This window comes from Meleagris gallopavo, chromosome 12 (assembly GCF_000146605.3).
Source record: "Meleagris gallopavo isolate NT-WF06-2002-E0010 breed Aviagen turkey brand Nicholas breeding stock chromosome 12, Turkey_5.1, whole genome shotgun sequence".
Classification (NCBI taxonomy): Eukaryota; Metazoa; Chordata; class Aves; order Galliformes; family Phasianidae; genus Meleagris; species Meleagris gallopavo.
The window spans coordinates 13419726-13491633 of NC_015022.2; the positions used below are offsets into that span (position 1 = coordinate 13419726).

The 71908-nt window shown below is 43.8% G+C and overlaps 1 protein-coding gene across 2 annotated transcripts; it reads left to right on the forward strand.

Moving 5' to 3' along the window:
* Window positions 1–10221: 10221 nt before the first annotated feature.
* On the forward strand, window positions 10222–58044 carry SV2B (synaptic vesicle glycoprotein 2B). 2 transcript variants are annotated; one of them, XM_003209540.4, is made up of 13 exons: window positions 10222–10743; window positions 31995–32874; window positions 40805–40985; window positions 41196–41347; window positions 42943–43076; window positions 43673–43762; window positions 45514–45624; window positions 46653–46741; window positions 47167–47331; window positions 49850–49983; window positions 50428–50628; window positions 52929–53088; window positions 54004–58044. In XM_003209540.4, the coding sequence occupies exons 2-13, from the start codon at window positions 32361–32363 to the stop codon at window positions 54185–54187; spliced, it is 2115 nt and encodes a 704-aa protein (XP_003209588.1). In that variant the 5' UTR covers window positions 10222–10743; window positions 31995–32360; the 3' UTR covers window positions 54188–58044. The 2 variants fall into 2 exon arrangements, with proteins under 2 accessions (XP_003209588.1, XP_010715802.1); XM_010717500.3 differs by lacking the exon at window positions 10222–10743 and adding an exon at window positions 14583–15030.
* The last annotated feature ends 13864 nt before the right edge of the window (window positions 58045–71908 follow it).

Sequence of the window (71908 nt, forward strand, 5' to 3'; positions counted from 1 at the left end):
TTCTGAAAAATTAACGTCCTCTTTCATCATATTATGAAAAAGGCCCTCTGTCTCTTAAAGTAACATTTCAAGCTATTCTAAAATACATTTAAAGTTATTTAAAGAAATTTAGTTATTTTTAAAAGAACTGTTGACTTTATTTCTGGCGCCCTGTTTATTTTTCCACAATGGCACCTTTTTGAATAGCAGCAATTGGCGTTCATAGTCACCTCTCTGTTTGCTTCCTTAAAGTCGAGGCACAGTTCAGCTTGACTTTCACAGACCCAAGCCATTTAAGACATCAAAGGCACTCCACATCTTGCTGCACTGCTGGCTATGTACAAACAGACCTGAAGAAATATTTTTACGGATTTCAACACGCAATCCATGTTATATCTTTTTTTTTTCTTTGCCAAGGCTGTGATAAGAGTCAGCCCAAATTGCCATCAGCTAGCTGGAAGGATGGGTGGCATGGGACTATAAAGGGGACAAAGGCGAAGTGCTAGGGATAGGAGAGGTTACCATGTCTGAAAGACTGAAGAATATATACATATATATATATAATCTTTATACCACACTGTCTTAAAGATACCTGGGCTGAAGAACCAAAGCCTCCTGGGGATCTGCATGCATTAGTTCTCATTACTGGTGGCAGCTGGTGGGTTTGGAGCTTGGAGGTGAGGAAATAAGTTGTACAGCCAGTAAAATTACCCTGTGCAGAGAACAGAAAGGGCTGCTGCAATCCGACCCTGTATGCAGCACGCCTGGGGCTGCTGGAGCCAAGATGTGACACCAGGAGAAGAGAGGAAAACCCACACTGGAGGAAAGAGAGCGCATGAGAGCAAAGACCACACCAGGGACATCAGCCCTGGAGTTATTTTCAAGCATACAGCAGTGGCCTCTACTGGTCCTCATTAGGACATCAGGTTGCTTTTTGCTGCTTCTCTTCCTGCCCTGCTGCTGCTGCTTCTTGCAACAATGCCCAGGTTTTGCAGACTCCTTTTCCCAAGGAAAATGTGAATACTGTGGAGGTAGAAATGTGTCAGCAGGAAGCAGCATCCCTAAACTAATGGGGCTATTTTGGCATGTACAAAAGGTGTGTGTAGAGAAATGTGATGAAATCTGGCCCAAGTTCATGAAGTGAACCTGACAAACTGAGCACACTGGGGCTGCAGCCTGGCATTTTGCAGCACCAACAACCCAGGGCCTCTGTTAACTGGCTCAGCTTCTTCCCCGTCCTCTCCGTGGGATCCACAAAGAATACCCCACTCTGTTCTGCAGTATAGGTCACCAAGAAAGAGCATTGAGAGACTGGGAGCATCACCCAGTGCTTCCCACTCCCACGTAGGCTCCTTGGCTGCTTCCCTGCCACCCACCACTGCTGCTACCCTCTGGGAGCCTTCCAACAGCCACGACTCCTTTAAGAACCTGCCCACACTACTGGTGTATTTATGTATTTATGGCCACCAGGCCAGAGCAGCTGATACATCCCAAACGCAGCTAGTGCTATAGGCAGACGCACGGTCACGTGCTGAAAGCTGCCTACATCTGCTTCCCAGCTGCTCGTTCCCCGGGGCCATCCAAGAGGATATCGGGTAATGTGGCTAAAGGCTTGTGGGAGAGCTGTGGCAAGATTCCCCCTATATTAAGCAGCCTTTAATTTGGCCCTGGCTGGGAGGAAGTGACAAGGACAATGCAGAGATCAGACACACAAAATTTTTGTGCTCAGTGTGAATATTTTACATGCTCGTCAAGCTGTGCAGTAAACGATGCAGGGCCGTAGCCAGCTGTAATTTAACACAGTGGGATCAATCCAATATGAAGAGCAACAGACTGTATCTTTCCTCCATATGGACATCTAAACAAACGTTTTATTGATTTAAACATTTCTCATCATTTATGGGAACAGTTTATCACCATGGTCTTTTAAAGAATCCCATTTTCAAGGATCATACAAGCTTTCTTAACCTTAAATGCATAAAAATCGCATCTGCTTAACTATTGTTCTTAATTACTTGCTTTCAACTGAAATTGCTTTTAGCAATGTATAGGACAAAAACGGAAACTTCTCTAGACCGAGATGCAAACAATACAGGAAGCAAAGCAGGTCATGCCCTGGGGCTGGAGCTGTGGGCACAGGGATGTCAGTCAATCCTTCTGGCTGCTTGGTTGGACTCCAACACAAGGCTTCTTGGAGCAAGCACTCTGAAATGAGAGATGCTCTTCTGTGTGCATGACCCCACCTCTTTTTTCCAAAACTCTGATAAATCAGAATTGTCTGTATGGTCTAACCTGGGACAGAGGCAGAGCTACCTGCTGAGCTTAATTCTTTTTCTGGGGAGTCCCGGTCTTCACATTTAGAATTTCAATGTTCACACGACACAAAAAGCACTTTGCCTCAGCTGTTGAACTCAGATGTTCTCCTTTTGCTGCTCTTTCTGATCCAGTCTGCCTAGAAGTCTATTTTCCCCTTGTAGCATCTTCTTTATTCTCTTTGCAGGTGTCGAACCTGTCCCACTTGTAAGCTTTTCTCCTTAAAATTGAGGGATGAAACCACAAAAGCTGAGACTCCTGCTTCATCGGGGGAATGAAAAATCTGGCAAAACTCTTTTTTTTTCCTGCCACTGTCTGTCAGTGCAGTAACAGAATCATAAATCATGACTCCTTGGTGCTGGGTGGGATTTTGCACTCTGACGGGTCCTGGTGAGAAGTTGCATTCCCTCAGATTGTTGTTCCCTTGTTCATAAGCCAGCAAAACCCATGAAGCTGCAAAGGGTGTCTGCATGTTTGAGTGTCTGTGTGTGACTGCGTGTTTGTCTTGGGTCCCACACTCAGCACGGTCAGGCCAAAAATATTAGATAAGTGGCATTATAGCTTGGATCACTGTTCCTCCACTACAACAACAGCAACAGCATGAGGGGATGCTGCAACAGCCCAGCTGTCCATCCAAGAGTTTAAATACAGTGTTGTGCATTGCTGTAAATTGGAGAAGGCAAAAGCCATATGTCAGGCTAGATGAGGGCTGCTCTTTCCTATCCCTAGCAATGTGTGTGTGACATTTCCATAGGCAAACATCCCCTGCTGGGGCAGGCAGCCTTGGCCTGTGGCCCAGCTCAAGCCTACGGAGCCAAAGGTTGTGTTTGAGCTGCTCCTTGGTACCCTTTCATATCTGACCATCAAACCAAGAAGACAAAGGTTAAAAGGATGCTCTAAGTGTTCTGCCAAGAGCCAAGTCCAAATTGGAAATCAAGATAGCTCCATGCAAAGCTGTGAAATAGCCATGTTTTTAAGTCAAACACTGTATCGTGTGGGATGGGGAGCACAGCTTTAGCTCTTCAAGCTCTGTGGATCTAAATGCTCAGGAAGGAGCTGAGCACATCCTCCTGCTGCACTAGAGGGAGCTGCCTCGATGGCAGGGATGTGGTTATCCCTGTGCATAGTTGGACACAGGCAGCAGCAAGGCTCAGTGGTTTTGGAGTGGCAGGTGAGGTAGTGCAGACACAGCTGATGGAGCTCATTCCAAAGTGACATCATTTAGAAACAATTCCTAAGAAATAGGTCCTGACTAGTAGCAAGGAGTTGTGCCTCTAGGCAAACAGATGCTGGTTCGAGGCTGTTATCAGGTAAAGTGTGTGGGTGAAAAGCTCCACAGCTTGTCTGTTGCCATGAAAAGAAGCAAACAAAGCAGAGACGAGGCTGGACTACAAGTGGATGAGGCTGCTAGCTGGCTGGAACCACGTCTGCTAAAGATGGTGATGAGATATTTCCTTCTCATGGGAGTTGGGGATAGGCAACATGGAAGTATCTCAGCTGTTTGCATGGCAGGAGTTCCAAGGAGAGTGTGCATCTCCAGATCCAGGGGCCCAGCAATCCCGAAGGTAAGCAGTGCTGAGATGCTGAGTGAGAACAAGTTGGGTTTACTTGTGCTGCTGGAGGGATCATGCTGGAGCCTGCAGGTCAGTACAGAGGTATGCAATGAACCCATCATTGCCACGTCAGCTAGCTCTGTGCCTGTATCCTGACCTGAGAAGTTATCAGAAGCCACCAGAAATCTATTAATAACCTGATACATTGATATAACCACACATCAGGCTCTCATAATGGAGTTTGGTGGTAAGAACTCTCTTTTTCTTTTTCTTCTTAGAAAAAGTAGAGCAAAGAAAACATGTTCACCATTTAGTCAGGGTTGATTGATTTTTCCAGCTCTTCTGTGTCACTTTTGGGCATTCAGAGCCTGGGGAGAAAAGAACTCAGGAAGAAGTTTTACATGTAGACACAACACATTGCAAGGACTGCCAGCACACTGCAAGGCAGTGATTTCAAGCAGTGTGAATGGAGATCCTGTCCTTTCCCCTCCCCTTTCCTGTTTTGTGCATAGAAGTGCTATGCTTGCAGAGGAATATAGCAGCTGATTGTTTGCAGCACTGGAAAATAGTGTGAGCTGAGAGTAAAATGTCTAGGCAGCAAGCATCTGGGCAGATGCACACATATGGTGTAGGGAGATGATTAAGGGAGTGGAGTGCATTGTGCACATGGTCTGCTTCCCAGTCTGTTAGAGACTGGGCAGAGGTGAGGCTGCAAAATGTTGGAAAGAAGGCCAGGAATTGAATCTGCATTGCCCTGGCAATCCCACGGCACCCATTTCCCCCCATTCAGTCTCCAAAACTTCAGGGATATCTGTCTGTTTTCATGTCTGGCAAGGACAAATGAGGTTTGGATCCCTCCCTGGCTGAGTTGCGTGCATGCATGCACATGAAAATCATGTTCCTTTGAATGTCTTTTGGAACCATAATAAACAAAACTCACTTCATGGAAAAAAGACCTGGATGAGCTTATCTCTGTGAAGATGGAGAAGCAGTGCTCCACCAGGAGATGAAGTGGGCAGCATAATACCATCGTCAGGGAGGATATCAGGGATTACAGTGCCTCCAGATGAAATCTGCTTATGCCACATGTGCTTGGTTATGCCATGGAGGACTTTAGACTGCATTCATAAATGCTGTAGCATCTGGGAGAATACGCTCCTGGTCTATACACAGGAGAAAGGAAAGAGAAGGCATCAGCTGGGAATCATATACAGGTTCACCAAATGAAGCTTCAACCTTCACAGTGGTCAACTGCATCTTACTTACAGTGCTGAGTCACTCTGGTTCAGCTGGTTGCTTTGTGGCACTTCTCAGTATGCTGCACATCCCATGGTGAAAAGGTAGATCCCTAAAAATACACGGGCTTAGTGATGTGTTTGACACAGCACTGAGGTTATCACATATCCTACAAAGGAAAGGACATGGACAGAGACTGCTACTGTATTAGGCTTCTGCACATCACTTAACAGTACAAGCAGTGTCTTTTCCATTCAGCATGAAAACTCTGTAGTTGTTCTACAGTGATGCTCCACAGCTATGTTTAGAAGAGTCGTGTACATGATGTTGGACATCTATTTGGTCTCCTTGAGAACTCTTACAGGTGGCCATGACCAGATCTTACACTGCGAGCAGCAAACCAACAGATGCCCCAGAAGCCCCAGAAGCTCAGACCAGGGCTGGGCCCTATCTCTAATAGATCAGATTGTGTGTATAGAAGGCACAGTCTGGAAATCACATGAGAGGCAGCCCTCTTGTGGGGTATTCAGCTAGTCCTGCTTCCAGCTGGACAAGACAAAAGCATCCTTATTAGCATTGAGCGAGCCTGTGTGCCCATCCCTACTGTGAGGATCAAATCCCGTGCGTCCTGGCAGTGCTGCTTGTGGTCACACGCTGACCCGTCAGGCTGACACTGCAGTTCCACTTGTAGCTTAGAAGGGTATAAACATGAGTCACGGAACTTGCAAACTGTTTTCTTCATTAGCTTCAATAAAGAACAAAACCAAAAGTTTGTGGGTTTCCTTTGCAACCTACCCTGGGGGGCTGGGTGAAAGGGAGGAGCCTATCTCATCTCAGCTAATGAAATTCTCATTGCGAGGCACATGTGCACACGCAACTGGCATCCAGCTGGCTCCGGAGGGAAGAACACGGGTTGGGGAAGGAGCAGCTGTGGGGTTTAAGAGCAAATATCAGAGCGGCTGCCCGAGGGACTCCCAGGTGGCAGGCAGGAATATGGATGGCTCCTCATTATGCTTGTTAATATACAGCAAAAGCGAGCCGCTGTGGATGCTTGGGATTAGCCAGACCCCGCCGCCATGTCGCAGCCAGCAGGCGGTGTGAGCCCGCTGGGCCGCGCTGCTGCTGCCCCCTGCTGGCCCGCGGCCTCGGTGCCGCTGCCCTCGCCCCCTCCCTGCTGGTTCTCCCGCGTTTTTTCTCTACCTTTCACCAAGGGAGGCCCCTCTGCTTCCCTCAAGGACATTCCGCAGAAGGCGTACCTTCAGGAAGAAATATATATATATATATATATATGAAACACGAACCCCCACCTTTGTCTCTCCCTTTCTTGTGTTGCAGCTCCATATAAAATGTCTTTGTAATATAATATAGCGCATTTTCTTACGCCTTTAGTCGCCAACATAAAACAGAGTGCTCCTGAAAGTCACCCAGATGAAAAGTGTGCGGTGGAAACCCGGGCAGGCCTTGGAGTATAGTGTTATGGGCAATTAAAGCTGATTAACAGCCACATCTGCAGGTGTGGGGGAGCGGGATGGAATTGCCTCTGACCATCAGCTCTATGGCAATGGGGACAGAGAGAGTCCATTGGGGTAATTTTTGTCTAATGTAACATAAAGAATGTGTGTATGTGTTCGCCTGCTCTTTCAAGCATGCTCTGTCTCTGAGTTCTGCCCTGCTCTCACGTGAATAGCCATGGGTTTGCAGGGGATGCATGCGGGTTTTAGGCTATTAAATTTTCTCCCTCATTTCTCACCAAATTAATACCTACAAACACATACAGAGTAGGCTATAATGTTAAGGTGTTGATAAAAGCTGAAGTGCACCATTGTAATAATTCCTTTCTTAATATTACACACAATCCATAAAAGCACAATCTCTTGACTGCTGGGCTGCCATACAGCACAACAACATCTCTTCTATTTTCCAGTTTCCACTCTGTGAATTTCCACCAATAATGGTTAATTCAATTCCCAGCAGCTTCCAATCTCCTGACTCAGCCCTCTCTGGATAACAGTCAGGCATGAACATAACAAAGGATGTTAAATATTAATGCCAAGGTTTTGTCACCGGTTGTGCTATTAACATGTAGGGAACCATTCATCCTTTCCACATAAATAAGCTCTGCCTAGTGCGTTAGTGCTCTGCAAAGTCATTGCTGACCTGATAATGCGTCCTTCCTCAAAAGATATAAAAACAAAGGAAGAAAAAAGCAGTTTTAACCGCTTTTTGGTGGTTCCCTGCAGTTTTACTTGGGGTTTTAAATCTCAACTAACAGAACCGTTAGCCAAAATAAGAAAAAGGGGTAATGTTTAAGGTGATCCTGATAAGGATGCAGTGGAGCAGAGCCTCATATGTGACAGTGACAGTGCTACACTTCAGTGGGTCTGATGCTGTCAGCACAGGTCCTACCATGCTCATTAGCTCAGCCTTTGCACCAATACCTGCCACTGCGCCCTTGTCTTCCGCTCAGGCCTGTCTTATGGAGAGGTTTCTGTGTCAGAGTAATGCAGGCTCTCTCGCCCCTCCATGCTCAGCCATTTGCAGCCAACAATGCTGCAGCTGGGAGCCTTCTGGCATTGCATCTCACTGACCTGTCGCAGCACATGGCAGGGGCACAATTTGATGGTGTCTCTTTGGAAAACCAAAGTTTCTATACTACAAGTAGTTTTCTGCTAAGCTCTTACTATTATGCTCATTTGTTATTTTTTGTAGCATGGCTTAGCCTCTCCAGCTCGTATTCCCAGATCAGTTAATTTGCTATTGCCACAATGGCTGCGCTTTTTCCCATGCCAACATCATTGGAGATGTGTCAGTTTTAGATAGCAGGGAACCCCCTTGTTTTGAAATATGTCAGAGGGTACAAACACGTGGCATTTTGCAGCTTGTGCTTTTGTGTCACCAATCCAAGGAGAGAATGAAGCACTGCTGGAACCTTCTGCCCCTCCAAAGCTGCTGGCTGCAGCCATCCAGGCTGCTGCCATAACCAGGTGCTTGTGCCAAAAGGAAAGTGACAGGCTGATTTAAGGGAAAAAAAGTATGTCTACGTTTTATGAAAACAGAGCCTTAGTCAAAAAAGTTCAGAATTTCAGTGGAAAGTAGAAAATGAACTGAGATTTTTCTCCCTCTCCTTCATCCCCAGCCATTCATCTCTACTTATAACAGTAATATCAGCAGATTGGCAAATGTGAGGCAGCAAGACTCATACTTCAGGTGTCTGACCAGCTCTAAACAATGCAGCCCATTCAATAAGTACACAGCCTTCTGACTTTGCTTTAGTTTCCCTCGTAAGCCTTCCCAGGGGCATTTGAGAAGCTGCTAAAGAGTGGCACTCTGATTTTACATCTTCACAGCACAGCCATGGTTAATGGAGGGAGGCACAGAGGTGCAGAGGTAATTATAAGCACTGATGGTCACAGAGATAAGAATCATCTCCGGGGTTTATCATCCCCTTTCCTATTGGTCCTGCAATGGCATTTAATACGATCTTACTCAAGCTAGATCTATCCTGCATAGAAAACAGAATGTAATGCAGATGTAAGTAATGCAGATGTGGATGTAGGAGCTCTGCTAGGAGTTAACAACAGCCCAGCAGAGCCAGCAGGGTGCTGGTTTGGCCGTCCTACTGTGTTCCTCCCTGTCCTGTGATGTCACCTGTAAGTGCAAAGCAACCTGAGGCAGAGCAGCTTCCTCCGTTGCAGCTACAATGGGCTTCAGAGAGTGCCTCTGGGGCTACCCCGAAGTTCCCTCTGGTGAAATGTAATCATGGAAGGAGCACGACCCACACGAGGTGCAGTGGGTCTGACACAAAGTAGAACTGCTGAAAAATTTAAAGAATTAATGAGCTGAAGGTCTGGCAGGAAGAGTGATATGTATGCAAAGTGATTCTCAGCGACACTGTGATAGATTGGCTTGCTTTTTAGTTTTGCCATAGCCTTGATATTTGGCCTACAGCATCCAGGAGAGATGATAATAATTTGACTTCTGAAGTGCTCCCACATCAAAGCAATCAGTGCACTGTACCAAATGCAAAATGCAATTAAACTAATGTGTCGCACTAGGGAGAATAAAGCTGAGCCTCAGATTTTATTTTTTAAGTGAGTGGGTGTGAAAATAACCACATTAATCATCTACTGAAGTTTTCATATGGAAGTGATGCCACCAGCACAGTCTCAGGAGTTGAACCAGCAAACAATGTGACGAAGAGAGGATTTTCAGGCCCAAGTTAGAATGCTGTTAACGATTGCAAACACATCTGAGTTGGAGATTCACATCAGGTGAACTGAGGTGGGTAAATGGGCTGCAAAATACAGGACAAAGGGACCTTGGGAGCATCCAAATGATGACTCCTAGTGTCTGACAGGTGGGGAAAACTGAGGCACAGGTAAAGCTATGGCTTTATGGCTGACACCTGCTGACAGAGCTGGAAAGAGGGCTGAACTTGCAGTCATAATCTACCAGTGAGTCTTTATTACTATTTTCCTTTACTCCAATTGCACTGGAGTAATTTGGGCACCTCTGTGCACAGAGATGTTGCAGGGTGTGCCCCCATCCCCAGCAGCACTGGCAATGATTTCTTATTATCATTAATTCAATGGGCCCATGCAGAATATGCCACACTGCAGTCTGGTGCCTGGGAGCAGGCTGTTGAGCAGTCCCCATCCTGACCTAAGCAAGATGGGATTATAACTGCATTGGAGTGAGCAAATGGTACAAAGTCAGTGGGGAAATGCTGGGGCATCAGCTCAATCTGAGCTCTGAGCTGCTGGGACTGGAGCATACATAGCTGGAACCAGTGCAGAGTTGTCTACCTGGAGAGAAGCCCTGCAGTGCAGCCAAGCTTGGTGTGCTTCATTCCTCACTAAAACACCTCTTTGCATTACCTGGTTATCTCTTTTAATAATAGAAAGTAGTTTGGATTTTACAGTGGAGTTAGTTCCACGCGTAGTGTCTTGTAAGCACAAAATTACATAGGCACTGGGATTTTTTCTGCTCTTGGTGTTCTGGCAATGGACTCTCAATTACAAACACGAGGGGTCTGTGAACAGAACAGGTTTATCCTGCAGTGAGGCTGTCCCTGAAATGTGGCACACAGAGCGTCATCTTCCACAGCCTCACCCTCTGCTCACTCCAGGGACAGGGTCTTGCACACAGCAGTGGAGTGAATAAAAGTGGAGAGAGGGAGGGAGAGTGCCAGAATGATATCCTGTCATGCTGGGATTCCCTTCTACTTCCAGCTAGAAGCATGCCTGCATGACAGCAATAGCAATAACAGTAAATAATTTTTTTAAAAATCCATGTAATGCAGAACTCTGCTGGAGAGCTGTAACGTAAGGCAAGGGGCTGGATTTGATTAACGTGATGAAATTACACAAGCTTCTCCTCTCTCTCTTAGTGCCTGCCGAGCAGCATCTCGCTCTCTCCTCATCCCTCTGCTCCCTCTCTTCTTGCTCTGCAGCAGAGCTGTGGTGGGCAGTGCAGTGAGGTGGGGTAGGCAGCCCTGCACTTCCCTCTCTGCCCTGGGCTCCCCGGATCCTGGGATCCCCCCCGGGCTGCATCATTGACATGCAGCAGCCAGCAGGGCTGCATCACTGCTAGAGATGCTGGCACGGAGCCTCCCGCTGCGCTGCGCAGCAAACAGGATCAGCTGCAACTTGGGGTGCCCAAGGTAAGAGCAAAGTCTTCCCTCTCAGTTCTCGGGGGGGAAAGGAGTGAGAAGAGGCTGTCAGAAAGCCAGCAGCTCCTGGGGGCTCGGTGCTGAATGCTGGGGAGGCAGCGTAAGGGGCAGGGAAAAGCTCTCTCTAAAGATAATACAAAAGGTGCTGCTGAAAATGAGGATGCTCAAGGAGGCGATTGGTGTCTGAGCTGTGATGAATCCATGGGAATCGTTGGGGGGCACCGTTAGTGCAGTGAGACTGGGGGGTAAGCAGCAATTCTAACTTGCTCCGTCACTCTGTCCAGCTCCCTGTGCTCACTACGAGCTGCTGCCTTTTATCTTCTTAACTTGGGTTGAGGCGATTTTTAAAGAACTGCTCACATGTCCGTCTGCGTGTCTGTGTGAATGCTGCACCCTGGGCTGGGGGCAGGTGTGCAGCACCCTGCACACACCAACCCCACGCACACTACTGCCCATCCAGCTGCCAGCACACCTATGGGTCGTCCTTCCCATCCTTCTAGGAGATCTTAAACACAGATAAAACTGAAACCTGCAGTTTGTCAGCTCTGTTAGGAAGGATGAAATGAAGGCAAAGAGAGAATGAAGCGTGGGGAGCTGGCAGGATATGTAGTCTGAGCAGGGCTGTCATGGGATGTGGGTTCTCCAGTGGGAAATTCCTGTGCATGTGTGTATGCACCTGTCCTTTCCCTATGGCACATCCAGATCTACAGAGCTGTAAGGACTGTTGTTCTTTTTCTCTGATAGAACAAGTGTTGTTGAAGGGAAATTTTACTCGTGTATCTAGCTGCAATAATATAACTAAACCTACTGAAGTCCCGTTAAAAATCATGGGTAGGAACTGGATTCATAAGTAGTTCAGTTGTCATAGACCACCTTCTCTCAAAGAAAAAAAAAAAAATAGAGTTAACAACCCAATGATTGTAATGTATAGGTGGGGAGGATTGCAGTGCTCAGGGAAACCTGTGCTGTGTTGAGATCAGGCACTTTTAAGCACAGCACCAGAGCTTAAAGGGCTTTCTTGCCATGGGCAGAAATTACAGCGAGTACAGCACATCCTGAAAACTGCTGCCTCATGTCTGGTTCCCCATCATTATACTTTGGGAGAAGAGAGAGGAAAAGGGTTAATGCTTTGCCTTATGTAGCCAGATGCTGAATGTACAGTAAAGCCTCTGTGTCCTCTTAGGGTGCCGTGTTGAGCCAGCAGTCTGATTCTGCAATAGAAAGAGGGGAGGGCATCTGTGAGCTCCTGGTGGGCTCCCACTGCCTCCTGTCCGCAGGGCCCTGCTGGAGAGCCATGCCCACTTGTGTTAAATGAAGTCACATTTGGTTTTCCTGATGTGATTTTGCAGAAGTGTAACGAGAGCACTGGGGAAACCATACAAGGGCATCAAAGCCAAGTAGAAAACATCCACCAATAGACAGCCTCTCCAGTTATCTTACCCCTTGGAGTATCAATGTGATTTGCACCACTTATATTCTGGGACACTGAAAATCAAGAAACAGATTGCTGTTTCTTGAGGGAGCTGATTTGAAGGTACAAGCCCAGATTTCATGTATCCCTCTGCCAGGCACAGCTGGATGCTATCTGCAGGCAGCCTTGCCCGTACAGATGATCTCTGTAAACCTGGCTGCTTGTCTGCAGGTAGGGCGTGGGCATCAGCTTTTAGAAGTACTTTTCAAGTGGATGTGAGAAATCTCATGGTAAGTCCAAAAGCACATGCCATGGTATTTGGTACAGGCAGTACGTGAGTTTAATTTCAAAACTGGGATTGATTTCCTGCAGGGAAAAATATGGGATGGTGAAGAAGTGGTTCTGTCTTGCTCTTGGGACAGGCTGACCAGGGAGGTGGAGTCACATGTCCAAAAAACATGGAGATATGGCACTAAGGAACATGATTAGTGGGCATGGTGAGGGTGGGCGAGTGGTTGGACTGGGTGATCTTCGTGGTCTTTTCCAAACTTAATTATTTTATGATTCTATGATAACAACCTCTGAGTTGGGAGCGTTGTCTTTGGCGCAATGAAATGCACCAGGTGGGGACATGCAAAAGACAGGGAAGCCCCTGTGCTGATCAGTGCTGAGGACTGTCATCTCTGCCCACACTTGGTGCTAGCTCCAGCTTCTCCTTCTCCCACTCCTTGTCTGGTGGCCAAATCCTGGGGTGAGGAACAGTCTTGCTGTGGAAGCTGGAGCCAACCTCCAAGGTCTTCTTTCTGCATTGTCAGCCTGGCAAATTAATTTTTCCGATCATGAGCTGAAACTCATGAAATTGTTCTTGTCTGAGAAGATTATGGAATTACTCCCATGCTAATCAATGCATTAATGTTACGGCAACTGAAAGTCCCATTAGGGCTTTGACAGCCAAATAAAGACGATGCAGTGGCTGTGCCAGACGTCACTCCATGTCTGCAGCAGGTGGGAGGAGGAGAATGGCTGAATCTCCCCCCTTTATTCCTCCTTCTGTGGGTGCAATAGGGAAGGCACAACAATATCCAGTGCTTTTCCTACTCTGCAGCTCTCCAGCAAATATCCATTCCTGGAGCAGCTCTGCTGGTTGCAGCATCCTACTGTGGGATTATCTAAGATTAGCACTACCCTTCTTTCTTCTTGAGGCACTGATGCCATACTGTGTAGTTTTGGACCATGACACATGTCCCCAAATATATGGTAAAACAGCATAGCCAGGACCCCAACAACCAACCCCTGGGGCGAGATGGGGCAGAGCACAGGAGCTGCAAGGCGAAGGGAAGGCTGCTCTATATTTGGGTGTGGGATCTGCACAGAAGGGCTAATCCTCTTTCCTCGAATTATCCATCCTGAGGATTAGAATGCGTTAAACCCCCTGGGCCTCCCCCGCTGGAAGGGACAGGGCTGGGGGTGCAGGCAGGTTGCTGATGACTCACGGCTGCTGGCAGCCCTGCTGAGCTCTCCTGGAGGTCACCGGGGGTCCAGACGCAGAGTGACACACGAGTGACGTGTGGCGAGAAAGGGAACATGGTGGTGTCCCGATTAAGAGAGAACACAGAGCTTTATAAATAATTGCGGAGATGAGAGAGTGTGGCAGAAGGTAGGAGGAAGGACGGGAGATCCAAAGCTGCACTTTCCCAATCTTAAAGAGCCTCACCAGACTTTTCCAAGTTCTGTCTTTGTTAATCAGAAAAATGAATGTTTTTTGGGTTGCAGCCAATGCATCTGAGGTGTTTCCAACCTACCTTCTCTGGCTGGCTCTGGAAATGTGGTTCTGGGGACAAGTTCAGGTTCATCTGTTTGGAGTGCGAATGAATCACTGTCAGTACCCCATTAAAATATTGAAGGGAGGCCAATAACACAGCTCAGGGACAATGTGCAGGAGAAATAGCATGTGAGGAGGGCGGCACTCAGAATGGCACCAAAAACAAAAAGGATCCACTGCTGTTTCTCCTGGTCTGGGAGGCTGAGATAGGTGGTACAAGTGATTACCTGAGTCTGGACTTGTCATGGGGCCATTGCTTTTCGTCAGTCTCTGGAAGCTGAAATCCATCTCAACACTGGTATGGTCTGCCTTCCTTTCCTGCATTTAAATCAGTTTACTCCATTCCCTGCAATCCATCCTACATGACCCAAATCAGGGATTAGACCCAATTGTATTTTCCTCTTCCCAGAACTGAGGCAAATGGGAAGCCTCACCTTGATGTTCAGCATTCCCAGCATCTAGAGGCTGTCATTCAAATAACTTCAGAGCAGCTTCGTTTGAACAGGGGATAAATGACTGTGCTCCAGCCTCCCATTTCAGAAGGGAAATACCTTTGACTGTGCATGAGGTAAGAACTAGAAATCGACAGGAAAAGCCTGGATAGAAGAGAGAAAGAGCAAAAAGGGAGAAAACCATGGGAAACCTCTGCCTTTAACGTGAGCTAGTGCCTTTCCTCCCTGCGTCAAGCATCCTCAATTTCCTGTTTAACTTAAAGTCAACACATCTGTCACGTTAGCATCTCCCGCTGCCTGGTTCCCCTGAGCCACCCCCTCCCATCTGCTCTGCCTCCAGCCTCCCCCTGCTCCTATTGCTTTGTGCCTGGGGTGTGCGTGCATGCGCCTGTGTTTGCTGTTGCCTGATGGACTTTTCCATTGCTTGTGCTCCGGTACCTGGATGCAGGCGCAGTGGGATGATCGGCTTGGCTTGCAGAGCATTTACTTCTAATCTCCAGCAGAAAGGGGAGACCCTTTCAGGAGCAGCTCTGCGGGCTGGAAAGAGGGGAAATGGCTGGTGAATGGCTGCAGTGAGATATTTCGCAGTTCTGGTAAGAGATGATTTTCTCTTTGGTCCCTTTCTGGACAATTCGGGAATTAGAAATAGTAAGATACAATGGGGTAAAAAACAAAGGGAGGAGAGCTGAAAAACAACAGAAAAGAAAAAAAAATCAACAGTGAAGGCAGTTGTGTTTGTACTGAAGCTTTTCCAGGGGTCAGTGCCCATCAAAGCAATTTAATGACTATTAGTGAGAGGCTGGGAGCCGAGCAGATCAGACAATGCATGTGCCCAGGCAGTTGGAGCAGCTTTAACTCACATATCGTTCCATTGCCTGCTTGGAATCTTCATTTCTGTGCTATTTCCAGCTTGGTCGGGGTCACACAGTGAGCTGATGGTCTGACACCAGCGGTGCTCTCCATAGGGTGATAATCCTGGATGAGCTGCTACCCAAATGCTGTTTTTCTGTCCTTTGCAGGAGTTTTGGAAGGTCATGAATTCATGCCCCTAAGTTGATGCATAAAGCCTGTCAAATTTTCTAGCTGATAAACTTTCTCCATTGCAAAGTCCCTGTTTTCCCTTGAAACCAGCCCCCTAGGCATTGAGAATAGCTGATATCTTGGGAGCACAGATAAAGATGCTTGGAAGGAAGGATCTGGCTGGACTATACTGCTATCTGATACCCTGAAGGAGAGGTCTGTGAGTCGGTTTAACTCTCATGACTTCCACAGTAGACTTTCTGCACCTAATAGCAGAACTCTGACACCACGGATGAATTTAGGGACCTTGCCTAAAGAGGATCAAGGAATAAAAAACCTAAGAGCAGCCCTAGCAACCTGATGGTATCGAATCCACAGAGCTCTGTACATAATGTTCCTCTACTGAGAAAAAAAAAAAAAAAAGAGGAAAATTAATAGAGTGACAAAGCTTTGGCTATTTTGCTGACAGTACACAGCTATGACCTTCTGGACTGACCTGTGTTCCAACCAAATGCTGGTGCTCTGATCCAGCACTTCCTAAGGTTATTTAGTGAGAGGAGACTTTTGAAATCCTTTGGCTTCATGATAGCAACGCAAATTCTTTCTTGATTTATTTACAAGTAAAATAAATAAATAAATAAATAACACTCCTGGAGAAAATAGCGGGGGTGATTTGTTTATAAACATGTTCCTCTCCTGGAGTGTTCATACAGAAACCTCCACCTGCAATAAACTCACACGTGTTGTGCTCCGTGGGGTGAGGGCTCTGCTCCTTGTGCTCACTTGTGAGCAGCCTTAGAGTTTCAAGCATCAGTTACATTATACCTAAAGCTCTTTGTCTTCTAAGCAGCAAGTTTTGGCTTTGATTTTTGTTTCTCGTGGGCTTCAGGGCGACAATCTTATGTGCAAGATCCGTGTCTTGTGAACAGTGGGTGAAGTGCATACAGGAACAGGGAGCGAGCTTTGCATGACTGAATCCCTGTCTTGTGTAAGGAGAGAGTGCAGGAACTGCCAAATGTTTTGTCTTTGGAGAGCTGGATGATTGCATAGTAGGGAAATCTTGAATAAGGCAGGGTTTGTTTCCCCTGACTGAAGATCACAGAGTATCTTTGCTATTTGTTGTGTATCTCTGCACCTGACATTTCTCCCACATTCAGCCCAAGCCGTTGGTCAGTGGTGGCTGTGCTTTCCTGATCTCTGCTGCAGTGCTGCCTGGCAGGGTTAATTTCTCCTGCGTGATTAATGGCTCTGTAACATTTATAAGGAGAAAATCCTCATACTCATCTGTGGTAATGTTGGTACATCTGCCAAGATGAGATTCCAGGGACAAATTAATATTGCCGTATGCTAGATGTATAGATTTCTTTAACATCTCAAAGATATTTCCTGAGGGATGCTGATTTGATGTTGGGGAAAAGAAGGACAGACACTAAAGTCTTTTGCTGGGGACTTCTGCTTGAATTTTAGTCTTTTCTCATGGACTTTTGGTCTATAAGTCTAGTTTTCTCTAGTGAAAAATCCACTTTGTAAAGGCAGGGAGTCACGTGAGATCCTAAATGAAGAATATTCTATATCATTCTTGTGAAGACACTTAACATCAATATAATTATCTCTTCAGGACAAGGTAATCAAAGAGATGGAAGACGAAACTTTTCTTTGCCAAGGAAAATTCCACAGTACTTGACTGAAATTGGATTCCAGTCACCTCGTGCTTGTCTGTCCAGATTTTTCTTACCACATCTGCTAAGTTATTGCCAGTTATTTGTGTTTAAAATGAGGGCTTCCTCCCGCACAACCCATCTGCTCAGCATGTTTGTTCTTCCCGTGCAGTCACGACTTGGTGATCACGTTTATGCCAGTAGATGCATGCTGCTGTTTGGTGGTAGAAGAAAGCTGGGGAGCAAGGTGGCCTTGTGGATTCCTTTGTCTGAGATGAATTAGAAGGAAGGACTGGGTCAAAAGAGGGTGTAGAACCCTAATAGAAGAGATTTGAGCCTGAGTAAAGGAGCCTGGGAGTTCAGGCCCCCTGAAGGACAAATAGCTTTTTTCCTAGAACTGTCCTAGTAGATGCTTATGATCAGACTTTAGAAATTCCACCATGTCTGAGGTGACAAAGATCTCCTGTGCTTGTTCTGGAATGCCTCAATCCCAGAGAGAAAGAAGAAGTCAAGGCTTTTCTTCTTTGGAAGTGGATGAAATGTGAAAGTGCTTTAGAGTATTTGGATTTGCCTCAGTGAAGCATAAGGGTTACAGGCTTTCAGAGTTGTTTTCTGCTCTTCTTGGTGTTACAGACCTGGGGATATGGCTGTAGGTATGGAGGGATAGCATAGATCTACAAAGCTGTGAGAGACATGGAGATACTGAGTAGAGCTGCATACTATCTCTTCTCATCCAAGACCCAGAGGACATCAGATCAAGCCAACAGAAGCTAGATGATGGTCCAAGATACCCCTACCTGCCCTCTCAAAGGTGAGGCAGTCTTGTCCCATTAACCTAAAATACCATCCCCAAATAACAAGAATTCCTATGGCTGACATGGCTTACAGACCAGAACTGCCCTGTGTCCGCTGCTTAAATCCATTTTTGAGAAATGCCTTCCTCTGTGTCTTGCCTTGAGGATGTGGATGTCCTGCAGAAGAGAGAGACCTGGAGAGCAGGCCTGATGCTGGATGAGCTCCTGCAGGAAATGCCACAGGGCTGTGTGACAGCTGGTTCTGTGATTCAGTGTTTTGGTTAGACTCGATGTTTTGCTGTGATTCACAGCAGCTCTTGTGAAGTTCATCCACTGTCAGCTGGGTGATGGATGTGTTTGGTCAGGCTTTGGTTCCATCTGTGATGCCAGCATAGCTGTTGCCTCCTTAGCTTCATGTCCTCCTGAGCTGACCGTGAGCAAGAAGAGTAGATGTCCTCAGGACAAGGCAGCCCCGGTGTTACCACTCAGCATCCCTGGAGGTTCACAAAAAAACCTCCTGGTGTGCTTTAGTTAGGAACACTTGTGGATGAGGTGTTAAATGATTTATATTGAGAAATCCCAGTGGTTTCTTCTCCTGAAACGTCTGCTACTGGCTGCTAGCCAAGATTTTTGGCATTTGGGAGGAGCTGAGGAGCCTTTCCATTTGCAGTAGCCCCAAATTGCTAACTTTGGTGGAGGCCCAGAAGGAGCATGGAGCCTACTTCCAGTGCACATGTGATAGATTCCACCACAACCACTGCCATCCAAGAGCCCTTCTGGTGACTGTGGCAGTGCTCTGAGGTCGTGTCATCCTCTGGAAAATGAAGGTATGTTCTTAGATCTGGTGAATTAAAGCAGATAATTTGTAACTAATCTGGCATTTATTATTTATCATTAATTACATCTGCTTTGGGCTCTTTTTTCTTTTTCTCTTAGATAAGGATAGTTAGGGTTGGCTATTAGGTTCTCTTTTATTATGCTAGCAGGAGATGATCTTTGCTGTAAGGAGCTCAAACACCATAAATCATCAGAGATGATTTTGTGCTGCAGTGCCAGCAGGTGCCAGGCAGCACGGGCATCCCCAGCCCTGCACTGAGATGTCAGGGACTTGTAGGGCAGTCCAGGAGAAAGCAAGGAGTACAGCAGCTTGGGCAAGGTGCAGGACCCTGGTGGTTTCATAGAAAATACTCACAGATTAGAAAAATCCTGCATTTGCCCCTCTGCCTGCTGCAAGTTTTGCAAAGTCTTGTCCATAGACAAGATTTACAGAGAGAGAAGTGGGCGAGAGCTCAAGCCCTGCTGACTCATCAGTCCAGGCTGCTGAGCACAGCAATTTCCAATCCATAAGCAGGAAATAAAGCAAGATTTACACCTGGAAGGCAACGGAGAAGCTGAAAGAAAGGAATGAAATATAAGATGCCCTAAAGAAAAGCTGTGGCAAGGGCTCCTGTTTGGCTTTCTTGCAAAGGAGGAGGGAGGCAGCCAGGGCTGGTACCCGCTGTTTCAGGCCATGCTGCTGATTAAATATTGAAAGGGTTTTCTTGTTGCTTGAAAGCTTCTGTCTGGATGGAAATGAAGTTTGAAGTTAACATGAGGACAAGTTAGTGCTGGCGCAATTAGTCTGTGATTAAATAGGGCTGACCGTACAGAGGCCAAAAATAGCTTTGTGATTTTTAGCATAAAGGTGTTGTTAAAACATTGCTTTGGGTTATCCTCTATCTACTCTGACCTGTGGGACAGCTCAGGGAGGAGAGGGGATGCCATGGGCATTTTCCAGCTCTCAGCTGTGCATGGCCAGGAGCCTCCTGGGCTCTGAGGTTTGGTTCCTTGTTTTCTGCACCTGTACACTCAGGCATGTCTGCCACAACTCAACTAAATACTAGTGTAATTTGGTTGTAGCATCCTATGGTAAGGAGCTCAGTAAAAATGCCTGTGAGAAGTCATATAAGCTAAGCTTTGCTTTCTTGCAGCCTAAGTGATATTGGACAGTATTTGCTTTAAGGTTTGCAAAATCCAGCAAGGAACATATTAGCTAATTTTTAAGTAGTAAGGGGGAAAACATAGATCACTTTTATCTTTCCTGTTCAGACTTAAGTCTGCAGCAGAATTTGCTGTTCATGACACATTTCAATTATTCTTTAGAACTAATTGAAAGTAATTCTGAAACTTGATTTCAAAAATTGCATTAAACAGTTCAGCTTGTGCTGGCCCTAAGTGGTTTTTAATGGCGTTATGTGATCATTGGTAATTGTACTTGATTAGAAGAACACATAACAGGGCTGATGGATGAATTCTCAGCAGTTACATCTGGATTCATGCACAGCCCTGAGATTCTGATCCATAACATATCTGAAACCAAATTAAAAATCCAGATTGGTGTTATTAGAACGGGATGTGCATTCATAGAGAAAGTTATTCAGTACAATTTTGGCATCTTTTCTGTTCTTTCTGAGAGTCTAGTGTAGCTGTTCAGTCTCAATTCTTTTTTCCTAATTGTAATAAAGCAATTGTCTTCATGCTCAGAAATATTCCAGCCGGAAGACTTCCAAAACAAAATATTTTCTATAACATTTGAAAATCAAAATCCTGAAACTGATTTTTATTCCTACAAAACCGAGATAAACCATTCAATTAAGAACCATCCAGATTTTCCATTTTGCAAACAGTGTGTTGTCAAATGCAGGAGCTGATAGGACTTTCTCCATTCCTAAGGAAGTTATTTAATTAACTGTTAATTTTTTTTCTCATACCTGCTATGAAACAATGCCATGATTTTGGCAGGCTGACAGCACTTGAGACCACACAGCTCAGCAGAAGAGTGTGTGACATACAGGAAAGAAAACACTGCCTCCTACATCTATACTACACAGGTTTTCCCTCAAGTGGGAAGTAATACAAGCTCCGTCAACCCCAAAAAGCCACAGGAAAGCTCCCCAGCTGACAGTTCAGCTCTTGACAGGTGTTTCATGGGGGCCTTGATCCCCCTGTGTGTCTGCCTTGCTTGGGATCAGAGTAGTTCCCCTTTTGATGTCTCCAATTCCAGCAGGTCAGCAGCACAGAATGAGAAGCTTCTCACCCTGCCAGCTGGTGGGTACCTGCCCATGGGGTGCAGAGCAGAATGGAGCTGCTTCCCCGCTTGCCTCTGGCTGCTGAGTTAATTAGTGGCCCAATCTAGGATGCTGGGAAAAGGACATTACTAATTTGAGCATGAATACTGCTTGGAGCTGGGTTGGCTTGGAATTAATTTTGCCGCCATCATTAACGAACATCAGTTTCAAGATCTGTTTCAAAATGAGCATTTGAGGAGGAGATGCCACATCTGCTTCTATTGTGAGACTCATCAAGGAGGGGAACCTTGCTGGCTCCAAGCAAGAGAGATCAGAGTAAGACTCCTGAGGGATGCCTGGAGATAGGCAATGTCACTGCAGAAGTAGAGGCTCACTCTGAGCACCCACATGTGCACAAAATGCAGAGATCTCTCAGGATCTCACATGCAAAGGACCCACAAAGCCTTAAGTACTCTCTCAGGAGAGACCACTTAGGCATGCACCAATTTGGAACATCCCAACGAACATGCATGTCCCTACAGCTGGAAAAGAGCTGTACACAAATATTCAGAGCAGTAGTGACCGTTTAGCCATGGACTTGGCTCCATGCTGGGATCTGTACATCAGCACCATTTGTTCCCTGCCTGTTCCAGGTAGACAGATGTTTTCTTTGGTGGTGTTCTGAAGGCTGTAAAGTGGTTGGACCAGGGTATCACTGTCTGCTTTTGTCACGTGCTCTTTCTGAAGGATGTTGGATATAACAGCCTCTGAGCGGGTGAAGGGAGAAAGGGGGAGTGAAAAGGGGTAGAAGTGGTAAAACAGAGTTGCTTGTTCAGTTACAGAGCACGAAGGAAGGCTTTTCTTTCTTTTTTCTCCAGCAGTTGCTGAGTCAAATGTGCATATCGAAGTTTACTGAACGAGCCTTTTCTGCATCCTTTTATGCAAAATGTTTCTTGCTCAAAGATAGAGCCAATTATCGTGCATGCATTTACACAGTTCTATGAGCCTGCCTGGCTTGTATCTATATTTCATGAGCCTCAGCTCTCCCCGAGGCTTGCCGCACTCTGCTCTGCCTGCAGTGAAGGGCTTCTGCACTGCAAAAGCAACAATGACACAAGCAAAAAGCACAAACAGATGAAACTCTCTGTGTTAACCTCCCCTAGTGGCCTGGCCTTATCTCTTTTAATGCTGGGTGGCATTTGGATGCTCTTTCAGAGCCTGCCAGACCGACCTGCCATTGGGCTGATGAAGAAAGCAAGCTGCTCCTCACGCCCTGTGCATCCTGCCCTTCAGCCTCACAAATATTGCAGTCAGGAAGCTTTGTCTGACCTCCAGCCCCGGGTTGAATTTCAGGCTTTCACATCTGCTGTAAATGTCCCAAAACATGGCCAAGTCGATTTCTCATTTGGTGCAAGTGGGGACAGATCAGCAGGAACTCAGCACTCCAGCTTTGTCCCCTGGTTTGCTGTGCTTGAGAAGTTGACGTGGGGTTTTTTGACTCCTTGATTTCTTTGAAGTTTTCTTCTTATTCCCAGTTCCTTATTTCCTGACCAGTTCACACTCTCCTTGTTCTTGAGCTCACATTGGATGAAATAGCATTTTTTTCTGTTCATTTTCTCTCCCCCTGCTCACTGTGCAGCTGGGTAGGGAAGACAGATCATTTGTACCATCCAGTGTTGCCAAATTCATTCATGTAAAAGAGAAGCTCCCCATCCTTGGAGAGCACGTTCCCTCTCTCCACTCAAACAATTTTCATCCAAACATTTTATTCACAAAAGGAAAAAAAAGATCAATTCTGGACAAATTGGAAATGTTTGAGAAGCAACTGTTCCCTTCTCTCCATTTTCCATTGAAAAAGACTGAACCAACTGCAATATTCTGAACCTCTGGGGAGAATATGATAAATTTTGAAGAAAATATTGACTGATGTGAAGAAAAAGGGTTTTTTCCTTTTTTTCCCCATAGAGAACTGGACAATCTTCTAGCCCTTTCTCCCAGATTTATCTGTCTGAAAAAAGGAAACAGACAAGCAAGGTAGACAAAACAGTTCAGACTCATTTTGTAATGGCCAAACTTATTCCACGGGTTTCCAGCAGACTCCTTGTTTCATTCATCTTTAGAATCATGTGAAAGACAGAAGTGTCTGCAGAGCTGTACTCTTAGAAAAGATGCAGAAAATAAAGATAAGGCTGTATTTCTTTCAGTAGGGTGTGGGCTTTCCTATGGTGCTCCCCTTTCTTTCTCATATTAAATTTACTTTAGGATTGAAATATCCTGAACACAACTGTGCCTATGTGATTTCTTTCTCTTGCCTTTATTGTAGAAAGAGCAAATTACTCATCGGGGTACATCTTCAGTCACTGATAATGCAGTGTGCTATTCTTCCAGTTGAGATCAAGCCAAAGCAATAATCACATTTATCTATGTGATGTGTATCTCTGAGATCTGCCAGTCCCATTGCTATGCGATCCAAACCCTGGTGATTTTATGACTGCTAATAAACTCCATAATTAAGAATCTAATTAAATATCCTCTAATCTTCCCCTTCTCTGTGTTGATCAGCTCAGGGGCTGCTTTGGATTCTCCATCCCCCACTTCATGCAGCCTTGTGCTGGAAGTAAAGCACGGATGCTTTTCTCATCCTTTGAAGTCAGATAGTGCTCATCAGCATCTCAGAGCTCAGGGACAAACAGACCGACAGCGTGAGCCGATGAGGCTGGAAAGTTTCTGCAAATGATGGCAAGTGCATTAAGAAAAAATCAGACAGAACGTCTGAGTGAGAAAGGAGCCAGGAAGGGCAGGAAAGCCTTGGCACCTCCCAGCAGAGAAAAGTCAGCAGCACCCCAACCATCTGTATCAGAGCAGCTGGCGATTTGTCAGGTTGGTGTCAAAACTGCTCTGAGAAGGGTCTGATCTGTGGGTGCTGTGCAGAAGGATCAGCAGTTTTGCCTTCACTTGGCAGCCAGGATTACTCTACCAGAAGAAATCAGCTCTGTCCAAGAGCCAAGGGAGCTCTTTGCATGATGCCAGGCTACAGGAAAACCCCTTGCTGCAGCAACCTGCGGGCAATGCTTCCCTCCTGCCATGCAGCTCTGAATGCTGCCCAAGACCTGGAGCCATCTTGCCTCTAACCCAGCCTGAGCTCCAACAAATGGCTGCCCAGGCATGCATTTTTCAAACTGTTTTCATACCCTTTCCATATTTTACAGAAGAATCATATGTAATACAGGAGCAGAAGTAGCCTGAATTCAACTCTCCTGGCATAAATTGCGCTGACGGCAGTTTGACTTTAACTCCCATCTGCACTGTCGCATCCCTACCCACAAGCATGAGTCACACTGAGCAGTAAATAATAGCTAAATCCTTCCCCTGCCTCAACAGGTGGTTGCGAGGATTTTCTCTCTTGTGTACAGATGAGCTACGTTACGATCTATTCTGATGATATATTGAACCTATTAATTTTTGGAGATGAAGATTTTTCATCATTAATGTCCATCCTGAACATGGGAATTTATTAGGCTATTTGGGAGGCAAACATACAGCCTTCTTACTACTATAAAGTGCTATGCCTAACTGCATATATTCTGCCCTTTTACTGCCTCAAGGTAACATCAGTTTCCAAGGCTGGCTATTCCAGATAGCAGTACTTTTCCTCTCCCTTTCTTTCTGTCCTTCACCCTGCCTTGTCCTACCTCCTTTGCTAAATCTCACACTCCTCGGCAGCTGCTGAAGACTCTTTTGAGTTGAAAGCCTCCACGTGGGTACAAAAAACACAAGTATAAATGCAGTGTTGCTATATATGAGGTCTTGTATTGCTGTTAAATCAGTGCCAATATATTCCAGACTCTATGTGCAACTTGAGTTTGCACAGCTAGTGAGTGAAAATAAGATCTATCTATTTTTGTGATTTGCTGTGAGATGCCTATTTCAAAACCATGTTCTTCAAAGATCTGGGCATCTGAGGTACTCAACATGCAGTTTGCAGCCAAGACAAGCTTTGCAACTTGTTTTCTTAAAGAAGAAAACATCATTCATAGTGTGCATATAGCAAATACAATAACCACATCATGCTATCTGTTGGATGATCCTGGATGCTACAAATTTCAGGTCTCCTTAGTAGTATTTCATAGCCAAAAATGGTCAAAGCGATCAAAATGCTATGAAAATAGATGGAGCAAAGCCAATTACTCCTCTGCTTTCTCTGCTAAATAACCTTGAAAAGAGTCTCAGAGTGAACGTCTCTTTAAATCTGCTGCTGCTTGTGCTTCTATTTCTACACAGGTAAGGTTCATAATGAGCAGTGCATCTGCAATTTTAAAAGCTGTTGTAGCCCCAGAACAATTGCATTGGAGGGTCATGCAAAAAGAGAGAGATGCTGGATTTAGTTTGAGAATCACCCCTCTTATTTGATCTAGTCTTAGCTTTGTAATAACTACATTTCCTGAGACTATTTTCTTGTAGCCTCAGAAGGATGGACAAGTAACAACCCTATTAAGGAGCACAGTGGAAGCATAAGGTTGGCTGTGACAGGCTGCAGCACGGGGGATTTCTTGGAATGAGCCTGTGTACTGACATGGGCAGAGACTTGGTACACTTCACTGGAGCTGGCAAGCAACTGTCTCCTGAGACTGATGCCTGAACACCCTGGGCTGGAGAAGAGCAGTTCCAAATAAAAGGAACAGTTCCCTGCAGGGAAAGCTCTCAGCTGGTGGAATTCTCTGCTAGAGCCCTTCCGTAACACACTCTTAGAAAACAAGAGAGGAAAACCTTGTAAGTGTTTTTGTTGGACATGCATTCAACAATTTGTCCTTCTGTCTCTGGTTTGTGGAGGAGTTTGTCAGTCCCACAGCAACGGGAAGGTGAACCCAGGAAATAGAACAATGCAGTCATTTCCTTTGTGAGATAGGAAATGATCATAGAATGCTTTGGGCTGAAAGGGACCTTAAAGACTAATGCCAATCTATACCAATCCCATACCACGGGCAGGACACCTCCCACGAGCTCAGGCTGCACAGGGCCCCATCCAGCCTGGCACCTTGAGCACCTCCAGGGATGTGTGGCACCCACAACCTCTCTGGGCAGCTGTGCCAGTGTCTCACCGCCCTCTGAGTAAAGAATTTCTTCCGAATGTCTAATCTAAACCTTCTCTTAGTTAAAAGCTGTTACCCCTTGTCCAATCACTACGGTCCCTAATGAAGAGTCTCTCCTCATCTTTTTCATAGGTCCACTTTAAGTACTGAAAGGATCTGGGCTAAGAATGATTCTGTGGCACAACTGCCCTGAAGACTATCAAGAGAGTAGAGCCAAAGTGAGGGGGATCTTCAGGTTTTGGCAAGGCAGAAAGGTGAGAAGGACAAGAGCAGGAAGTGCTGGAGGGGCACAGACACAACAGACCTTTGACACCGCTGTGTTAGCTGGAAGCAGTAGAATGAATGAGGTATTTAATAAAGATACTTGCTCAAATCAAATCTCTTCTGAAAGAAAGCAGCATTTAGAATTCACTCAGGGTTGCAACTGCTTTCACAACTCTGCCACTGGAGCAAATCTATTCATCACAGCCCTGTATTAATGAATGAGTTAATTAAGTGGCTCATTATTTAATAACACAGATTGCAAGTGTGATGAAATAGAAATCCCCTTTGTAGCTAGAGTCACATCTTTGCCAGTGAGCTAAGCAGTTCATAGTTAATCAGGCGTGCTTGCTGTCTGACAAGGGAGAATTTGCTGAACTGTGGGAAGTTTATAATCAAGGTTACTTCTTACAGACGTCTTTGGGACCTCGGCAGGAACTCCAGGCCCAGGAAGGACCTTATAAGCTGATCAAGGGCAAGTATACATGGAAGCATCAAACTCATTAGAGGGCACCAGGGCACTGTTATTTCTGAATCAACACTAAATTATCTGCAGTTTTATGCTGTCAGGTGCATTGCTGGTGAAGAGATTGGTTTATTAATAAGCAATAAAGTCTAAGAGACTCTAGCTCTCTAAGATATTGAAAAAGCCAACGACATAATAGAAACTTGGATTCAATGTTTGACACTGATGTGGCTTCCCTATGTGCCCTTGGGTTAGCTTCTTGGTTTACATCTATAATGGGATATCTGGAAGCATTGGTTATACCCAGGTCAGGTCTTGTGCCTCAGCTCCACATTAGGAAGAGAGTTATGGGGGCATAAGTGCCCACCTTCATTTTGGTCATGGTGTGAAAGATGGATGCAAAAGTTAGAAGATCTCAGCTTGGCTGATCTGTAGGGGGCCTGTGGCTATGGGACATTTCAATGCCCCTGTGAAGGTATCTTTGCCTCGGGTTATGATGTAAAAAACAAACCTAAGTACTTTTCCCTGATTTATGTGGAAGTACAAGCACTGTAAGCTGCTTAGGAACTGCGATAATGGCAGAGAAGGGGGAATAGATATCTAGTAGAGGCTTAAAGGCCATGAGTACTTCCTCTGCAAAAAGATGTTAATGTCAACAAGATGGCTGAATTCCAGTTCAGGCATATGCATTGCTAAGTTTCCTTTACGTAAATTACCATCTCCACAAAATTCTGGTGCTTGAGACCATACCCTCCTCCCACCAGTCCTCCTGCTGTGATTCTCTCCCATCATCCCTGGGTTTGTTCTTTTCCCCTTCACCTCCTCCTTCTGACTAAGACTTCAGCTGTGATTTCTCCCTCCTTTTGCTCCTTGAAGCAAGTCTGTTCATTATTTATTAGCTGCCGTACTCTTACACCATCTGTCTGAACTCATTATCCATATTCAGCTTGTCAAAATGACCTTTTATGGCCTTTTTCTGGCACCCTAATGTGTAGTCTGACCCTCCTTATATAGCTTTGTGCTGCTACACCATTACTTTCCAACTCCTACTGTTAGTGTTCCTCTGTCTCACGAACACCCAATTTACTATTCTATGTTCTTAAATTCAGAAAAGCTGTTTATTCTGCTTGACTGATGCTTGTTCCTTGTTTCATCTGCTCCATATTCACTGTGCCAGCTTGCTGCAGCACATACTGTCTTAGATATGACCTTTAAAGCATCTGCACGAAAATATAAAATATTATAAATATAATCTCCCCTTCACAATCTGGGGGACTTTCTGTCCCTCCATTCATAATGTAACATGGTGGATTACAAGTTCAGCCCTCAGTCACTCTGCTGTGAAAGTCACCACCATAAGGTGATGGGATTTCAGTGCCTGATGCACTGGGAACCAGGAGTTTCCCCCAGCACACTCTGGATGGGACAGTGGGAAAAAGTGTAATGGCAGAACTTTTACCCCATGTGTCCTATCTGTGCTGCAGGGGAACAATCAGCAGGTGCCACCTGCACTGCTGAAAGCCAGCTCTGTGAACTGGGTAATTTCAAGTCAATGACTCGAATATCTTGCTTTTCTTTAACTCACAGCTACTCATACAAAATTCGTTACAGATAGCTTGCTAATAAGCTCCACGGAGAGTTTTTGAACCTGTGCTACAGACCTATCAAACAAATTCTCAATAAAGATGTCTTAGGAGAAAATGCTTTTTATTCTTAGTCTTCACTTAGTGCAGTTTTCTCCCGGGAGGCCCCAGCAAAAGACAGCTCTTTATCCAAAGCTCAAAGCAAGCTCTGCTTAAGGCACCTGTTACAGACAAATGGGAAAGCTTTGCATTCACATCTCCTGTTGTCCAGCCCTGTTAGCCTCCTGTTTGTATTTGCAGGTACAGCTGATTGTTGTAGCAATAAACACAACTTTACACCTGAAAACCCTATATAGCCCTATATTGGCATGCTCACATGCATAAACACTGTGTAGTTCATTCCTAGAGATCAAAGGGGTGTCTGACCTTGAGCTGTGCTCTGGTCCTCTCAAGAATACTTGATGACCACAGTTTCGTTTGGACATAAATTTTGAGGACAAACATTGCTTCTACTTTTATGGAACGGGAGGACTAAGAGGGAATTTTTTTCTTATAGGTGTATACAGCCCTCATTCGTCTGTCTGCAATTGTATATAAACATATTCCAAAGGCTGATCTGTATTTCTGAAGAGGCCGGATCTTCAGTGAATCAAATCATCCCGAGTTACTGACTAGTGTTCAGCAACCAGGGGTCAGATCTTCAGATATCCCACGGGGAACTCCTCAGGAACTCTTTTCTCATCAGCACTTTGGGATTAGGATATTTGATGGAAAGAGAAGTGACTGCTGGAAACCTGCAAGTCATGCCAGTTTTGATACAGTCACCTCTGTTAGAGGTCAATGAATGTTTTTCCTGATTGATGTTCCCCATAACCATCTGCATCCAAAAGAGTCACAATCATACCCTCCAAAACTTTTCTCCCTGTCTGATTATTATTTTGGCAGCAAAATACTGTTAGAAAAAGTCAAGCAAGAATTAGTAAGGGTTATGGCTGAGCTCTAACAGAGATGGGTTTATAATCCTTCGGTATGAAGGGAGAGCTGCTGTGATTACTGAACAAAAGGTGCTATTTCTTCCACCACTGGAGCATCAATAACCTGCCAGGGCTTCCATCCTCCCCTGGCCATCTCCCACCTACTCTGAGCATAGTTTGGACCATTAATCCATATACTCAATCCCTGACTTTGGATTTCACTTGCTCTCTACCTCTCTGTAACCAAGTCCCCTCATTCCTTTTTTCTAACAGCACTCACATATGTCTCTCTCCATTTCTTGCCACTTTTCCCTCTGCAGGATCCTTGCCAAGAACTCAGCCTTGCCATCTGTCCAGGAAAATGATGATACTGCTAAGCTCTGTTCTGGATGTTGAATCATATAGCTGGAGCAGCAGTGTTAAGGTTAGCCAAAAAATAAAAAATCCCAAACAGAATAACAACAAAACAAACAAACAAATCCCAAAACTGAATAATCAGTGGAAAAAAGTCTTTTTCTGCCTCACACTAGAGATCAGATACTTTTAGTCATATGCTTATTCTTCCTATATTTATTTCTCTACTTTCTCTTCTTAACAATACTCTTCAGGGAACACTATATCCATAAGAATAAACTGAAGTTTCTGATGCCATTCTTGTTAACAAGGCAGTGATGGAACTTTGGGTTTTGTGTCCAGCACTGAGGTTAGTGAGGACATGTGCTGTGTGTTTAAACCTTGCCATCCTATCTCGGATCAGTAGCTGTCAATGTAAAAGGGCCGAAGGTTGTAATAGGCTCGTTGTGATGTGTATCACTGTGAAGTGTAATTAAAGTCATCCAAGCCTGCACTCTTTGTAAGAAGTCATGATTTCTCATCTAAATGCTAAATGGGGTTGCTAATATGAGTGAGTGCAGCTCAGCTTGAGTGAAAGGATGTTAAAGAATCGGGTCTAAATCTGCCTGTGCAAATGGCAATGAAAGGAAGAAAGCAGGGTGGAGTATCCAAGTGAAGTATTGAAGAGCACTAAGTTACAGACTGCCTCTGGGCACTGCTCCTTCTTCTGGGCAGGATATCTATCCTACAGACAAAAGAGGAACCCATCACTAATGTTATCACTTCATGATAAGCCCAGTTTTCAGTACACTTCTGTAGCAACCAGAAGACAAGAGCAGTGAGGTCACTGAACTTCCTGCTCTAAGGGTACTTGGAAGCATAGCTTGCCAATAAATTATGCTTAAATAATTCCAAAGCAAGGATTAATGATCCTTAGCACATATTATTCTTTCTTTCTTCCTTTCTTTTTTTTTTTTTTACTTTTCTCTTTCAAACACCCTTTCCCCTACTTTTCAAAAAAAAGAAGTCTCCGTGGAGCTACATTTTTACTACCAGGGAGAGCATGCTGTTAGGTCATAACACAGATCTGTGCAATCGGGAAAGTTATTTCAATTCTGGGAGGTTCTGAGTCTCAAAAGTGCTGTTGGATTTTTTTAACTATTGGTGGTGACACTCCAGCATTGAAACAAGCTCTCTATCTCCATCCAGGTGTTTCTGATGGCTGTCAACTCTATCCTGATATAGGATAGCTTTTTAGGTAACAACACCTACACACGTGGCACTAAGGAACATGGTATAGTGATGACACTCAGTAGGTCAGGTTCATGGCTGGACTCAGTTTTCATCATAAACGATTCTGTAATTCTTTGATATGTACAGACATGTATATATAGCCATGTCATTTATTAGCTGATTTACTCTTTAAGCTCAAAGTTTAAAGTCCACATTTTATGCATGCCTACACTGTGCTGGCTCCTCTAGCGTGACTATGCTGTGATTCTCACATGCATCTCTGTCCAAACCTCCTTTCTACAGCTGTGTGCAGCAACAAATGCAGGAGAACACTGGAGAGCCAGCTGGCTCAAAACTGCTTGAAGAATAATGGAAATCAGGTGTCTAAAATGAGAATGTGTTTAGATGTGACTTGGCTTCCTTTGGTTTTCCCTGCAGAGAGCAGTGATTCCATATTAGCTTTATCTTTTGCTCTCTATGAAAATTGTTCTCCGTTGATAGTTTGATATGAAAGAACAGAGCTCAGTATGACTTTAGGTGACTTTGTTTTGGCAGACACAGCCTATTAGTTGTACATCTGTCACACAGATGGGAAGACACCAGAGAAAAAACAGAGAAGACATCAAATAAAATTAATTTGGGGATCTGGATGAGAGAGAAAAGCAAGGTCATATTTCGTGGCATTAAGATATTATCCATCATAGGTACTCAGGATGAGCTTGCTCTGGTAGAAACATATGTAGAAATAGAGATCTCTGTTTAAGCAACCAAGCTTGGTACCCTTCTGTTCTCTTTAGAAACCAGCACAGTATGTGTGGGAAGCAGAACTTCTGGGAATGGCAGAATTTTGGACCTTGCAATCTACTTTAGGTTTCTTTATATTCTACACTAGGTTTCCAATTAGTTTGGCAACTCTTAATGCTTTTTTTTTTTTCCCTTTTTTTTCTGAAGCTTTGGGCTTTGCAAATGCAAAAGCATTCCCCAAACATTCTGTTGCCATTTTTCACAATGGAAAATGTGCGCTCAAAATGTTGGCTGCTAAATTCAATGCATGTGTTCTTGTAAGCTTATCTTTCATTGCTATTGTTCCTTTTTCAGGACATGACCTTCACCTCCATGATGAATCAGGAAAAACCTGTCAAGTCCTCCTAGCTCCCTGGCTGTGCCATTCCCTGTTCCCTTGCTGTTCACCAGACAGCACCTCCAGCTCTTCCTACCCAAAGCAAGGAAGAAGCCAGCAAACCACACATGACAGCTGAAAATTGAAGCATTATCAAAAGCTGTGTGAGACTGTCAGAGAGAAACTTTATATAGTAATTCTCCTTCTGAGCCTGGGAAGCTGTGCATCACATTAGTTACAAGGGAAAAAGAGAAGAAATGCTCAAGTAACTGAGACCTGAAATTACACAAATCAATACATATATTTGAATAACTACATACAGTGTTTAGAAATCTGCATTCACAATGGATGATGGATACAGAAACACAAACCTCTATCAAGGGAGGGAGACAAACCAAGTTTCAGATGATTACAGGTACCAGGATGGTAACTACGAGGGGTATGCACCCAATGATAGCTACTACCGTGGTGGGGATGAGCCCACTCATGAAGAAGATGCCCAGAGTGATGTTACAGAAGGCCATGATGAAGATGATGAGGTCTATGAGGGGGAGTACCAAGGAATCCCACACCCAGATGACATTAAAGCCAAGCAGAAGAAGCGAGCTCCTGCCATGGATGATGACTACAGAGACCGTGCTGACCTTATGGCAGAGAGGATGGAGGACGAGGAGCAGCTTGCCCACCAGTATGAAAACATCATTGAGGAGTGTGGCCATGGACGCTTCCAGTGGACCCTCTTCTTTGTTTTAGGGTTGGCACTGATGGCAGATGGGGTGGAGCTGTTTGTGGTTGGATTTGTTCTGCCCAGTGCTGAGAAGGATATGTGCTTATCCAGTTCAAACAAAGGCATGCTAGGTAAGTGCCACTTGAGCAGCTCTTCTAATCTAACTGACAGTACCTAGAATATATTTTTCTCATGACCAGCTGGCTTCAGAACCTTCTGGGAGCCCTTTTTAGAATATTTTATCTCATGCATAATCGTGGCTGGGTGGATCTGATTCAAAAGAACATTGCTTACTGCTGTGAAGGCAGCTGCTGTAAAGCAGTAACAGAACCATAGCACATCTCAGCCCAACTTAAGGATGGGCTATAGCTCCAGGACTGGCCGCCACAGGCTGGATTTGGGCCAGGCAGCTCACAGGAGTGGGACCACAAGGCAAAACTCCTAGGAACATTCAGAGTCAAATACACAAAAATTTCTGTGTGACTGTTCCTGCTTAAGCATATAATGATGCAATTTTCAGTGCTTTTAGAAATTAAATGGCAATCAGAAGTTTGCAAAGCAGTATTTTCTGAGTGTGATGGATGTAACAGACAGGGATGCACTTGGTCTGGATCAATCTGCTGTTACACAGTGTCTCTCAATGCTTCTTTGCTCTCTGATTTTTCACTGCATCCAGGTTCACCTTTCCTTTAGCCAAAAGTCCCAGCTGGCAGATCAGAGCAGCTGGTCCTGCATGCTGACTTCTTGGCCAGAGCACACTGCTAATATTTACTGGTCAGAAGTAGCCTGTGAAGGTTTCTTCTTAGGTCTGTGGAATGAGATTAATGTGCTGAATGGAGATTAAAGGGTCAGGCTACTAACAACATCACTGTTGACACCTCCCTGTGGTCAAAATACAAAAGCATAGTTATTGTGAGTATGGGTGGAAAAGGTTGGATGAGCATTTTTTTCCCCTTGCACATAATAAGCCATAGGAGGAATAGAAGTCTAAGAACCAGGAAAGTGTCCGGCATGTCCTGCAGTGAGAGCCAGCTTGCGTTAGTACAGCACATCTGGAAGGAAAATAAAGTAGCTTTTGAAAGAACTGCTCTAGGAGGGGTGTCTGGATGAATGTGCACCAAGGTCGCAGGGAAACCATTGGGCCTGCTAAGCATACATTTGGGCCAGAAGCTCTGTCCAATATAGAGGAAATGTGGATTTTGGATTAGACCTTGACTCCCTTCTATTTGCATTATTTTCATGTAACAAAGGCAATAGACAATTAGCCTTACATAGACTTCTCAGCTTAGTGTACCAAGGTCCTAGAGACTTTTTTCTTCATTTGGTTTTCTTTCCTGTATCTTCTTTTTTGGAGTTCTTTTTTGGAACTGATCCTCGAGTTCAGGATGCTTCTTTCCGTAGTGAGCCAGTTTTGTACCTGGTTTTGTGCCTGCAAGGGTTTGGTAACATTTTTTGTTTCACAAACCACACTACTAGCTCAAAATAGCTCAGGTCAGATACATAAAAGTAAACTGCTTACAATTGAATCCTGATTCCAAAGGGACTTCTGAATTCACCAGCTCCCTATGGAACACCAGGATCCCTATGGATGCCTTTTCAGTGACAAGACCTTTTTTGAAAAGCAGGTCATTTATTCTGGTGACTATATGAAAGCTGAGATCTTTTGAAACTCCAACCCCATAAATATCCATCTCTGTAGTTGATATCAGAGACAGAAAACTTCAAATGTCACAAGAAAAATCTATCTTTGAAGTATTGCTGGCCCAATCACAGTTAAGAGAGAACAAGAGATCTCCCAAGAGAGCTCTTTTTTTGCATGCTTCTCCTAGCTCTGCATTTGCACAGCTGAAAGTTCAGGGTGTTCTGATGAGCTCTGGATAAGCAAGGAGCTATCTAGATCCATATCCAGCTTGAGCTCCAGCTCAATGCACACTGGCTCAGCTGAACTGGAATTCCTAATGATGGAACAGCACTCTTCTTGTGCCTTTTTGTGCTTTTGAGAACCTGGTTTTGCAGAACTATTTCTTTTGTCCTTATCTTGTTTATTCTGAAGGTTCTACTGTCAAAGCTTGTATGCGCACTGTATTTTTTACTTAAATATGAACAAAAGGAAAGAATTTGCCTAAGAACAAAATCAATTGATTCATCTTGGTTAGAGAAAGATTAAAAAGACCAGAAAGCAGATATTTACAATAACACTCGCTTGTTACTGATCGGTGTTGCACAGAAGGCAAGTCTCTGATTCAGTGGTTTTGGCTAAACACGTTGCTTCTACCACTGTGATCTTCCTCTGCTGCAGGTTTTCTCTTAGATCTGAAGTTTTTACCCACATGATCCCTTGTGAAAAGAGATTAAACGGAGCTTAGAAAGCATTAGACTGCAGAGTGGTTCACTGACACGAGTAATGAATACTCAAGGGCATGGAGAAGTGAGGATGTAAGGAGAGCAGAGTGGTACACGGCTGCAGGTGGGCAGGATGGGGAAATGCTATTGATGGAAACGAGAACAATCCTCCTCAAAGCCTTTCCTGGATTAGCTTCAGCACCCATCCACCACTGACAAGAAAAAGATATCTGCCCACAGAGCTCAGAGCCTCCAACATATGCTCATTTCCCTCGTGGTTTCCATTCCCTTGTCTGTCTATGTGTCGTGCTATCACAAATCAATCTTGCTAATGCCCAGGCTTCATGATCCTTACAGGCTGACTTGTCACAGTGATGGTGGCCATCAAAGAACTCTTGTTCTCAATTTCTGCCTAATGTGCATTGATGATCTTGCAAGAGTGCACCTGCACAGAATGGAGAGAGGGTTGACTGCAGAGGGTGCGATTCTTCCTTTCATTGCCATTGGGTTTTAGGGACACAGTGGCATTATCCACAGAGATGCTACTGCCCCTTACTTTATCATCAGTGATCTTCTGATTGCTCCCAGGTGACTGCTCGTCTCAACACATTTTTGCTAAGGAAAAGCAATCAGACTATCCCAGGTAGACTGAGGGTTGCTTCCAGGCAGCTGTGCACAGATATACACCCACAAGGCCTTAACTGAGGCCAGGAAGGAAAATATGGGAAATAAATCAAGTAGCTAATTGAACTTACAGAAATAGGAGGGAACAAATGAGAGCTGGAGTAGCTACCCCCTGAAGACTAATTGAGCAAAGGTCAGCTTTTGCTGAAAGGACATTTCGTGTTAAATGCTCAGTGTATTGCATATTTTTCCTCCCTCAGAAAGCAAGAGTGGAAAAATATCTAGCAAATTATGGCCAAATTATGCAAAAATTACAAATAAACAGATGCCCACAGTGTTTCATGGAAAGTGTGAAACGAATATGACACCTCTTAGAAAACGTTTACATTTTGTTCTGAAAATAAACATATCTACATCAGATGCAAATTAACAGCTATTTTAGCCCTAACTATCCCTCGTGGGACAAAACGTATTTTAAGTTTTTCTGTGATGTGAATTGTTATTTTGAAGATTATAGGAGTATTTAAAAAAAGAAAAAAGGAAAAAATAAGAAGAAAAACGTCAACAGCTCTGTATGCTTTAGATGTTTGATTTTTATCATTTTTAAAACTAGCCATTCAGTATAAGCTTGCTAACCTTTCACAACATAATTTTCTTATATTCCTTTTGCAGATCTACTTTTGCTGAGCTTTCTCCAGCAACAGTCATAATAACAATGCATTTATTAAATTTATTATGACAAAGTATCCCTTTTCAGTATAATATATCCTGTTGGAAACAGAGTGTTCTTGTATTTGCTACGGACAACCATACAAAGAGTTATACATTTCTATTTACTGATGTACCAAAGGACACACAACATCATTCTTTGGAGAAATATCACATAAATATACAACTTCAAGTGCTGTTAATCACCCCTTAGAGGACAGAATCTTGTATTTGCAAGCATAGAGCAGTAAGTACACAGCCAGTAGAAAAGATGGTGTCATAGTAACGTTTTCAACTTTTTCACATCCTGCATATGAAAAACTGAAGGCACAGTTGTATCATCAGATTTCCCAGGCTCTAGAGCTGCAGTTATCATTTCACAGTTCAGTAAACTGAGACAAGAAAAATGTGAGCCCTTTGCCCATGATATCCATGTAAATGCTGAGAGTAAAGTCTATCTTTCAGGCTCACATTTCCTCTTTCTTATGATGGCATTATAATAATAATATTTTAAGGAGACCATCATCTTCCAGACTCTTAGCCTTGCAGAGTTAGATCGAAAAACAGAAAAAGAGATCCTGTTTGTAATCATGCAGTTATGCAGATATTAAAGCTTGTCTGTGTGAGTCATGTTAAACCAAATGTGTAACCCTATCTCTCCTTTTAGTTGTCCAAAGAGGATGCTTTATTATCAGTGCAGATAAAACTGGCCTCATCTTCTTGTTGACCTGAATTCACCTGATATGACATTAAATCCTAATCCATTTGGCAGAGATCAGTGGTTTTTCTTTTTCTGGATAAATACAGACCAGGAGCCCAGCCATGGCTCCTGTGCTGTTTCCCACCTTGTTTGGCTGGGTGGGGAGACCAGATGGCCCTATGGATATCAATGTGATGGACAATCCCAATGGAGGGGCTGAGTTGCTTGGCATGCACAGCCTTTCCAGTTCCATGACAAATGTATGTGGATTCACACATACAACTTTGGCTTGCAGAATCCCCCCAGTGCCTGCAGCCAGATCCATCCTGTATCTACACCCACAGGTCAGCAAATGGAAAGCCTTTAACATGCACAATCCATTTCTCAGAGGTAGAAGAGCCATTAGTGCAGATAGAGTCTCTCTATTGGAGTTGAATCAACATAACAAGTGCAATGGAATTACATTTTGATGTGATTCCCATATAGGAGATCAGTGAGATTCAAGGGTAAAGTAATAATAATCTTACAAGGAAGAGCAGACAAGAAATTTCAGGAAGAAGGGGAAAAAAGTCATACAGCCCAGAGCCAATCCTTTGGGAAATGTTGGCTGTTGTTGGAGCATAAGCCAAGCAGGATTTCTTCTTCTTCAAATCACACAAGCACTATTGAGTCCTGTGCCTTGCCTCATCCATCTTCTAAATAGCTCAAAACTGAATCACAAAATTTCGGTGTCCATAAAGTACATCCTTGTATAACAGATGCTCTGCTGTTAAGTGTTTGGGTTTTGTTTTTATCACAGTTTGAATTGCAAGATGTAGAAGATCCTAATCCTTTAGGGTTGTCAAAATGCTTTCAAAAACCTTCTTGTTACTGTACTGGTAATGGCCTCTGCTTGGAAAGTGGGTAGGAACTCCCACGTTGGCCACTGGCTCTGTGCAGAGCTGTGAGAAGAGGTGAGATGCTGCTGCACCGGGATCCATCAGCTTCCTCACTTCCATGGCAGCCTGAAGGGATACAGGACTAACTCATCACGTTTTCTGCTTGAATTTTCCATTTTTCCCTTGAGCCCTTGTCATATCTTGATAGTGATACTTTCCAGATGTGACTTATTTTTAAGAACTTTAATTCCATTAAGGGTCGACAAAAGTAATTCATGCTTGTGATGGACGCTTTGTAAATCTTGATTTTATCCTTTCCTTTCCAAAGCCCTTATGAGCTTGCTTCTAATTATGCTGAAATAGTAAAAATACAGCTTAGCACACACATAGCCATTTCCCACATCCACCTTCTTCAGTCCTAGAACTCAGCCTTTATGTCCAAGATTCCTGTCTTAGTTTGGAGCACATAGATTCAATAAAGGCTAATAATTTTCTAAATGTGAAAATTCTGTACGTGCTACCTCCTTTCCAGTGGGAATAAGCCTAGTCAGTGGTCTCATATTTTCCTTATAACTTCAGCATTGCATGACTCATAACCCAAAATTTCATCTCAGAATTTCAGCTCTTTGGTTTTCCACAGATTTTATGGGAGGCTGTTGCAGACTTTCCCATAGGCATTCATTATTCTCCATTACTTGCAGAATAGCCTGCAAATAATGGCTTATTCAGAGTTACCCTTAACCCTGGAGCTGGATCTCTTCAAAAGGTAACAACCATCACCACATTCTCCTAATGATACTCAAAAAAAAACACTGCACACTCCACACCTCTCTGGGTCCCAGCCACCGTATTGAACCATTTAGCATCCTACTGGTTGCATTGTTACATGAATCAATAATTAGTGATTTTGCTAGTGTGCAGTGCTCAGATTGGCTCTGAGTGAAAAATCACTTTATCAAGTTTTTTACCCAAAAAAATGAAGTCCATTGTGCATTCCATAGTGCAGAATGGCCAGATTTTCTAGTCTGATGGTTCTACAACTGTGGCCACACACTGGCCTCTTGAAAATCCTGCTGAGAAGTGCAGGATAAAGGCAGCAGGGTACCAAACCCACCTCTGGGCTGCGAGGAGCATCCAACTCTTCCCTATTAGCTGAAGCAGTTCCTGGCCAGAACCACCTGCCTTGCACCAGCCAGGGAATTTGGCTGTAATAAATCATAGTAACAACCTCTTCCACCTCCTTCTAATCTGGGACATTTTCTGTTAAGAGGCTTTAGATGAACATCTGCCATGCAGGGATTTTCTCTGTATATATATATATATATATATATATATGCATATGCACACATATATACACACACACAGATATATATATGACAATTTTTTATTCTTCTTCATTTTCTGGCCATGTAGACTGAGCTGTGTATCTGATCCTGTTGTCTTTCCCTATCATAACTCATGCAGGCTTCAACAGGCATTTTGCTAGCAAAAGGACCATAGCTTGTGGTTCTTCCTGGGCATATTCTTGCTCAGTGAAGTCGCTAAATCTTGAAAGTAGATAGAATAAGTGAAAAAAGATACCCCCGGACCTGTGAGCATTAATAATTAGCATTAATTGCACTGCTACTCACATAAAGTAAAAGGCAATGTAACAGGTGTTCCTTCTGGTGAAAATCTCAGTAGAAAAGCTACAGACAAGTGCTTGTTTTTCTAGGCCAGAATTGCTATCGTATAGTGAACTGGATACAGGGAGCCTATTCTCTCTTATTCAGTGTCCACTAAACATGTTCACTGAAATTGTCTGTCTTTTGAGGACCCCATGGTAGAAGATCTAATGAAGTCAAATTGAAAAGAACTCTTTTTTTTTTTAACAACATTTGAGTAGTTACTCTACCGAGCAAATCATCAAGGCAAACTGTAGATTCTTCTATCTCCTGAAATGCTCAGATGAAGGGTCTGTTCTTTTCTGCAGGTTGTCCTTTAGTTAGACATAAGATGTTGGCTCAGTAACAGAGGAAGCATCTGCACTGCACAGGTCAGATTGGCAATAGATTGATCCTTTCAAATGCTGCTAGGAAAAGCAGAGAGAGAAAGAGGCGATGTGCTCCAGAGGAAGCATGGGCAGGATAGGTAACACACAAAGAGATTTATCCATGCTGCAGCAGCCTCCCTCCTCTCACAGCTTCTCTGTGTCACTGCACTCAGGGGGGTGAGTGGAGTTAAGGCATCAGACTTCTGTTGTACCGTTGGTGGCACACAGCTGGGACACGTGCATGCTAAGCTGCTTATGCCTGGCCATTGCTTACGTGCAGAAGATATGTGAGCAGAGAGGTCGGGAAAGAAAGATGTGGGTCTGATCAAATGTGGGTAAGTCTGTATTGCATGGTGAGATGCTGCAGGGAGTGGTGAAAGCGGAAAATAGAGGAATTAGATACCACAAATGGATAGAGCTTCTGGTAGCTGAGATGGCTCATTTGGGAGGAATGGGAGCATGTCGCTTTCTTTTAATGCATGCACTGCTTTTGAAAAGCTTTGTCTTCATAGTTGGTTTTTTTGAGAGTAAGAAGTCATAAGCGGCATGCAGAGCCCAGGTGAGACCTTTCACTGTGCGATATGAATGCTGGTTCCTGACAAAACTGGCCTGTCATTGAAATAACTATGTTATTTGTGAGGCCTTCAGTGGTATTTCCATCTTTACTTCTCTCTCAAGTAGTAGCTGGCAGTAATGTATGGGACAGCAAACCATTTCCACCTGGCAAAGAGGAGGATGGAGTTACCAAACTCGGTGTTTCTCTTCCTCTCTTCTAGGCCTGATAGTCTACCTGGGAATGATGGTGGGGGCTGTCATGCTGGGTGGCCTCGCTGATAAATTGGGAAGAAAGAAATGCCTCATCATATCACTTTCAATCAATGCTGCCTTCGCCTTCCTGTCCTCTTTTGTCCAGGGATACGGATTCTTCCTTTTCTGCCGCCTTATCTCAGGCCTCGGGTGTGTAACTGGTGAATTACCCTTATCAAAAAACTTTTATTTTATATCCAGTCTTAATCTCTCCCCTTTTAGTTTGAAATCATTTCCCCTTGTCCTGACACAGCAGACCCACATCTGTGGCTGTGACCTTCTGTTTTAACCTGAATAATCCTATTCACGTGACACTGAAGAAAACTCCTATTTTTCCCATGTGCTGTTTTTTCTTCTCAGTATTGGGGGATCCCTCCCCATCGTGTTTGCCTATTTCTCTGAATTCCTGTCTCGTGAGAAGAGGGGTGAGCACCTGAGCTGGCTGTGCATGTTCTGGATGATCGGTGGTATTTTTGCTTCAGCAATGGCTTGGAGCATCATCCCACATTACGGTAATGGTTTTGTGCTTTTGGCTTTTGACAGGACCACTTTCCTGCCCCACCACACTACTCCAAAAACCCGCACAAGTTAACATTAGTCAGACCTTACAGATCCAAGCATAAACAGTATTGAAAACAGTAGATATCTGAAGTGTGCACAGAAGGTCTAATAAAGGGACTTATTGATTAATTGACTGATGCTAAGTTGTAGTACACTGCAAAAGAAGTGATCCAGTTATCAAAAGTAAGGAAATTTAATGGGGGAATTACTGGGTGCTATGAATGCTAGCAGTGAGAACAACACACATTCCTTTCCTTAGGTAAGTGCCACCACTCTTGGGGCTGTGTATCTGGTGGCATCTCCCCAGCATCCCCTGGCTTGATGTTAGACATGGCCCCACCTACCCGAGCTCAGGAGTGAATTGGGTCTCCTGTGCAGAGCTGTACCCAAGTGGACTCTGAAATGTGCTCCAAAGAGCAAAAATCTTCATGTCCTCCTCCCAGCTCATATGCGTATATTTGGAAAACACCCAAAGGAAATATCTCCTGGAAAAGATTAATTCACTCAGTATTCAGCAACAGCAGCTGCCTGAAAAATCCTGTTTGAGGAAAAGTGGAACAGGCCAAAAAGACCCAAAAACATTTATCTAGCTATCAATTCATTTTATTGTGTTTAAAATGCAGTCAGTATAAAGCTCTTGATTCTGATCAATACAACAGAGACTGTTGGAACAAATATACAAAGTTACTGCATAGCAATGATTTTTTATTATTATTATCTATAAATACACTTCTTTTTTTAAAAAAAGTCTGTATTTACTTTACATTTATTTTCTGGATACAATTTTGCTGTTGTCCCTTCAGATTTGAGCCTAGGGAAAGGAAAAAAAGGCTTTTATTCAAATTTTATTTTTTACTTTAATCATCTTTTGCTTTAAGAATCTACACTGGTGTATGTTGGTACAGGAACAACGTAAGAACAATGCTGTACTTTCTGCTCCTTGTCAGAGGACTTGCTCAGATACCAGGAAAAGGCAGGAGAGGGGGAATCCCAAAAGCTGGATGACAGTCCTGATTCTTCTGAGTCTGAGTCTCAGCTCAGATTTTGCAATTTTGGAAAAACAATCTTGTCTTCCTAGCTTGCTGTTATTAATAGTGAAATATGTGTGTGAGGTACGAGATGGAAAGGAGCTGCTGCTAATGTGCCTTTCAGATCAGAGGAAATTTAACCTCTGTAAACTTTTGGTGACATTTCTGAGAAGCAATAAATTCTGGCCCTGATTCCTCTGCCCCTTCCCACTCTGACTTGCCTACAGCTGCATGGAGCTATTCTTATTGCTAGGTGATTTCTATACTCAGAGATAAAAGGAGCTTTTTAAAAGGCAGAGCCTGAGCAAGGATGTTCCATTTTCTGTAATGAACATGAACTCACTTGCTATTATCTGCTGAACATGGTACTGAGCCTCTAAAAGCCATCATTACTAAGAATAGCAAACTTTCAACCTGTCGCCGTGTCACGCATAGCTGTAAAGTTCAGAGCTGCTTTACGAGACAAAAATCAATCTGCCTGCTTGGAATTTTCACTTGTTGGCTCTTGCTGTTTCCAGGCTGGGGGTTCAGTATGGGAACCAAGTATCACTTCCACAGCTGGAGAGTCTTTGTTCTGGTCTGCTCCCTGCCCTGTATCGCCTCCTTGGTAGCACTGAAGTTCATGCCTGAAAGCCCGCGGTTCTTGCTGGAGGTAAGATGATGATTTATGTGAACATTGCAGCCTGCCATTAGCAGAGGATGGCTGGTCCCTAGTGTGTCACCAGCTCTCTTTCTTTGTCCCATCAAACACTCAGTACAAGCTCGGAGGCAAAGGCACTCCTATACACATAAAGAATCTGCACAGATTGCTGCAACCCCAGAGGCTGCAGATCATGACATTACTCAGGGATGGTGAGTGGTTACCTCTGAATGTGGCACCAGAAGAAGGCACAGAATTCCAGAAATTTTGTATCGAACAAAGGCATTTTGGAAACACCTCTGAGTATGGGCATGTAACAGGTGAATGCTGATAGAAGTACAGAGGACCGTCTCTGCAAGTCTTCAGCAGAGATGGGAACAGAGTCCAGGTCTTCTCACACATCTCTTCCCCGATCTCTTCCCCTCCTGCCCCAGTCAGTTTTTGAGCAACTCCTTCCCTCAGCACAGATGTGCTGCACTGCGCACATAAACAGTCTCTGCAGCTATTTGCCCTTCATAGAGCCATGCTTGATGGGTCTTCTCCAGTGTATTTGATCTGTAGAACTGATTCCTCTCTACAGTTATTTTCCTTTCCCTTGGTGCTTCCAGATGGGTAAGCATGATGAAGCTTGGATGATCCTCAAGCAAGTTCATGACACCAACATGCGGGCCAAGGGTGAGCCAGAGAGAGTGTTTACGGTGAGTTTTACAAAACCACTGACATATAAAAGAAAAAATAGGCAAAACTCCCCCAGTGAAGCACAGCACCTGTTAATTCCTTCTTGGGAATCTCCCTTTCACTGTGATCACCCCCACCGATCAGCACTCTGAGATGCACTTAATGCATTTCAAGTTGAATGCCAGCCTGCTATTTCAATCATTAGTCAATCCTCTGAATTGCTGTGAATGCTCTTCATCCCTGGTGTTTCACTACAGCATTCAGAGCAGTGATTTTCCAATTATGCATACACTTAATCGGTCTGCTCTAAGAGACTAGAACCAAGTAAGAGAGATATTAGCCATGTGGGAGATCTGACTCACTTCTTTCTCCTTTCCATCTCCTAATCAAACTCTGATTAAACTTCATGTAGCTTCTAATGAGCTTCCATCTGCCTCATACCCAATCTTTAATCTCTCCCAGGGAAAGCAAAGTGAGTGGTTACTACTCATTAGCCTGCTGCTTGTTGTGAAAAAGTCCCCACCGGGGGTCTTGATTTATAAGAAAATCAGGGAAAAGGTGTGTGCTGGGGTTAGCTGCAGATTTCTATAATTCAGTTGTAGACTTCCAGTGAGCCAGCCAGGGAAGAGATCTTGATTTATGCTTTTAAATTTAAGAAGACAGATGCTCTTAAAGGACGGATAGAAAGAGGAAAAAGAGATGTACATGAAACATGCTCATTGCTCCATCCAATGGTGTCATGGTGCTGCAGGCTGAGCTGAGCCAAGAGCTATACCTCGAGGCTGAGTCAAAGTTGAGTGGCATCTGCTGGCATGAGCGGATGGTACATTGGGCTGGTGTGGTGCAAACTGTCAGATTGTGTGGTTTTCTGATAGGCCAGAAGTTGCAGCTTGTGGTGAGTCAGCTGTCACCAGGACAGTTCCTAGAGATGACATTTAAGCAGTGCCAATAAGAGGAACACAGAGACTCCACAGCTGAGCCAAGGCACTCGTTCACACTCTGAAATTTATTCAGTGAATTTTCACCTCCTTGTATTTACAAACAGATTGTGGCTTCCTGGAGCATATCCTCCATTTAAAGTTACTGAGCAAACATTTTCCAGGACTTGTTTTTAAGGTTTCTAGTCAGAATTCAATGTTGAAAATTCAGACTATTTTGGTGGAGTGAAATGATTGCATGATATGGGCTCAAATCACAACTGGATGCATTTTCAGATGCAAAAATTCCCATCCACGCCTTCAGTTGTTGCAGATATTCTGCCAGAAGTTCTGAAAAAGTGTTAAATGAGAAATACCAGTTGTGATTTAAGAAGGAGGTCCTGGGGCACAGTGAGATGCAGATACAAATGGCTGATCATAAAGATGATTTTTACTGTTGTTCAGTCCTTATTTCAAGCAGGAATCTAAAGGATGCAGAAATAGCATAGTGCACAGCCATATAACCAATGTATGAAAGACTAAAGTGGATGTAATGGACTTAAACTACTTCAGGGAAGGAATGAGAGAGAAAAGATAAAAGGATATAGGGATGGAAGGCAGGAAGGTGAGAAGGAAGGCAGGACGGAAGGAGGGCAGACAGGAAGGTTTCTTGGTGTAATAAAAACTCTTGTTGTAAATAAATTAATTAACTAATGTCTATTGATAACATTCATGAAAAAAATAGTAAGGGATATCAGGCTGAAACACTGCTCAGAAGACTGTGTAAACCCAGTACTGATTACAGAAACTTGGGTCAATGTTCTTTTTCTCTCTCAATCTCTTTTCCTTTTTAGGTTTCTTATATCAAAACTCCAAAGCAAGTTGATGAATTCATTGAAATTCAGAGCTCAACAGGGACTTGGTACCAGCGGTGGCTGGTTAGAATCACAACCACCTTCAAACAGGTAAAGAGATGCAAACCCATCCCATGGGGGCTTTTGGGCTCGGAGCTCAGTGCCTCATTGTTCAGGGTCATAGGGCTTCGGAAGCCCAACTCTCACTCAAAAAGCCTGCTCTGTTTGCAGGCTGATTGCAGTTTCCATCAGATGTGAGCATGTGCAAATGCCACACTACCCTGGGATGCCCCTGTGAGCAGCACAGCGGTCAAGCTGTGCTAATGGCAGAGCTTCCAGCCCCAGCCCCAAGCATTTGACTCTCCTTCAGGACAGATAGATATTGATTCCCTCTCCTCTAAGCCGAAGTGAATTTACCACCTGCAGTGGATTGAGAAGAGTGCTTGCTCCTTGCTCCTGCTGAGATTGAGTTTATAACAACCTCACGTTATGTCTTCAGCTAATTTAACCCTTCACACTTGCTATGCTTACCTGTACCCAGGCAAAACTTTGGACAAACTTGCCAGATTATTCCTGTTAGGAGGATGAGAATTAAATAAAGGAGAGTCCATCTGAACTAATAGCAGTGCAGGTGCTATGTTGTTGTTATATTTATGTGGCAAGTAAAGAGCACAAGGAATTATTTACCTACATGCTCCTGGCAATATTTCCTGCTGTAGGACAAGAGAAGACTTTACTCTCTGTCTTGCTCTTCTTGGTTTCATCCCTACCTGAGTTTATCCTACCCCTCCTAAAGCACCATCTCCGTTGAGATTTTTGCCTTTCAATGAGCTTCAGAGCTTGGTTTGAGGCCACACCTATAGGTGAAAAGACAAAATTGTCAGAGGGTCTGGGAACCTCATCACACACACCAGCTCACTAAACAGATTAAGGACCTTTGCATACAGTTGAACATGTGATATTTCTGTAAACCATTTATCTAGACAAACATAATTTTGAACTAACCCTGAACATGCATCTGACCTTCCCCCAGTGAGCCCTTTCGCTGAAAATATTAAATCTATGATGCACTCAGAAATTAATCTTTTAAGTCTCTGCTAGGGTTTTCTTGCAAATGATTCTTTCTTGTGGATTTGTAGGTCTGGGACAACGTGCTATATTGTTTAACAGCCCAGTACAGGATGAACACGCTGATGCTGGCTGTGGTTTGGTTTACTATGGCCTTAAGGTAGGGTACTTCTTTAACATTTTTGGGAAACTAGAGGGCTTTTAGAGTCTGAATACTACAGCCTCACACTTGCAGAAATCTGTCTTTCAGGGAAAGCTTCCAAATTTCTTGCTGTTCTGCTGGTCTCTTGGGCAGCAAGGATAGAACACTGCTGTATTTTCCAGCAAAGGATTCACTGTCACTAAAATTTAAATGAGTTGCATTGCTTTAGGTGAGCAAAAACGAACCAGTGTGCATCTGAGAGCAGCATGTTACAGAAGGGAGACTTTTTCTTGGTCCTGTCAGACCTAAGCAAGGATTTGCATCAGAAATTTATTTGCAATAGGAATTTAGCAGGTTTCCAAATTATGAAGTGGATTTTTGGAAAAGCACTGTGGTATTTTCAGTGCCGGGGTCCCTAATATATTTCTCCTACTCTGCTGTAGTTACTATGGCCTTATTGTCTGGTTCCCTGACATGATCCGCTATCTCCAAGAAGAGGCCTATGAGTCCCGAGTGAAGGTCTTTGATGAGGAAGAAGTGTCACACTTCACCTTTAATTTCACCCTGGAAAACCAGATCCATAGAAACGGGGAATACAGAAATGATAAGTAAGTGAACAGAAAATTGGTTTGATTGATGTTGATGGGGAAAAGGGCGCGAGAGGAACTGGGAATGAGATCCACCAACATACACGTGGCATTTGGAAAAGTAAACCTCATGTCTAGAAAGCTCATTTTTTTTCCACTTCCCATAGACTTGTAAATCTCCATTGTTTTTCTGGATACACAATATGCCTCCCACAAATCCTACAGGCAGTTTTCCACAAAACAATTATCCTTTGGTGTCCCACTTTCCACACACCTTGCCTCAGACACTCACATCTCCAACCCGAAGGGGTGCACCAGGGATGTGTGGATGCAGTGGTGACTTCTCTTTCCTTAGCACACACTGACATCTACTGGTCTTGGGCAACAAAGCCAACCACCATAAAGAAACTTGTTTTGCTGCATTTTGTAGGTAACAAATTGCGTTGAAACCCTTGGAATGACTTCTCCCTGGTCTCCACCCCACAGCCCATTAGTGTGTGTTGGCTGATTATACTGGTGTGCCTCTGCTGTGCTGGGCAGCATCTCCCCAAGGCATGTGTCACCTTCTCTTTTAGTGCTCTGAAGTCAGAGAAGGTACTCTGGGAGAGTATCATCGTTTTCCTCCCTTTTACCTTCCCTGAATCCAGCCTGACCCTGGTCACTCTAAACTCCACAGCAGTGTAAATCCTAGTGATGTGTAGCAGGTCATTTTTATTTTCTAAATTCCAATGTAATGAGTGGGGAAATACCCCTAATGTAGACTGTGGTGATCTCATTGCTGCAGAGAGCCTAGAAAGGGTGCTACTCCAGCTGCTTTGCACTATGCAGGAGGTCACACTCTTACAAAAAATATTTATTATTCTACTTTTCATAACTGAAGGCACACTTCATTGCCCATCCAGGTAGCTTCTTTCCCCTCAGGAGCTGTTTGTCTCAATTTCCTTTGTGTACAGATTATGGACTTAGGTGGAGGACCCCATCCTGACCCCCTACACCCTCCCTGTGACCTTTCTTGCAGTAAGGATCTGTGCTTGATGGTGCAAACTTAGCCCCATAATTCCTATGCCCCTGCCTACAGAGAAGCCAAAGTCTGGTGAGATGTGGGTGGAGGCCAAATTTAGGATGTGAGGACTTTTGTCTTATCCTAGAGGAGATCCTCAGCTTTCCCTAACTTTGTTTGGAGTTGAGGATGCTCAGCACCTTCCAGGATGAACACGTAAAACTGTGATGTGTATCACTGTACTGCTGCCTCTGTCTTCTCCAATTTAATAACTCAAAACCTGATCAGACTGCATTCCAGTAATGTCCAGAGCATATCTTCTTATAATTTATACCTCAGTTTTCCCTCTAGCCCTTGCCTGCGAGCTAAAATTCCATCAAACACCAGGCTGTTGCTGCATGACTCTTTTAAAGACAGATGTTAAGAAAGCAATCTGCAGGCAAAGGACTTTTAAGGGCTTTTGTGAGTACATACATCACAGGCTATTATTGAGCAAATGCAGAACAGCTTAAGTGTTGCTGTAACCTATGAGACCTTTTGCACAGTGCAAAAGACTTGAGTAGTTTTCCTGTTACATTCTGAGCATTAATAATATCTGTTAGTAGCCACGGTTAATAAGCCCTGCAGTGTTCTCTTAATGCTGTAAATAGCCATCACACTAGACTGTCTTGTAAGTGCTCAATTCAATTAAGCTTCTGGGTATATGTTAGAAGCCTTTTTATTTGGTGACAGTTTTGGCCTCCTTAGCCAAAGCAATAATGCTTGCACTTACTAGCTCTTTACATCTTCCTGTACATGCCTGTGCATTAACTGATACATCTTCCCAGTGTCACTGCAAAAGCTCCCAGGTAAATCAATATTGTGTCATCCTTCAGGCAGGCAGGTCAGATGTGCCAGGCTTCCCATCGGAGGAGAAATCAATCACCTGACACTGTTGATTATTTTTGGTGTAATCTGTTTTCTTTACATGATATGCAATGGTCCTTGAACAGAGATGGCTACAGGCCGTACGCCTCCCCCAGGAAATCTTACTCTTCCTTAAAAAATCACTGCGAGTTTAAACAACTGTCAGAAACCTTTCACCAAATGGCCTCATGGACTCCTGATAATGTCTGGTTTTATTTCTGCCTGAGGAAGGGGCAGAATAAGGAAGGCAACAAGGTCAGCTCACAAAGAAAATGCCACACACAGGGTGAAATTATGTCTTCTTCAGATAGATTAGTGCTGAAAGTTAGAGGATTTATGTCCACTCAGCCTTAGAAACACATCTTCTTGCTTACGACTACTTTGAGAGACAGAAAAACAACCAGAAATTCCAACAGATCCATCTCTTAAAGTCCTCAAACTCCCGTTTCTTAATAAAATACAAAATATAGAAGGATTTTGTTGGAAGGACAGCTGTGCATTCAAGCAAGACCTTTTCTGTAAGTGACCCTAAAAACTGTCATTAGTACTCTGTTTATTAAACTAGGATGGCCTGTTATCCAGTGTAGGCACTATCTCCAAGCACTGAATGAAGTCCTACCTTCTGTCCCACAGATTTATTGGCATGAAATTCAAGGAAGTGAGATTTGAGGATTCGCTGTTTGAAGAGTGCTACTTTGAGGACGTGACATCCAGTGAAACCTTCTTTGAAAACTGCACCATCATCTCTACTGTCTTTTACAACACCGGTAATGGGATTCCTGACATGATCTAATCTCTGTGATTAGGAATTATTTCATCAGATTCTAGGAGAAAGGATGATAGGGATCTGTGTGCCTGCGTGTGCACTGTGTAATGAGGGTGATGATGGAAAAAGAGGGTGAAGACAGGCTAAGAGACTAGCTGCTTTTATCTTTATGGTTGGCTCATTCCTAGGGGACAAAAAATAAGAAAGAAAAAAAGAAGAGGGTTTTCCCCTTATCTTTTAACTAGTCATATTTATTTTCTCACAAACTGAGTTAGCTTTCCATATAGGCATAAGCCTGTCACTAAAATGTGTCACCACTAACAATACCCCAGAGGCTGAGGATGCTCCCATTGGTTCCTTTTCTTGCTTAACTCTGTATTTGCACTGAAGCATCTGGAAGGAGTGTGCCACTAAAAGATAAACTCCTCGGCCATTTCTCTTACAGATCTCTATGAACACAAATTCATCAACTGCAGGATGATAAACACCACGTTCATGAAGGAGAAGGAAGGCTGCCATCTGGACTTTGAGGAGGACAATGATTTCTTGATCTACTTAGTCAGCTTCCTTGGCAGCCTGTCTGTGCTGCCAGGAAACATCATCTCTGCACTGCTTATGGACAAAATAGGGAGGATAAAGATGATCGGTGAGTATGGATGTGGTGGGTGTCAGATGGGAGCATGGCTCTGCAAAGGGCCAGGGCCTCGTGCTGCTGCACGTGGAGGCAAGCTGAGCTGGCTCAGGTGGAGATGAATCATGCCCATGTCAAATGGAGCAGAAGAGTAAAAAGACTGGAGGGTGAGGCACCAGACAGTGACTCGCAACAATTCAGTTCTATTTCTCTTCCTGCAAGTGATCTACTCTGTGGCAGTGGGCAAGTTACCTGCTCCTCACTTTCCCACCTCGCTTTACTGTGGGTTGGTGACATCTGCCTTTTCCCTTAGTTTGACTTGAATGTCAAACCCTGTGTGTTCATCCAGTGCTCAGCACCACAGGGTCTGAGCTGAAGCAGGACCATCTGGTGCTGCTGAGTTGATGCTCATGTCCATAGCATTGTGTATAAATAAATAAGACACTTTGCTTGTGGCAATGAATATTCACAAAAATTATTTGCTGTAGCTGTTTGACAGCCCAGGAGTTCCCTCTTTTGGGTTTCTGATTTTCAAATGATTTTACAGCAGCTTCAGGAAACATATGGTAGATTAACTGACCATGTCACAGCCAAGCAAACGTCACTCTTTAGCCATATGGGACTAAGTTATCAGCTTTATGATTCCATTGGAAATTTTTGTGATTTCTTGCTCCAAGGCTCAAATCTTGCTCTCCCAGGTACTATGGAATAATACCTAGAGGGACAGACAAGTGAGCTTAGTAAAATCAGGGATGTGACTTAGGGGGAAAGGAGTGAACTCACTCTTTTGAGTTCACCTGTCTCTCTTCTGATTATAGTGGGAATTTTAGTTTGTTTAGCCTCACACTCAGATGGGTAAAAGTATGGAAGATGACCCCATCAGTGTGTCAGGAATTTACACTGGGAGGGCAAAATGAGCCTTCATGTAATGAATTTGGAAAAGGCCCAAACAAACCAGAGGGTTTGCAGCAAATAAATTAAATGGAATGAGAATCAAATTGCCCATCCCACAAACATGTCAGCATTTCAGTATTTTCATCTGGAATTGAGATGACAGCTGGAAACCTAAATGCTTATTTCTGCTGCAGAATGAAAAGTACAGGACAAAAATTGGGAACGACATGTTGAAACGTTTCACTATGGAATTTTCAATTGAAACAGCCTTCTGGCATCCCCACCCGTAGCACTCTGTTGAACATATTATTTCTGGTCAGCTTAACATGAAAACTGAATTTCTCTTTTGTGTTATGTGCCTCACTGGGACTTCAGTTCAGTTTTATCGTGTTCCACTAAACTCTCTCCTGTGCCAAATGTCAGATCTGGTACACACACACTGACCCTAATGAAGTCCTGTACTTCTTCAGCAGAGGAAATATCCACACTGTGCAGTGAGGGATGCAGTTTGGGCAGGTACCAGAGAAGTAGGCGTGGGGTCCTACATGGAAGCTTTCCATGGGCAGGGCACTGCACTGGCAAAATACAACATAATATCCAAGATGAAACATTTTAGTTCCAGTTCAGCATCCAAATTATTTTGGTTGGTGTCAAATTAATTTTAAAAACTCAAACAGAAAGTTATTTAGTTTCCTGGTAACAAATGGAGATATTTCAGCAGCAAAAGAACTATTAAGTGAAAGATAGTTTTGATTTTGCAAAACTTGCTTCTTCCAGGTGAAAATTCCCAACTGGGGAAGAAAGCAGTGATGTAGCTATTAATATTCCTGAATCTGAACTGTGGCTAACTGAGCATGAATGCTCTTACTTTCTCCCTCAGTGGTGTTCATAAAATTATGGCTCCTGTGCAAATGTGCCATGAAATCTAATGATGTTCTTATAATTAAAAGAGACCTCAAGTGCTTCTTACAAGCGACTGTAAATTATCCTAATTGAGTCTAGAAATGTGTCAAGTGATTTCAATTTGATGTGAATTGCTCTAGCTCTTCACTCAAAACTCAAGTTGAAAAACCTTCACAATGATTCTTTCTCCTTGCTGACTTGTTTACTTCCCCCTGCTCTTCCCGGGTCCATCTGGAAATCTGAGATGCTGGAAACCTGCCTGGAAAAGCTTGTCTTCAGAGCCTCTATAGAATGGGAATATCAGCAAGATCAGATGCTTATTGAGAACATTTTCAGGCGGGTTTCCAGCATCAGACAGGGACAGGTAGGCAGCATCAAGGTACTTGTGGATTCGTACAGATTTCATTCATTTTGGGGTGAAGCGCTGTCACTTGAAAGCCATCTTTATCAACAGCACGGTTGCTTGGCTATGGAGGAGAGAAACCAGTGCCAACATCTTCCTCTTGGCTCCCCTGCAGGTGGCTCAATGCTGATCTCTGCAGTGTGCTGCTTCTTTCTCTTTTTTGGCAACAGCGAGTCGGCGATGATCGGCTGGCAGTGCCTCTTCTGCGGGGCCAGCATCGCCGCCTGGAACGCCCTGGACGTGATCACTGTAGAGCTCTACCCCACGGATAAAAGGTGCTCAGAGCTTTTCTCCTGTTCACTATTGACACTGTGGCTGCTTAGTTTCTGATGGAAATATGAGGCAAGCTGTATTCTTCCTTTTTTTTTATTTTAATGAGACCTTAAGGGCTCAGTCCCGTGGCATAGCTGGATCAGCACAGACATTTGTAAGCATAATACTGCATGCATGGTGGCTTGTATGCGGGAGTTGTGTGGGTGTACACAGATAACAGGCAGATAAAATACAGCGAATCTGTCATTTCTATGTACATGGAGGTCTGGCCTTCAGGCTGTATCCTCCCATCTCAGCTCATTGCCATGACAGTCTTCTCCTCCACAACAAGGAGACAATCATGTGCACAGAATAATCTGAGAGACAAGACAGAGTAGAAAACTTTGGGAGGATGTGCTGCAGATGGTGCTTTCCTGCCAGAAATATTATAAGAGACTCTTCTTGCCTTTTTCAAGCTGTTGGAAAGAGACAGAAGTGAAGGAGAACTGTACTTTGAAGGCAGAATGATTTCAGCTGCTGGGTGAAGCAGGGTTTGGAGGAGAGCTCTGTCTGTTTCTCTGGTGACAGCCCAGAGGGACTGTGACAAATTCTAGAGATGGTTTGTCTTGCTTTCCTCGAGGAGAGCAAAGACTGCCACAAGGGGCAACTCAAGAGCTGGGAAGAAGTTGAGATAAGAGGAGAAATGAATCCCTATGTACATTTTCTTCAATCATACAGACATGCAAAACTATTTATTCTTTTTACTTGCCAGGAGAGCAGCCTAAGCAACATATAAGCACTGCGGGCTGGAACTAGATGATCTTTGAGGTCCCTTCCAACCCAAGCCAATCTATAGTTCACAAAATAATTTATCCAGACTTTCTGTAGTTATGCCAAGAACATCCCTAACCATTGCTTTCTGCTTCTCTTCCCCACAGGGCAACAGCCTTTGGCATCCTCAATGGGCTTTGCAAGTTTGGTGCCATCCTGGGGAACTCAATCTTTGCCTCCTTTGTAGGGATAACAAAGGTGGTTCCCATCCTTCTGGCTTCCTCTGCTCTGGTTGGAGGTGGCCTGCTCGCTTTGCGCCTCCCAGAGACTCGAGATCAGGTCCTGATGTGAGCAACTGAGGCCAGGGGGGTCAGGGGTGGACGTGGAAGAAGAACTAAAAAGAGCCATGTTTGGAAAAATCAAAATGTCCTTTTCTATCTACTGTTTTGTCGATACCTCAAAGAGAGGAGGCAGAGAGGGAAAGAAGAGCCCAAAGGGATAAAAATGAAGCCCTTTAGTATCCGACCCTTTTACAGCCACAATTGGTGCATGCAGCTACTACACATGCCCTGCAGAGCTTTGCTGTTTGGGTTTAATCTTGCCTACACTGGGATCCTGTCCTTTCCCACTCCATGCCAGTGTAGTGACACAGGACAGGAACAGTGGCTTTCTGCATGCGTGTGCCTGCACGGGTGTGAGCGTGTCCAACAGGAGAGCAAACCTTGATCCTGCCTGCCTTTGCTGAGCTGTGAGACCCTGCCTGCCTTGCCAAGCACTCCCTGGCAACTCAAATCCACTGTGCTCAACTGTGAAAGGAAACCGAACGGGAGGCAGGTAACAAACCTGCTCTAGATCACATCCAGCAGCAGGGTCCAGAGCTGCAGATGTGACTAGTGACCTTATCTGTCTTGATTTTGGGGTCATCACCTTAAAGAGTGAGAGAGTTCTGAAGGATTTGAGGATGGGCGCTCAGCTCTCTCAGAAGAACCGAGATTTCAAAGCCCTTTACTAACTTCACTTGAGCATACAGATTGCTAGGCACTTTCTTGGTCTGGGAGAGAAGTATATATGTCATTATATTTATATATATTTTCACATACTTGCAAACATATGTGCACACATTGAAGTGATCAGCTACTGAAATTTGTGATTTTAAATTTCTGCACTATTAAAATATCTTAAGAGAGGCACTAAAATCTAATCCTACCAATTCAAGCTTATCTGGAGTTACAACCAACTTGGTGATGCATTGTTCTTTATATCCAGACACCAAATATTTAAATGTATTGATGACTGGGACTATATATTTCTATGATGCTAAAGATTCTTTCTTCTAATAGACTTTCATGGAGGAGAAATTGATATGATGTTGGAGCATTCCACAAACCAAATGTGTACATATTATCCAGTGTAAATAGGAGACTTTTTCTCTAATGTCTAGAACATGGTAATTGAGAATTTACCAGCATTTTAGCCATAATAGTTAAAGAATATGATGCTTCATTTTCTTATATATTTGGGTCTCACTGAAATACTGTAAGCACAGTTACTTATAGCCATTTAACTTGTTACACGGGCAATGCACACAGCAAGCTTGCACTGTACATAAGATTATATTCTCCATCAGGTGGGGCAGTTCTACTTGATATCCTGTAAAGACCATTTCTGAATTTCATATGCCCCTTTTATTGCTGCACCTGGAAGAAAAGTGAGCTGTGTATTTTTGGATATATTTTTGGGGGAAGCAAGACTTAAACACACACTGTTAAATAACACATTAATGCTCATAAATACCTAGATAGTGTTAATTATATCCTTTCAACAAGCTCAGCGATAGCCCAGAATTGATCAGAAATGGTCACATAATGCAGGGTATTTATCTCACCAGGATGTTTTCTGACACAAAAGGTTCTTTTGTACTTTCTCTCGTGACCTTCCTTTTACCTTTCTTTGGTACCCTCTTTTTTTCTCCTTTTATTTTTAAGAACAATAAGCAGCGCTATGCTGAAATCCAGCAAGACTGCAGTCTAACACCTCTGCCTTCAGCTGCACAGAGGCGGTCACACACACACCATGTCCACCCCCACACAGCTGTGACACTGAGTATGGGCCTGCAGCACAGGACAGGTGAAGGACAGAAAATGGGGTGAGATAACAAGAAGCAAATCCTTGCTAATGAGACAAGACCATCTAAAGAGCATCACTTTCATCCTCGTGTCAATTGGGGATAAGCACTTAAAGAGCAGCTAGGTTCCAATGGGCATCTGGGATTTTTATAGATTTATTCTGAGGTTTACAAAATTGATAAAATCACAAACCGCTGTAATAGCCAGGCTTATTATGCCTCATTTCTTCATTTTATGGGTAGCTTAGGGCCTTTTTGATTGTCTTCAAAACAGCAAGGTTCCTTCTGTAAAGTAGGAGGGAATGTAATTATGTCCTTTGGCAGCAGATCACAGATTCTGTTGAGAACCACAACCCAGAACGTGTGTTTTTCCTCTACGAACGCCTGGTACTTTTGCATGGTGAGAAGCAGTCAAATATGTATTGCAACACAAAAGATCACCACAGTCTTTATGTTCCATCCTTTCTATTTGGCTCTGCATGCTGATGACCGCATTGAGTTCGGGGACGGGGTGGGGGGAAGTTTATTTAATGGTCAGGGTTATTTTGTTGTGCTGCTCTGTGGAGCCAGAACTTCTTTGTATTTATTTTATGAAGCACTCTTAGATATATACATATCCAGGGCTCTGACAGCTAACCTGACTATTTGTGTTCTCCACTGGCATTGCTCAGAGGCTCCAATGGCATGGCTTATTTTGCAGAGTTTCCTTATTGGTTTCCTGTGAAGGAAGAAATTCAGTTCTTAAGGAGATAGAAATTGTAACAGGAAAGATCATCCAATCTTAGAAACCTATCTTCTTTACAGAATGGCTCTTACATATGGTCTGCCTGGTAAACCTCATATTCCAGAGATTATCTGGGACAAGGTAAAGAGTAATAGGTGGTTGCAGTCAGTGTCAGCCTGGCTACCCATGTGACTGTGCCCCTAAAACGCATGGTCAGTCACTTCAGAGCTAGGGGATGTTACTTATGGGTCTTGATGCTCCATCCCTGACACTTGACCAGGGAGTTCATGACCAGTAATGAAAGGCAAACATACATGGCAGCTAGTACAGCAGGGCCTGGAAAAAGACAACAGTGAACAAAGAAGGAAGGAAGGTCCAGCGGGAAACTTTGTAAGCTAGCCTTAGATACCTACAGCTTAGCTGCCTGAATTTGAGTTAATCACCCAGGGTTCCAATCACTCTCAGTTGTAAGAAATAAAGAACACATGTGATCCCTCTTAGACATCAAGTCTAGGAGGCGAAGTTGCCCTGTTCTGACACCTCCCAGCCAACTTCAGCATGGACAAGACACAGTGAACACTCTCAACATTTCTTTATTGGCATTGTCACGATCCAGATGACAGTAAGCTTCACACTGTTGTTCTTAGGAGCAAAGTGGTTGTTGGGTGCAGCCCCCTCGGCATTTTCTGTGTTTTAATATGGGTCTGAATTTCAAGATATGTGCTGCGTGCTGAGCCCAAGCCACAAGGCACCAAGCACTGTGCATGGAAAGTTTCCATCAATCACCTCCAATGGCTCAGCTTCTTTTCTACTGTAAAGTCAGCATTACACTGCAGCGCAAGGGCCAGCATGCCCTCCGGTGGTTCTCTTTGCCTACATTTGCCACAGTGAACAGTCTCCTTGTCTCGGGGTTTTGAGTCTCTGGACTATCCACAGAGAAAAGGAATATTCCAGCTGATCACAACCCCAGTGCTGAGGTTTATTTCCTCAGATTCATGAACTTTTCAGCAACAAGGGCACTGAGGACTGAGACAGGGGACTTGCCTTAAATCCCAAAGACCTCTTCTTGAGGACAACTGGACTTCTTCACGTATATGTGGCATACCAGTCCAGCCACTCAGCCAGGGACTGTGGCATGGAAAAGATGCAAGGACATGACCTGGTCTACTGTGTCTTCATGTGCAGACAGAGCATCGGGATCCACAGGAGCAGTTCATTACTGAGTTTCCAAGCATGCAGAAACAGACATTTAGAGGAACACAAAGCACTGTTATAACTGTTGTAGAAGACCAATGGTATTACAGTAAGATTTCTGCCTCTTTGTATTCCCTGTAGATTAAACTGATTGTTGTACTCCTATTTCTTTACTTTGGTTGTGCAGCACTGCTTCTGCTCTCACCTTTCATGGTGCCACACCTTGCCAGCAGTGGCTGTGCTTGGGACTGGATGGGCAACCCCCTGCTTGCCCATACGATCCTCAATCCCCTTAAAATGCTGTATGACTCATAAATAGCTGTGTATGGGTCTTTTGGACAAACAAAAGAGTCTCTCTTGGAAAAATGCAAGCCCCAGCCTGTTGTTTTGCACTCTGGTCAGGCAGCTGATGTCATTCAGTGACACTGGAGATGTGCAATAAGTGATATCCCCTGAGCCTGGGAGCAGTCCAGCTCCTGTGTCAGGTTCACGTATGGGCATGGAGCTAAGCTGCATGGAGCTGAGCTTTCTACAGACCTGAAAGTCTCTTCTGGGTCCTGCTTTGAGACTTCCAGCAACAGAGTACACTCAGATATTGGTATGGAAGTCTTAGGTCCATTTGTGTCTCCTGTATATGTCTTTTGACTTTCCAAAGGACACAGACATCTCAAGAATATGTTTTTAGGTCTATGTAGATCTGAGCCCAATACATTCCATGAAGTTTCTTCCTTTGGTTTCTCACCCTTGTGTTAGCAAATGCTGTTTTTAGGAAGAATCGAGCCTGAGAACTGTGAAGGAAGAAAAATGAATGAAATTTCTTTGCTGTATGTAACGCTAGTGCTTGCATTCACACACTGCAAGTTCCACTGCAAATAACACCTCGTGTTGTGTGTGTTATGAAATACTTCATTTAGATGTTCTGTCTGCTGTGTGTGTGAAGTAGCCAGCTCCAATTCCTCTTCTCCTTTTCTTCATTTACTCTCCCTCTTTTTTCTTTTTTTTTTTCTGGTTTTTGGTTTTTTTCCTTTTTTTAAATTTGATCTGTGTCTGGTTGTCACTGGAAATTGCAGCTGTTCCAATGGACTTTGTTTTTGTTCCTCTTGTCACATTAAAAGGCTGGAAGAAAAAGAACTCCTGTAGTGTTTGTGTTTAATGTGCGCCTCGAGTCTTTTCACAAGTGCTGTTGTGGCTGACCTTGTTCTCTGAAATTGCTGGGACTGCCTCTGATGTATGCAATGTGTATGCAGTCCCACTGCAATTAAGACTTCCGTCTACCACTGCTTTGTCACACTGCGTATTTCTTAACCCATTTGGTGAGGAACATAATAAAGAAATCACAAAGGTACCCGGTTATCAGAAGACCACATCAGGCAGTTTTCCTCAGATAAGGTACCACCAGGCCCCAGTGGACCCATATGAGCTGGGGTCCTACCAGACAGACCAAAGGCAGCAGCAGGCTCAGGCACCTGGTGAGGACTGCTCTCAGGTGGGAGCTGCCAGCTGTGAATTCTGCAATACCAATCATCTCTGGCTGCAGAGTATAGAGCTACAACGTCTACAGCTCATAAGCCCCTTGTGTGTATTCTGCCTTTCCATTGGAGGATGTGTATTAACAAGTGCCACCAAAAATCATTTTCCTAGAAATGAGTTTTTAAATAAAGGTCAGAGATTTACACTTGAAGGTGCTTTTGAGTTGTCCTTACTCCAGACCAGCTGACATTCTGCGTAAGGCTGAAATCTCAGTAAGAAGGAAAATCCCATTTTTGAATGTGCAAAGTTTCTGATAGAAACCCTTACTAATTTTAAAGCAGTGTCCTCTCCTTTAAGAAAATGTTTATGAGAACAGCTACCTGAGATAGCGTGGGATAGACTGGATGATAAGAAAACATTTGCAAATCTCTGTTCCTGTTTTTCCATCCTAATGATTCTATCTTGACAATTTCGTGTTTCTTATTATGTAGGATTTCATAGCTATCAAGATATGACCCAGATTCCTTGGATGTGCAGGGTTAGCCAAGCTGTCAGAGAAGGTTATCTTGGAGAGGAAGAAAGCTGGAAATGACAGCATTTCCAGTATCCACTAAGTCCAGCAGTAGGGCTGAGTGATGCTTATGAACTCTGAACTGTGATACTGGGAATATGATTTGCATTGGATTATGGTAAACTGGCCCATCAATTTGCCAGTGCTCATATGTCAGAATTCCACTTTTTTAGGGACTTTTCAAGTAGAGAACCCACTCGGCAATTTGACTTCATCCAAAAGTCAATAACTTGGCCAGGCACTCAGTGCTGGGAGATGAAGCCCTGTTTTTGCAGCTTGTGGCTGAAACTGTTGAAGGATGAGCACACTGCTGATGTGTAACAGCACTATGGCTTTGATGTCAAGTGAATCTGTATTTCTAAGACCAGTTCCTGTAAGATTATATAACATCTTACAGGTTTGGCAGCAGATTTTTTTATTTTAACTGTTTTCAATGAGAACTGAGGATCTTGCTGCATTGCTGACACATGATAACGAAAACGCCTGTGGTTTGTATATAGTTATCTTTTGAGTACAATGTAGGTATCACTCAACAAATCCTCAAAGGCAACATCTGAAAAAATTACAAGTGAGTAATTAACTTCTTTTTCATCAGTTGTTTCACATGTACAAACATCTGTGTGCCCATACCTATGTACGTGCATGTATATGCATTTATATGTAAAACTCAGTGATTGTGAGTGACCCGGTTGGCTCTTTCCCTGGCCAGAAATGAGCAGAGGTAAGACCAGAAGATGGCAGCAGCTGCACAGCGCATACCCTGCATACCCTGCTGTTGGCAGCGCTGCTGCTGCTGCCGTCAGGAGCTGAGCACAGGGATCTGACCCGCAGGATGCTGAGGGAAACGGGGCTAAAGGGACCAGTGGTTAGAAAGCCTTGAAAAGACAGAACTCTGCCCAGTGCCAAAACTTTTAAAGCGGGAGTTGTGCAAACCTAAAGCAAAGCAAATGTAATTATGGGGGAGAAAATAAGAGTTTCTGCTTCAGTAGTCTAGTGCATTGGTTATCAAGCTTTCATAGAATGGCTCGCTTTGGAAGGGATCCCAAGGAACATGAAGTTCCAACCTGCCTGCCACAGGCAGGGTTGTCAACCACTAGACCAAGTACTAGATCAGGTTGCCCAGGGCTGCATCCAACCTGGCCTTAAACACCTCCAGGGACAGGGCTTCCACAACCTGTCCAGGTAGCCTGTTCCAGCACCTCACCACTTTTGCTTTCTTGGTGTGCAGCTCCTAAGAGTTTGCCAGTGGAGAGGCAAATCACTTGTCAAAATGTGGCAAGACTCCAGTTAGATGAGAAAAGCTCTGGGCTGACCAGTGCCTTACCCAGGGACGTAGGAAAAGGTCAGCACAAGGCCTCAGCCCCGCTAACTGTGGTGAGGTGTTAGCAGCACTGTCCCACCACTGCCTCCTCCTCCAACCTCCAGTGCAAGCAGAACAGCCTTAAGGTAAGATCTGAGCGCTGTGCAATGAAGTTTCCTTTCTGAACACTTTCGTGACCTGCTTCTGCCTCTCTCTACCACGAAGAGCATCACATGTATTTGTTAGTTCTTTGTTTATCATCTCATACAACCTGCAGCCACAAAACCTCACTGCCTTTCCTTTATGGGTGGGGCATGATTCTGATCAGAGGAGCGAGCCTGCTGAAAATAAACCCGATAACATCAACAGCTGCTGCAGCTGCCCATCTTACAGCCTGTAGAAAACACATTCTGAGACTTGTGATCTAGTTAAGTGAGTGCAGAAGTGCCTCTGGCAGGACAGCAGCTCCAGCAGGCTCTGTGCAGGCTGCAGGGCTTCAGAAGGAGCTAATGTTTTTCCAGAGGGAGTCCCTTCTGAGCCCTGAGATCTGCTTCAGACTCGGAAGGGAATATTGTAGGTGGCCTTCTGAAACATATCTTTGAGTGATAAACGCAGCGCTTTCATCCATCTTCATTCACACTGACAGAAGAGCCCTGAGAACTTCCAGCAGCCTTGTTCTTTCTCTTAAGCTGCTGAACAGCAAACTTTTTTGCAGCCCTCGTTTGAGCTTAACCAGGTGGCTCACAGAGATCCCATAACCCTGGCTTGACCTGGTCCCCTCCACATCTCATCTGGAAGATGTGTCACCTTCATGTTCATCTTGTTCTCTTAGATTGGGGTTCAGTAGAAAACATGAGAGGAAGGAATACTGATTAAGGAGAAAAGAGAAGTAATTTTGGTGAACCCACTCACCTACTCCAGAGGAATGCAAGGCTGAAGTTACGTGTATCCCTACATCACTACTGCAACTTTCCAGTGTCCACTCAGAACCCAAAATTGCCTTAATGAAATTAAAAAAAAAAAGGAGTTTGCACTCAAATCCTTTTTGACCATGGTCTGTTTGGGATGAAGAGTTACGAGGGACCTTTCCAACAGGAGAAGCCCATGCCCTGAGTGTCTGCCATGCACCCAGGCCCCAGGGTAGCAGGTTCCGGATCAGGATGGAGCTGTGGCTGCTGCAACTTACAGCTCTTTGTCACTTCAAGAAGAAAGATGTTCTGAACTAGATATTTTTCTGCTCTTTTTCAGGCTGTGCACATGTAAGGTAAGAACAAGTACTCATTGCTTTGACTCGGGCTACTTTCTAACTGCCGTGTTTGTTTCCATGCATCCATTCTCTGGGATTCTCCAAATAATGGAGTGCTCTCTGCTAGGGAAGAACCAGACAGCTGATAACTATAAACTCGCTTTGCTTTGAGAGGCTGATCTAAAGGCTACTGTGCATTGTGTAGCATCTGTATTATACTGGGAAATGGCCCTGCTTTGGTTTAGTAGTCACCTCCTCAAATCACTTTAACATACACCCATGAGTATAATTGCACAAAGCATTAAAGACAACACAAAGAAAATTCTCTACCTACGTTTGCCATACAGGGATCCTAACCTAGTTTTGTGTCTGCCCCTAAGCAGAATAAAACATGATTTTTTTGTCCTGAGCTTCTCTATGGTTGTAATCCAGGGATATTCGTTCTTGCGTTCCCCTTTCCACCTGTAACAAGAACCTACTGCCTGACATTAAACCTTAGAGCGAAGTCCTTGGATGGAGGCCTGATTTACCCAGTCTCAAAATGAGACATGAGGGATGGTGCTGCCTGTACTCACATACTAGCTGTCATCTTTCTTACTCTCGTTGCAGTCATACCTCACAAGTGATTACTTTGCTTCTCCCTGGATGTAATTTGGGTTTATTTATTGTCACTGATGTTATTACTATTCATAAAAGAGATAATCAAGGTAACCCAGCTGTTGGACTTTCCAGCATTTGGCAATGACTTTTGCAAATCACAAAGAACAACATACTTTCCAGACTGAGGCACAAACAAAAGCAAAGCAAGGTGATGATGAACTTTAAAGAATAGGCGTCCTTTCAAGTCAAAGACTCATTCCAGGTTGAGATTATCATGCAGTAAATAATGCACACGAGTCTTTGACAATAGGAAGCAAATTTACACTGTTGCAAGAACACTAATCGCCAGCCTAGCAACTCACGTTATTAGCTGAGAATAATTATTTTCTCTAAGGAAAGTACAGACCTTCATAGGAGATAACATCTTAAATCACAGCAAATTTTAATTTAAATTCAAAGTGTAGGAATGCTCATAATATCCCATCTCTCTGTTATCTGGCTGGGATGGTGTCATTATAGTGTTTTAAAGACAGCCCTAATCATTAAACTAAATACCTGCAGCCTAATACTTTGCAATTTCATTTTCTCCTTGTCAGACTGTGTAATTGATATTTGTACTGGAGGTAACAAAACTGAAAACGTGAAGGTGTTGATAACTTTGCCATTACTGTCTCTTAAACTGCCTGTGAGGCATGGTGAGGGCTGGATGGCAGTGGAGAGCTGGAACCTTTTAAATGGGAAATAAAGCAACTCAGCTAGCCTAAGCCTGCAGTCAAGGCCTGTTTGGGTGGGGATTCGTGGGGTCTGAAGGACTGACAGCTCCCATCTGGGGATTCTGCTCCTGTGCTCCCTCACTGAGCAAAGGAATGTGTTCCAAAGGCTTCTTGCTGGGAGTCCACTGGGTGAATTTTTTTTACCTCTGAGTTTATTTCCTCCTCTGAATGTCTTGGGTTCTGTAAGAGCACTTCTATGGCAAATGGCTTGAAACTGTCAAACTGCAGGGAGGGTCAGCAGATCTTCTATGAGGACTTTTCCCTCAGCTATCACAGCACTGAAGGTACATGAAATGTCCAAAGATTTAACCGTCTCCATCACTTTCAGATCCTTCTCAGGTTTGGCTTTCAAGTCTGTGCAGCGCAAAGTGCAATAGGATAGATGGGTCAGGGAGATGCAAATGGCCTGCAGAGATGATCCTAAATCTTAAACCTTTGAAAACCAGGAGTTTGGTGTTGAAAATGCCACTAAGGAAAACACAACAAAAGAAAACAAGTTCCCTCAAATGTGAACCACGTGTTGAGAAAGTCTTCCGAGGTGACACGTAATTGCTATCCATTCTGCCTCCAAAGCAACTCAAATCAGCTCGGTGACACTTGTCACAAATGAAGGCAGTTATTAATAGGCTGCATATTTATGAGACTTCTTTACAATGCAAATTGCTTCTCAGTGAGCTGCCTTCACCCTGGCTTTGGGGCCATTTTATCCTTTTATTCCTGACATCTCACTCCTCCATAGTGTCTGAATATTCTTAGAAGACAGAGGAGTGAGAGCCCCGTTGGCTTGGTGGGGAAACACCAGAGGGTCTGGAGATGCTCTAGCAGGAATGTAGGACACTCTGCTCCAGCAAGAATTTGAAGGTCCTGGTCCTTCTACTACTGGTAGAACAATGACCAAAATACATTCTATGATATGGTTAATGTACTTTTCTGCTAGAGAGCAAGATGGTTAGTTATACCCATCCGCTTGGCAATGCTGACTGAATAAGAAGTTTAATTTATTTGCACTTCAGAGATGCTTTGGCAAATGTAGACAGGGGAACACTTTGTATTCTTTTCAGCATTTTATGAAATGGGTATTTTTAGCACTTGGGTTCAGAACTAATTTTTCAGGAGTTTCTTGGCTTTCAGCCTCTCTGTTTGAAAAAATAATCAGTAAAACATTCAGAAAGACTCAGAGAAGGCAACAGGAGTGGGGACAGCTTTGAGCAGTTGCTGAAGTCCCACGTTGTTTTCTTCACCCTCAGAGTCAGGAAGCAAAACAGACAGAAGGCAGCAAATAGAGTGCAAAACAAAGTATGGAAATACAAATCAACTATTAATAGTGGCAGTGACCCAGGGGCAAGCACTAGCTAGAGAATTGAGGCTCTCAGGCTTCCAGATTAGATTTAGAATCAAAATGGTGAGTTCTTGCCAGTAACAGATTAATGAGAAGTATATACACACCGTGTATGTTAAGGAAAGATGTCAGAAAATTGAGTTCTGAAATCCTGGCTGGAGATTTGTGTGCAGTATGGTGTATGAGGCTGTGCTAGGAATCGAGCTTTTGCTTCTTTGAAAACATGTCTGCAAACTGGAAAATGCCCATATCACAGAATCACAGAATCACAGAATCACAGGGTTGGAAGGGATCTCAAGGATCACGAAGCTCCAACCCCCCTGCCACATGCAGGGCCACCAACCTCCACATGTAGTACCAGACCAGGTTGCCCAGGGCCCCATCCTACCTGGTCTTGAACACCTCCAGGGATGGATCATCCACAACCTCTCTGGGCAGCCTGTTCCAGCACCTCACCACTCTTTCTGGTGAGGTTTCCCCCTGACATCCAAACTAAATCTCCACTCCCTCAACTTCAAATCATTTTCCCTTGTCCTGCTGTTATCTACCCTTTCAAAGTTTGTAGGCTCCCTTTAGGTACTGAAAGGCTGCAATGAGGTCACTCTGCAGCCTTCTTTTCTCCAACAAGCCCAGCTCCTTCAGCCTGTCTTTGTAGTGGAGGTGTTCCAGTCCCCTGATCATCTTTGTGGCCCTCCTCTGGACCCTCTCCAACAGCTCCCTGTCTTTCTTGCACTGAGGGCTCCAGACCTGGACACAGCACTCCAGATGGGGCCTCACAAGATCAGAGTAGAAGGGGACAATCACCTCCCTGTCCCTGCTGGCCACCCGTCTTTTGATGGAGCCCAGGATACCATTTGCCTTCTAAGCCGCAATATATTTATACACAGCCAAAATTGGACTTACTGTAATATCTATATTGTATAAACAGACTCTGTAGCTTTTGTGGTCAGTTGTGATTTAGAAATGCAGATTACTGTTATTATTAATAACTATGATCATGACCAGCTGGAGTTTATAACCCAGGACACTCTGATTCTGGCAATCTATTACTAATGTATTTGTCCTGATCATTATCTTATAAAACAGCCAACCAAAGTGCTATACTGCAAGGAAATCATCCCCTCTGTGCTGCTAAGTGAACTAAACTCATAGGTACCATTAGCCTTCCATTATGCACTCTTCCAAGTTCAATTAAGCACAGACAAGGTCTAAAACTGGGGCCTGTTGTTTTTCCCAAGTGCACGATGCAGGTGGAGTTGGCTTATTATGCCCGTATTAGTTCTTGTTGTTTTTCTCATGCTAAATGGTCTCCTTAAAACCTCATAGAGGAAATCTATTCATTCTGGCTGAAATATTTTTGGGCCCTTCCAAAACCAGTAATAAGAGGCTGAAGACAATCATCTGCGTTGCTAATGGACCACAGTTACACATGTAATTGATTAATTAAGGAAAGAAAATCACTGCTGAGACCAAGGGAGGTATCCACAGTTTCAGCAAGCATTAGAGTGAAATACCAGCTCTTCCCTGGCAAAGGGGCTGAGTTTGTTTCGGGTATTTATTTATTTTTTCTTTCTTATACTGTCCTGTCCTTTGTACACATGTTCTTATTGGGTATTCCAGTGTTAAAATCCTTTCACCCAGGTGTGGGTGAAAAATAGGAAAGCAACAAACTCTCCAACCTTCCTTTTCCAGCTGGCAGAAGGAGCAGAACTTGATTTAGTTTTAGCCCATGTGTGTCTATTTCATGCAATCATTCATCAGCTTTGCACATGGGAGCAATTATCTTTGGTGCAAGTAAAGGAGTGATGGATAGAAATTAACAGACTTTGAGTGGGTTCCTGAGAGGCTATTGGCACTTTGAAAGGGCTTTCTGGTGTTTTCAGTGGTGTAGGTTTTGTGGCCCATGGGAGACAATACAAAGTATAGCTTTAAATTCTTACCCTCATGAAATCTATTGCTTCTCCACAGCTTCGCACACCTTCCACTCTGGGTGCATTACCTTCAGTTCACACAAAGCTAAAGTCAGATGCAAGATCAGACAGAGTTCATAGAGGGTTAGAAAGAACTGCAAAGTGCTGAAAATTGATAAAGAGCCCTAAGTTTATTTATCTGTAAATAAATGTCCTGAGACCTCTAACAGGAGAGCCATCGGCAGCTTCAACTAGGACCAGTTTTTAATACTTAGACACTGAGTTGCTCAGCTTGCTCCCTTCGCCTGCCATTAGGCACTGGCACACCATTTGTGCAATGGTCAATGAACTTCTGGAGAACAGATGGCTTTTACAAATACCACAGACAAAATTTCTGCAGTCCAGAAGTAGTTTCATTTATGTTCTTGAGGTTGGATGGGATCCTAGGCAGCCCAATCTCATGAGCTGCCAACCCTGCCCATGGCAGGGGGTTGGAACTAGGTGATTTTTAAGATCTCTCGCACCAAAGACCACAGGAATGATTTTGAAGTCCTCACTTCAGATGCTTTGGTCTAACTCTTTCATAGTCAGTCTATGCCATACGTTCCAGGGGACTGTTTCTGCCATTGCTGATAGGAAGTGAACAGCCTCCATCAGTGATGAGTTACTTCTTTTGGTCATAATGAATTAGGAAAGTAACAGAGGTATGAAATGTTTTTTATTGCCTTGGCCTGAAGCAGTGATTGAGCACCTGGTGGAGAGGCAGGGCCAACCCAGGGGAGCTCAGGTGCATGCAATGCAATGCAATGCAATGCAGCTGAGTGACCAGAAGGGATAGAGCCAGGATTCACCCCTTCCCAGCCCTCATTTAAGGGTTGGCAGTGGAGGTGAGGGGGTTTTGCTGGTGGTACCTCCCTACGTGAAGCCTTCTGAAGGTAAGCAAATTTTCTCTTGTTATTTCTGCGTCTATGGCTGATGCATTAGGGCTTGTTCTTTTTTGCTGTAGCTTTGGACTTTGTCATTTTGCTATTATTATTGCGTTTTCCATTACATTATAGTGTTACACCATTTTCATGGTGGCATTTTGCTGTTTTTTGTTTTTTTTTTTTTGTTTTTGTTTTGTTTTTTTCTTTTTCTTTTTGATCTAGTTGAGCTTTTTACTCTTAGCTTTCTTGAGCTTTTTCTTGTGAGTGGCAAGGATGTGAAGTCAGGTATGTTTTCTTAACTATCTCCAAACCCGTTTGTCCTTAACTGCTGTGAAATGCTGTAGTAAGCTGCTTCTTTGAAGGTCGTTTAGACTTGTATTGTTAAGGTATCCAATGCTGCATAAAGATTTAATAAAGCTACTACTTGTCTGGGATGACTTTAAAGCGTGACATTAACTTTGTTTAACTCTGCTTGCTATCACTCAGGCTTACAATGAGTTCTAACGTCCCAATGAGTAAGGACTGATTCAAGCATGTGCTCATTGTTAAGCACATACGAAAGTGTATAAGAGAGATAAATGGAGAGAGTTAGAGAGCAGCTGGCATCTCTGCCTTCCTATCTGTGTGATTTCCCTTCGGTAAGCAGGTGAAGAGAAGGAATCAGGGAAAGAAGAAAAAAAAATAGGTTAAATTAAAGAATAAAGAGAGAAATTGATGTTGTTTGGGTTATGGGTACGTTCAAAGTGATGCATCAACTCCTTTTGATGGATTCCTTCGTATGGAATTGCCTCTTCTTTGTGAGGGCAGTCTGTATTATGGTTATAAATGATGGCCTAAACAGGATACTCAGGATAACTGCTATCTCATAAATAGTCCATAAACCAGTAGAGGAGAAGCTTCTGGACTTTTCTCTGATGTCAGCTTTGAGATTTAGCCAGAAAACCTGGTATTATGGAGCAGTGTTGAGCGCATGTGCACACACCTGTATCTGCAAAACCTGTTACTGTTGGGCCTGGTAGTGGAGTTTTTTTGGAAGGAAGGTAAACTTGCTTTATTTTTGTCTTTTTATTCATTTCAGAAATGAATGTGTTTTTTGTTACAGGGTTGTTTTATTCCAAATTTTGTTTTGTTACAAATGCAGATGTCAGCATGGTTTGGAATGGAAAGAGCAGGGGTATTATCCAGAATTACTGGGTTTTCTTAATGATTTTGTCACTTTTCTTGGGTCTCTCTCAAATAATTGGACTCCCTTCCCAGAATTCTAGTTTACCTATTAAAATAGGAAAACTTTTCTTCTTGTCCAGTGCACCCTATGTAGCACAAATCTGTGCTTTTGTATTTCTTCTGCCATTCCAGTACTTTTAACGTTTGCTCTGCATTGATCTGTCACTTCCTCTTTGTTTGGATGGGAAATTATTTCACACACATACACCACTCAGATCATGCTCCCATCTATTGGGAATATTTAGCTCTCATGCTACCCAACCCGATTTGAAGAAATCAATTCATTCAGACTTGTGAAGACAATGATCCCGCAAAAGGAAAATAAATGAGCAGCGGATGTTTACTCTAATGGATGATGAAAAGTGAAAGTGTTTTAAACACTAATTTATTTCCACTGGGACTATCAGTTGGATTTAGGCACAGGAAGAGCTGAAGCTCCTGAATTGATTCATTTTCTTGCTGTCGTCTCCATTTTTCCTGGATAAGCCAAGGTTTTTATCAGTTGGTTAAAGTGAACTGTGTCTGTAAGGCACAGCAGATAGGCTGTGGGATGGCTATGTGAAAACTCATGCCTATATTAGTTGAGCCCTTCTCTCTGTTTGGGAGGTTACTGAAATCAGAGCTGTTCCTTGCTGAGTGGGGTTTTGTCATTCAGGGTGATTCTGCACGCAGTTGCTTTCCCAAAGTCTGTGTAAAGATCCACATCTCTCTGGGTAAGTGATAACCTAACCACACCAGAGTGTTTAGGGCTGATGATTAAATGAAGGGAAAACAAAGAGTGAACGTGGTGATTGGCAGGGACCAGAGCTGAGGTCTCTGCAGTCCTGATTTGCAGTCTTTTATCATGGGAGACTTTTCAGTTGATCCTTTTGCAATTAGGATGTGTTAAAAACAGAAGTAGTTCACAATTTCCTTGGAGCAGTTCCACTATTCAGGGAGCAGCTTGGTGGCATCTTGCTTTGATATATGCAAGTGAGGATGCTGAATCTTAAGGAAAGGAGATCTTGAGTTCTATGCTAACTTTTCAAGCAGTTTCCCTAGGTAAAATGCTTTTTTAGGAGCATGTCTCCTTTTAGATCCTCTGCAGAGGTAAATGCACAGTTTCCAGCATTACTCTGTCACCTGTAGAAGGCTTTAAAAGTGCTGGGAAGCACTGAACCATTTTACAGCCCTAATCACCCTAGCTAGATTGCTGAAAAGCAAAACTTTGCTGGTCTTCACGTCACTCCTTCGTAGTCCTGACACTGTTCAGTGGATCTGGGAGTGATGTGTTGTGTGTGTTCCCTTCTATTGAAATGTGCAGGAGTTTGTGCTGGGAGGTGCATGACGAGAACTGCTCCCACTGAGTGGTACTGTGGGCAGCTGGGCTGCTTCCCTCTGGACTCACCTTTGCTTCTACGAGGTGAATGGCTGGGATTCTATGCTTTAAAAAAAAAAAAATATCCCTTAGCAACAGCTCAGGAGTAAAAATACTCACTGGTCAGGAAATGCACTATTCACTATCACTTGTCAACTTTAGGTCTGATGCTGATACTTTTGAGTATGATCCTCTTTCAATGACACTGTTGAATTGTTTTACAGCCAACTGATCTCAACCAGCACTCGGACCACATGGAGCTGCAATCGTTGCTGTTCCACCCAAATCAGTCAAGTTTTACTGGTTTGTCCCACTGGAGGTTGGGGTTGTCCCATCCATTTGTCACAAACCAACCATGCCTTTGAGTTTCTACACCCATCCCAAATCTGCAGTTTGTTGTATGTACAGCACATTCAGTGCCTTGCAAGCAGACCCCCTCAAGAGGTGCGTTCATCTGACAAACAATATTTGGTATCTGTTCAAACAGAGACTCACTAGAACAGACTGGCCACTTAGGCAGAGAAAATAGAAGAAATTGCACTCAGCACAGTGTATAGCAGAGTCCTTTTTTCAGCATATATATTATTAAATTAACTGGAAATGAGTGTTCATCTTTCTTTAAGGGAAAGAGCCCGAAGCCTTTTCTTTTCACTTCACATCAGACATTCATCAGGCCTTTGATCTCTCTGCTCGTGACTACATTGGCTTACAGAAAAGGTCAGTAAACAGCTCTGCAAGTACAAGTTGTATTTCCAAGGGCCAAATCCTTTAGTCTTTGGGTGGGAATCTTTCATTAAAATAATGGTCAAATTCAGCAGGTCCATCTCAATCTTTTCATTCGTTCAGTGCTGTTGGCGTTGTGTGGGGACTTCAAATTCCCTGTTGCCTCTTTGTAAAATGGAGATGAATTCAGAATTAGGGTAAAGTTATGTTTTTGCACATTTTTATTCATACTCCATGCATCCTCTTCAAGAAAATTCTTGTGATTGCTGGATACTATTCCAGTTTGGGGGCAAAGCTGAGGTTTGTTTTAGGGACGTGCTGTCTGGACTCAGAAAATAGAAAATCCTTCTAACTGCTTCTTGTTAATTATTATGGTGGGGAATGCCCATCTCTCTGTGTTGTTTACAAGGGTACAAATACATTTAGTGGGCCTGGTAGTGATGTGGTGATGGTTGGACTAGATTCTGAGTTGTCTTTTCCAGTGTTAATGATTTCATGATTTGTTGTAAACCACTTACAGCCATATAGCTATAAACCATACAGCCATAAAGCTCAGCTTTGGCAGGATTACAGTCTCTCATTTTAGAACT

What these genes read in the sequence shown, in the direction of transcription:
- SV2B (XM_003209540.4), top strand. Translation starts at nt 32,361, where the DNA reads ATGGATGATGGATACAGAAACACAAACCTCTATCAAGGGAGGGAGACA. An exon ending in TCACAACCACCTTCAAACAG is followed by an intron (nt 45,625 to 46,652) that starts GTAAAGAGATGC and finishes GTGGATTTGTAG; the next exon opens with GTCTGGGACAACGTGCTATA. An exon ending in TGGTTTACTATGGCCTTAAG is followed by an intron (nt 46,742 to 47,166) that starts GTAGGGTACTTC and finishes ACTCTGCTGTAG; the next exon opens with TTACTATGGCCTTATTGTCT.